The 72,089-nt window shown below is 40.9% G+C and overlaps 1 protein-coding gene across 1 annotated transcript; it reads right to left on the reverse strand.

The window, feature by feature from the left end:
• Positions 1 to 15,929: 15,929 nt before the first annotated feature.
• Positions 15,930 to 58,699, reverse strand: LOC132829824 (glutathione hydrolase 1 proenzyme-like). Its single transcript, XM_060847189.1, has 13 exons — positions 58,566 to 58,699; positions 56,559 to 56,714; positions 53,516 to 53,646; positions 51,310 to 51,378; positions 47,265 to 47,457; positions 38,775 to 38,938; positions 37,378 to 37,524; positions 30,363 to 30,499; positions 27,343 to 27,524; positions 24,309 to 24,430; positions 23,240 to 23,352; positions 19,184 to 19,312; positions 15,930 to 16,094 (listed from the first exon to the last, which is right to left on the reverse strand). The coding sequence occupies exons 1-13, from the start codon at positions 58,697 to 58,699 to the stop codon at positions 15,930 to 15,932; spliced, it is 1,842 nt and encodes a 613-aa protein (XP_060703172.1).
• Between the last annotated feature and the right edge of the window lie 13,390 nt (positions 58,700 to 72,089).

Below are 72,089 nucleotides of genomic sequence, written 5' to 3' on the forward strand. Positions count from 1 at the left end.
ACATTTCAGGTCTGTGAACTTTTGCGAAGAGTTGGAAAAATTAACTTGTTGGCTGTCTTCACAGACGCTGCCTGCTACTGGGTATTTTAAAATTGTTCTTTTATATTTTTGACAACTTCTTCATAGAATCACTACAGTCAGGTAGGGGCCATTTGGCCCCTAAAGTTTGCTCCAACCCTCTACAGATCATTCCACCCAGACTCAGCCTCCCCTCCCTATCCCTGTACCCCTGCTTTTCCCATGGCTAATCTGCCTAGCCCACACAACTGTAGATGGTGGGAGGAAACCGGAATACCCAGAGGACACAGGGGGAATGTGCAAACTCCACACAGACTGTTATTTAAAGTTGGAATTGAGCCCGGGTCCCTTATACTGTGAGCTTGCAATGCTAACCACCGAGTCACCATGCTGGCCCATTATGAAAAGGCAGTCCCAGGATTTGGCAGTGGCAGCAAAGTAAGCCAGAACAAGGTACCGGCTGCTTCAGTGCGGTGGGTCCAGTATCGAGTTTTAGCCCAGTTCAGGCCACACTTCAGCAACGGTTGCATTGCTGAGATGGGCTCAATGCTGACCCATGGCACAGACAATGCTGATGGAGGCAGGATGGCGCCGAAGAATGGCGATCTGGCGCTGGTGGTAGCAGAGCAGTTTCTGGTCATGGCTAGACTCAGATACCATTCTGACTAGAGTAGTGTGTGGACTCGGGGCAGTTGAGTGTTCACAGAGTGAAAGATGGACTTTGTGGGTTTGTTTTTCTGGTAGCCAGGCATCTGCAGTCATTGTTTTTACCATGGTGGAGGTGGCAGACTGATCTGGACATTGCCTTTTCTTCTGGCTGTTTCTTTTATTATGGCTTCTGTTTTTAATCCTGTCTTTTGTACACTAAAATGGTGGTGGGAAATGGTGTAAAAAATTAGGTCTGCAGATGCTGGAGATCACAGTTGAACATGTGTTGCTGGTTAAAGCACAGCAGGTCAGGCAGCATCCAAGGAATAGGAAATTCGACGTTTCGGGCATAAGCCTGATGGTGGGAAATGGTGACTTTGTATACTTTTTACTGCACTCCTGCTTCCCGTACTCGAGTACATGTGACAATAGAAATCTAAATCTAAATCTATATAAAAATCTAGTCAAGATTTTCCCATGGACTCCAAGAATTTGAGTTCAGGACCGAATTGAAGTCATTGGCTTGCAAATGCAGGCACCTAGGGAAGTGGCCTTCAGTTTAACATTTTGCTGGAGAGATGCTGTGATATTCTTTTTCTCATGTAAGCAGGTTGAATGTGAGGCAGCTTCCTAATTGGCCATTTCTGAGCTCACTGTCCTGTGGACCCAAACTGCTGGACCCAAACTGTCAGCTCAGGTACCTTTAGGGTCCCCACTGCAAGAGGAAGGATCCACTGAGACAGATCAGGAACCCCAAGAAGATCCTCCGCCATAGAGACATGCTTAGACACACATGGATCTGATTACAAAACGATGAAAACATTAACTCTCTATGTGAATGGGAAACCCTTCCACATAAATCATTTCAGCCATCAGCGAGGCCTTTGCTGCCCAGGGCTCTATCTTTCAGCTACAACAGGGAGACCGGCTCCACTGAATTGGCAGTCTCTACATCCCACAGAGTGTGGCTCCAACAGAAGAAAAAACTGTCAAGTTCACAAACATGCCTTCAATCAGAGACTTAACCATCTTAATGACCTGCCCATCTCCATCGAAAACATGGTTCCCCAGAAAGCAAAGGAATCATCAAACTAGTTCAGTTTGCGGAATGAGCAACACCGATCTTGAAGCCCCACGGGTCGATTCAGAGAATTTAAAACCATTATGGACTCTTCTAGTGGTAGTACCGCTGGTGGTGAATCTGCCAGTGGGATGGGTCTCAATGCAGCCACATTTGCTACATGGCCTCCAAGACAGCATTTCAACTGGTAATTATGTGCACTTAGTATTAGAGCCTATTGCTGAATTTGGCGCAAAGCTATGAGTGGCACTGCCTTGTTCTGTCTCTGTGTTCCTCGCAGGGAATTGTGGTCCATTATTATTACAAATTTATATCAGTAAAGGTATTGTTGGAACTCCCTGATTCCAGATATGACTGCGAAACCTTCTTTCTCTATCTAGGTGTATTTACAATCTACATTAGCTAAAGTCCTGGATGCATCTGCTATTGGGCATTCCCTTCTATTGGGCCAGCTATGAGCTAATACTACCCTGAAGCTGTACTTGGAGGCATTGTATGTCAGTATCAGATTTCACTTGGGATCACAATGTGCCAACACTTTAGAGGATGATAGCTGTTTCTTCACTTCCCAGAAAGCTATGGCTTGGTTAGGTGACCATTTCCAAAGTTGATCCTTTTTTTAAGAGTTGATGCAATGGTGCTAGGATGGAGGCCAGGTTATGTATGAACTTTCTGTAATAATTTACCAGCCCAAGGAAAGACCCAAACTCCGGTACTGACATGGGAGGCTGGGTACCTTTGATCACCCTCACTTTATCTTCCATTGGGTGTAACCCAGTCTCATCAACTCTATAACTCAGGTAGGTCATTTAGGGTGCTTAGAACACACATGTTTCCCTTCTGAGATATATGCCTGCCTGGGACAAATGTCTAAGGATTATGTCCAAGTTCTCTAATTGCACCTTATTGGTCTTCCCTTTTATTAGCACATCATCTAAATAAATTGCAATCTGGGGTAGACCTTGTAAAAGGTTTGGGTAGGTGTGGCAGTCCTGAACAAGCACATCAACCATATGAAAGCTGCAAACTTGCAAATGGGGCGGGAGCAGAACAGACCTGGCTTTTTGACTGCCTTTCTGACTTTTCTGGAATCCATGAGTTCTCCTTCTCCATAAGTGTTGAAGAGACCTCGGAGTCTGAGGTGGACATGACAGATATTGCCGCCTAGACACTTTTGCCGCCTAAAGAGGAGACTAAATTTCCTCTGAGACATTCCAGACTCAAGAGGCGAGCTACTGTGTGTTACATGCTGCCTGTATTAGAGGCAGAATTGGAGGAACCTGACCCGGTGCTACAATACCCCAGGAGGAGTGACGACAAATAGAACCGGCCTCTGTCCTCAGACTCAGATAAATAGTGATTGCAATGTGGTCAGCCAGGTGGACCTCGTGAAATATGAGTTCCCTGATTGGACCAAATTAACAGCCCCATTCAGTGAGCCCTGGCTGACAGGTAAGAACAGGAGTGTCAGACTCTGAGAGCTAGTTCTGAGGGAGCTGGATCAGTGTCAAGGACTCTCTACATGTAAATAAAGGGTGACTTGGTGATGGGGTACTGGCCTCTGTGACGTTATTTCAAGCAGAGTGTTAATGATGCCCAGAATTAATATTGTAGAAGTTAGCTAACAAATTCAGGGAATTGTGAGACACTGGTCTTGTGTTGCAAATGTTCAGAACTTGTTGCTAAATGTATTTATTGCTATGAGAAAAGTTGGTTGTGTTCTGGTAATGCCACGAGATTAGCAATCCAGAACCCCAGGCTAATGTCTGGAGCATAGGCCTAAATCCCACCATAGCAGGTGGTGACATTTGAATTCAATAAAAATCTGGAATAAAAAGCTAGCCTGATGTAACTGTTGTCGATTGTTGTAAAAATCTACTTCATTCACTAATGTCTTTCAGGGAGGGAAATCTGCCATCCTTACCTGGTCTGGTCTATGTGACTCCAGACCCACTGCACCTAACTGCCCTCAGGGCAATTAGGAATGACTGATCAGCCGGTGAATACATTTTAATAATGCTTAAAGTAAATAGCACCGTGCTATTATTCTGTCAATATTTTAAGTTAATAATCACATAACACTGAGTTATGGTCCAACAGGCTTATTTGGAAGTACTAGTGTTCTGAGTGCTGCTCCTTCATCAGGACAGCTGTTCTTTTCATTCATTCAAGGGAAGAGTGTGTTGCTGGCTGGGCTAGCCATTTTTACCCATCCCTAGTTGCCCTTGAGAAGGCGGTAGTGAGCTGCCTTCTTGAACCACATTAAATATCACACAACACCAGGTTATAGTCCATCAGGTATTTAGTACTTCCAAATAAACCTGTTGGACTATAACCTGGTGTTGTGATTTTTAACTTTGTCCATCCCAGTCCAACACGGGCATCTCCACATCAAGTCTTTTTAAGAACAGTTTAGTTTTTCACAAGAACATCCAATATATGCATGGCAGAAAGTTAATTTTCCTGTATTGAATAAAAGTGAGAAGCTATCAATGGTTCGAAGCAAGCTAGTGACTGTCAGAACTCAGCAGGTCAATCCAGACACATATTCTGCATCCCACAGTTTGTGCATTGCAAAATGAAGATCATGTTTATGTCAAGGAGACATTTTTATACTCTTATGCTTAAGCTTGTCTATCGTTGCAGTAACAATGAACATTTTAACACCTTTGTATATAAAAACACGAATATGAAATGTGAATATACTGCAATCAGATGGATAACTATTTGTTTTCATAATCCATATATTTTTAGGTACGCACAGTGTGTTGATTTGAACTCCACTTTATGGGAAGGATTTGAGAAACTGAAGAGGATGCAGGGCAAATTCTCTCAGAAGTTGGCTGGCATAAGAATATTGTGTTTAGTTCTGGTGGCCCAGTTATATAAAGGATATTATTAAGCTGGAGAGGGTTCAGAAAAGATTAATGAGGATGTTGCTGGGTGTGGAAGGTTTGAGTTATAAAGAAAGGCTGGGTAGGCTGGCACAAAGGAGGTTGACCTTATAGAAGTTTGTAAAATAATGAGGCGGTATAGATACAGTTAACAGTAATTATCTCCTAGGGTGGGAGATTTCAAGACTAGGGAGAACATCTTTAAAGTGAGGAGACGCAGATTTAAAAAAGACTTACGGGGCAATTGTTTTACACAAAGGGTGGGTCACATGTGTAATGAACTTCTAGAGGAAGTGGTGATTGTGGGTACAATTACAACATTTTAAAGATACTGTATTTAGATAAGTACATGATTAGGAAATATTTGGAGAGATATGGGCCAAACGCAGGCAAGCAGGACTAGATTAGTTTGGGATTACGTTCGGCATGGACTGGTTGGACCAAAAGGTCTGTTTCTATGACTCTATTTCTATAAATCTACAAAAAGTGAGGAAAAGGTTTGCTTTAATTGTGAAGTTTAAGATGTCTTTAAAGCAAAATGATGAATCAAGGTTCCATCCACTTTTGTAGGAAGAAATGAAATATTGCATGGCCCTTTTTGAAGAAGACCATAGAAGTTTTCCTGATTAACTGAAGAATGTTTTCTCCTCAGCCAACATCACCAAAAAAAATTGGTCAATATTACAATACAGATTCTGAGAGCTTGCTGCGCATGAATGGTGGCCCTGTTTCTTAGTTCATAAAAAGTGGCGATAAAAAACGCGGCTGTGTCCTGAGGTTATAAAAGGCACTGTATGAATACAAGTTTTTTTTTAATTTCCTCACAAGGGTAAGATCAAATACCGATGTAATGTTGAGAGTTCTTGTCACCTGGGACCATACTCAGTAGGAACTGATTGAAAGTGGCTGAACTCATTTCATTAGGATCATCACAGAGAAGCCAGAGACTCATCAGTCTACATTTGAACTCAAGTCCCAGATGTAAAACATCAGTGTCTAATTTAGCATACCACCCAGCTCTGATGTTCTTAAGTATTCACATAACTTAAAGCTTCTCACAATATTACTTCTCAAAGAATATGTGAGATTAATAACACAATTCTTTTATAATTAACTTGGTCACAATAGAGCAGTAATGAGATTTTGTTGTATTTGTAGACATGCAGGATAAGACATTATTAAGAGCTTGTGCCTTTAATCAAGAAGAAAGACAAATGACCAAACAAATACATTGTCCAATTTGTTCCTTGGAAGCAAAACTGTTCTCTAAGACAAATGAACTGCTGTTAATATTTGAGCCCTGAGATTTAGGGCTTGTTTGACCCTGGTAACATCTTTGGAAACAGGGGACTAATTTACGTCCAGCAACCATCAATATCCTAGACTAATTCCAAGTGTTGTAAAGGAATTTATTTTTCCTTGCACAGGGGGTGTAAAGTTCAAATTTACGTTCTTGTGCTGTGTTGCATATCTTACAAGTGCAGCACTCTGCAGGAGAGAGGGAGAAATTCAAATTTTAATACATTAAGGGTGCTGTCAGGTCTATGAATATATTAACACTGGTTTGCCCAGCAATTCAGAACCAACACATTTTCTACAAAATAAAATCTGTTTCCCTTTTTTCACTGAAGAAGCTGAGATTTATTGGTATCCTGTTCCACAAGCATGTTTTCAGCATCCTCCTCAACTAAGTACCATTTCCATCTGTACATCTCTATGACTCTAAGTGCCTTCCGCCCCAGGAAAGGCCACCAATTGTCATAAAGGACTCAGAGTTTAATCCAGACTGAGATATACAGATGGGACTTCCTGAATTTCATAGAATCAGCAGTTACTTACTGAACCACGGGAGCAGCAATTCCACATTTTCTGTTAACGACCCCCTCCAACCACAATCACACCACCCAGGGCTTGTGTTGTTTTTTGACATATTTAAGTTCCTGTTGCATGACTTAATAAACAACCAAATGCTAAGGTGCTTGAATGTTTATTTAACTTCAATTCAGGATAACAGGCATTACCAGTACTGTATCTATTATCCGTCCCTAGTTGGGCCTTGAGAAGGTGCTTCTGCTTTTCTTCTGTGTTTATGGAGGAAGGAACTCACATCAGCACATCAACTAAGATCAGAATTATAGATAAAAAAGACACGTTGCATTTCTACAGTAGCTTTGACAACTTTAGAGCTTCCCAGAGCAGTCAAGGATATACGCTTTTTTTTTGGAAGTAGGAGAAAGTGAGGACTGCAGATGCTGGAGATCAGATCAAGAGTATGTTGCAGGAAAAGCACAGCAGGTCAAGCAGCATCTGAAGAGCAGGAGAATCAATGTTTCAGGCATAAGCCCTTCATCAGGAATCAGCCTCATTCCTGGTGAAGGGCTTATGCCCAAAATGTCAATTCTCCTGCTCCTCGGATGCTGCCTGACCTGCTGTGCTTTTCCAGCACCACACCCTCGTCTTTTCTTTTGAAGATAACTTCTGCACAACAAGCTTGCACAAACAACAATGTTGGAAACTGCAAGCATCTTTCCTGTTTGAGGTTGAGGTGCTCTGTCCTGTTAAATTACTGATTCATGAGATGAATGTTTGTTCATTTTCTTACTCATTAAACTATTGACATCCCAGTATTTGTGATGACAGCATTTAACTCAATTTTCCTGAAGAACCATAACTGTCACATATATTAAAAGTGTTTTGATAGAAATTGGATTTGAGGTGATTCTATCAAAAATCAATGTTAATATAAATTCTATACTTCCCACAGGATTTATCCCATTAATATTTTACAGGTATGTTTAGTATATTGAAATTACCAATTAATATTTGGTCCACTAGAGGGTGTGGTTTCACATGGGAGTTTTACAGTATAATACATTACATTACAGCACTGGAACAGGCCCTTCGGTTTACCAAGCCTGCAATGATTCTAATAATTATTTAGACCTGATACTAATTGCCCATTCACAGTGTCTATCCCTCTGTTTGCATCACATTCATGTGTCTATTAAGATATTACTTTAACGTTGCTGACGTGCCTGCTTCCACCACCTCTCCTGGCATGTGTTCCAGGCACCCTCCACCATGTGTGTGAAAGATTTTCCCAGTACTTCTCCCCTAAACATTCCCCCTTTCACCTTGAACCTATACCCTCTTGTAGTTGGCCTTTTCACCTTGGACAAAGCCTCTGACAATCCACCCTATCTATGGCTCTCATAATTTTGTCGACCTCTATCAGGTTACCCCTCAGCTTCTGCCTTCCAGTGAAAACAATATGAGTTTATCCAACCTCTCCTCACAACTTAAACCCTCCAGACAAAGCAACATCCTGGTAAACCTTCTCTGCATTCTTTCCAAAGCATCTGGTATTGTGCCAATCCGAACTACATACATATTCCAAATGTGGCTTAACTAAAGTTTCGTACAGCTGTTACATAACTTGCCAACTTTTATATTCGATGCTCTGGCTGATGAAGGCAAGCATGCTGTATGCCTTCTTGCCCATCTTGCCACCTATGTTGCCACTTTCAGGAATTTGTGGACCTGTATTCCCAGATCACTTTGTATGTCAATGCTCCTAAGGGTTCTGACATTTATTGTATAATTTGCAACTGAATTAGATCTTTCAAGATGTATTTGTCCAGATTAAACTCCATCTGTCACTTCACTGCCCAATTCTGTTATCTATCTATATTCCGCTCTATCCTTTTACAGGCCTCTTCACTATCTGCAGCTCAATCATAAATTGAGCATTTTAGTTTTGGACAATCTCTTTACTATAATTTGTAATGCAGTTTTAAGAGGCTTCAGTAACTAATCCCTAAAGCAATCTGTTTTAAAACAAGGACCATGGCAAGATTTCTTTTTAAGTTTATTATCAGAGTGCCATGAAGTAAATGACCCATCTGAATAGAGTTGCACTGAAATCAGAATACCTCTTATTTAAGAGCTTTCGCCCTGAATCCAATATGCGCAGATGATATTATTTGATTCCTCAAGGAGTTTTAGTTTCTATTGTATATTGATTGTGGAACAGTGGGTAGCATCCCTGGATTTCAGGTTCAAGCCCTATCCTAGAGTTTTGAACAGTAGAAAATATATATAGCAATACTGATGAGTTGCTTTCAAGTGAAACGTTGAACTCATGCCCTCTCATGGCAGTACTTGAAGAAAGATTTACCCCGACAGTGATGATCAATATAAAAATAACTCCTCATCTGGTTATTATCACATTGTTATTTGTAGGAATTTGCCCTGTGTAAATTGGTTGCTATTTTTCATACATTAGAATTTGAGATGAAAAGTGGCAAGCAACATTCATATTACATGAATGCTGAGCAATGACCATCTCCAATAAACAAAAATCTATTCATTGCCTTTTGACTATCACTTGAACTAGGAACAAGAGTAGGCCATTCACCCCTCAAGCCTGCTTCACCATTTAATATTCTCATGGCCGATGTAATCTCTGCCTTCCCTCCACTTGCCTTCTCAATGTCTATAACCTTTCAATCGGCTAGTAATTAAAACTCTGTCTATTTACTCCTTAAATTTACTCAATGTCCCAGCATTCATTGCACTCGAGGATAATGAATTCATAACCTTTTGAGTGAAATACTTCTCATCCCTGTTATATCTACTACTTCTTATTCTAAAATTATGACTTATCATTCTGGATTGCCACTTGCAATTGTCAATCCCCTTTAGCATGTTGTATACCTCAACTAAACCTCCTCTCATTCTGCTAAACTCCACAGGGTATAGACCTATTCAATGGCACTACCCTGCCTGAATCCCTGCCTAGCAGCATCCTGAGGAGTTACCCCATTGGCCAAATACTGAACCAGACTAGCCATACAAACACAGTGGCTACAAAAGCAGGTCAGAAGCTAGGAATCCTGCAGCTAAAAACTCACCTCCTGGCTCCCCAAAGACTGTTCGTCATCTATGAAACCCAAATGTGGAGTGTGATGGAACAGTCTTTGCTCGACAAAGCAGCCTGCCTGACTGGCATCACATTCACAAACTTTCACTCCCTCTACCACCAATGCTCAGTAGTTGTAATGTCTACCATCTACAAAATGCACAGCAGAAATTCACCATATATTCCTGGAGATGTACAGCATGGAAACAGACCCTTTGGTCCAACATAGCCATGCTAATCAGATATTCTAACCTAATCTAGTCCCATTTGCCAGCACTTGGCCCATATCCCTCTAAGCCCTTCCTATTCATATACCCATTCAGATGTCTTTTAAATGCTGTAATTGTACCAGCCTCCACACTTCCTCTGGCAGCTCATTCAATTCACGCACCACCCTCTGTGTGAAAAAGTTGCTCCTTAGGTCTCTTTTATATCTTTCCCCTCTCACCCTAAACCTATGCTCTCTTTTTCTGGACTCCCCTACTCCAGGGAAAAGACCTTGTCTATTTATCCTATCCTTGCCCCTCATTATTTTGTAAACCTCTATAAGGGTACCCCTCAGCCTCCGATGCTCCAGGGAAAACAGCCCCAGCCTATTCAGCCTCTCTCGACAGCAAAAACCCTCCAACCCTGGCAACATCCTTGTAAATCTTTTCTGAACCCTTTCAAGTTTCACAACATCTTTCCAATAGGAAGGAGATGAGAATTGCATGCAATATTCCAAAAGTGGCCTAAACAATGTCCAGTACGGCTGCAACATGACCTCCCAACTCTTATACACAATGCTCTGACTAATAAAGGAAAGCATACCAAATGCCTTCTTTACTATCGTATCTACCTGTGACTCTACTTTCAAGGAACTCTGAACCTGCACTCCAAGGTTTCTTTGTTCAGCAACAGTCCCGAGAACCTTACCATTAAGTGTATAAATCCTGCTCTGATTTATCTCTTCCAAAATGCAGCACCTCATACTTATCAAAATTAAACTCCATGTACCACTCTTCAGACCATTGGTCCATTTGATCAAGATCTCGTACTCTGAGGTAACCTTACTCGCTGTCCACTACACCTCCAATTTTAGTGTCATCTGCAAAATTACTTACTATACCTCTGACGTTCACATCCAAATGATTTATATAAATGATGAAAAACAGTGGACCCAGCACCGATCCTTGTGGCACAACACTGGTCACAGTCTAAAAAACAACCCTCCACCATCACCCTCTGTCTTCTACCTTTGAGTCAGTTCTGCATCCAAATGGCTAGTTTTCCCTGTATTCCATGAGATGTAATCTTGCTAACCAGTCTCCTATTAGGAATCTTGTTGAATGCTTTACTGAAGTCCATACAGATCACATCCACTACTCTGCACTCATCTTGTTACTTCTTCAAAAAACTCAATCAAGTTTGGGAGACATGATTTCCCACGCACAAAGCCATGTTGACTACCCCTAGTCAGTCCTTGCCTTTCCAAATACATGTAGGTCCTGTCCCTCCAACAACTTGCCCAACACTAATGCCAAGCTCACCGGTCTGCAGTTCCCTGGGTTTTCTCTACCACCTTTCTTAAACAGTGGCACCACGTTAGCTAACCTCTTGTCTTCTAGCACCTCATCTGTGACTATCAATGATACAAAGGGCCCAGCAATCACTTGCCTAGTTTCCCACAGAGTTGTAGGTTACACCTGATCAGCTCCTGGGGATTTATCCACATTCATGTGTTTCAAGACATCCAACATCTCCTCCACTGCAATATGGACATTTTTCAAGATATCACCATCTACTTTCCCATATTCTATATCTTTCCATGTCCTTCTCCACAGTAAACACTGTTGCAAAATACTTGTTAGTATATCACCCATTTTCTGCGGCTCAACACAAAGGCTGCCTTGCTATCTTTGAGAGGTCCTATTCTCTCCCTAGTTACCCTTTTGTCCTTAATGTATTTGTAAAAACCCTTTGAATTCTCCTTAACCATATTTGCCAATGGTATCTCATGTCCCCTTTTTGCCCTCCTGGTTTCCAACTTAAGTATACTCGTACTTGCTTTGATACTCTTCTAAGGATTCACTCGATCTCTGCTGTCTATACCTAACATGTGCTTCCTTCTTTTTCTTAACCAAAACCTCAATTTCTCTAGTCATCTAGCTTTCCCTACCAGCCTTGCCTTTCACCCTAACAGGAATATATTGTCTCTGGACTCTCGTTATCTCATTTTTGAACGCTTCTCATTTTCCAGCCATCCATTTACCTGTGAACATCTGCCCCCAGTCAGCGTTTGAAAGTTATTGCCTAATACCATCAAAATTAGCCTTCCTCCAATTTAGAACTTTAGCTTTTAGATCCAGTCTATACTTTTCCATCACTATTTTAAAACTAATAGAATTATTGTCGCTGGCCCCAAAGTGCTCCCCCACTGACACCTCAGTCACCTGCCCTGCCTTATTTCCCAAGAGTAGCTCAATTCCTAGTCAGTGCCTACCAAGCTCACAATCACCACTGTTGAGAATAAGGGCTTCAGATACATGGAAATGCCATCGTCTGCAAATTCTCCTTCAAGATACTTAGATTTTTAGATTTATATTTTATTTTAGATGTATATTTTATTTTCACGTGTACTCAAGTATAGGAATACAGGATAGTGAAAAGTGTATAAAGTCACCTTTCTCCAGCACCATCCTAGTATCCAAAAGACAGGATTTCAACAGAAGCAGAAAGAAAATGAACAGTTGAAAGAAAAGGAAACATCCAGATCACTCCTGACTTACCATCCTGATTTGGAAATATATTGCTGTTCCTTCATTATCGCTGGGTCAAAATCCTGAAATTCCTTTGCTAATGGCATTGTGTGTCTACTTACAGCACATAGACTGCAATGGTTCAAGAAGTGGAGGTGTCGGTGTTGGACAGGGGTGGACAAAGTTAAAAATCACACAACACCAGGTTATAGTTCAACAGGTTTATTTGGAAGTACTAAAGACCTGTTGTACTATAACCTGGTGTCATGTGATTTTTAATGTGGTTCAAGAAGGCAGTTCTCTACCGCCTTCTCAAGGGCACTAAGGGTGGGTAAAAATGGCTAGCCCAGCCAGCAACACACTCTTCCCATGAATGAATGAAGAAAAGAACAGTAGTTACACATCAAAATTACTTTACCCAACTGGAAAATATCTTTGGATATCTTGAAGATGCAAAGGCACTTTGTAAATATAAAGTGTCATTGTTTATGATGAATAGTTAATACACTGGGACTTCTGAGAAGTTCCATGTCCATCTTTCAGGATACCTTAGGATTATCCGAACACCAAAAGTTTTGGGCCATTATGTTAGAAGTTGCAAAATAAATATATACATAATAACATATACTAAAATTGATGGCCCCTGACAATGTTAGGATTAATTCTTCCTGGAAGAAAATGTTGGAATCACAAAGAAAATTCTGAAGATTTAAAATTGATAAAAGAAGATTACCAAACAGGCAGGAAATCCAAACCTGATTCTGACATAAGATCATATAAGGAACAGTAAGTTAAACAATCTGCTGTGAATTAGTAGCATTTTATATTTTTATTTGAAGAAATATTTGAATAAGTAGGTACCTTTAATTCCTATGTATTGGATAGATGAGTTTTTCCCAAAAATATTAGCATGAGAACAGAAATATATGAGAGCAATCCCTCCCAAATCATTGGACATACAGTTAGTTTAATACATCTAGATTAGCGCATGGCGACTATGGGCAATGCTGATCTGTTAGTCCAATATACATTCTCCATCTTCCTAATCTATTCTGTGGCACAATTAAAATGTGCAGTGCTGCATGAGTTATGATGTTGTGCAATTAAACAAGGTCTAATGCAGTTGTTCAGATATGTATGAAAATAGAGTTATGCAACATTTGATTATTTCAAATTTTAACAGGCACAGTTTTTTCTGTAAAATGAGTGAGAAACCACGGGTTGGGTTTTCTCTTTGGAGATCTGAATTGAGTTGCAAAGAGCTGAATTTAGTTTTATTTGCCAAGGGTAAAAAAACAATTTTCCATTGCCTTCTCTCCTCCATGAGTTAACCTTCTTGCAGTTTGGGTTGATCTTGAGTGCAAAACTCAAGTGGACTTCATCAGATATTGGGCTGCCTATTGTGAGGACCAGAAGAAATGTGTATTTCCTCCTCTCTGTTAATTTGGTATGCTGGCATGAGTTTTAGAGGTCCTCTAAAAAGATACTTTCTTGAAAAGTTCATGACCATTGCTGAGGAATTGGAAAATTCTGAACTAAGTGAAAAGTGTGTTGACTCTGTCAGAAGCACAATTGGATGTTCTATTTTATTGTAGATATATTTCAATACAGTGATTCATTGTGTCCCCCAAGAAAGTTGACAAGTAAAGGGACATGGGAATCCGAAGGTTACAGGATGGCATTGATGTAAGGTGGGGGTGTATTAGTTGAGGGGTTAGTTTTAGGGTACATTTCAATGTTGCTGAAGGCTGAGTTGCTTGTCTCCAATAAAAAAAGCTTCTAAACAGCCCATCCTGCACACATACTCCTCACCCCACTCCATTATGACCCATGAAATGTGATGCAAACCGGAGCTCTATGTGAAAAGAGGCAAAAGTTCCAGGCCAAACAGCATCTGTCATTCTGTGTTTCAGAGGCAGAGAAGGTGCTGGTTAAGTTTGCTTGAGGGCACAAAAAATTCATGTCCATAAGTCTACTTTATCACGCTTAGCTTCTTCAATGCTATCTATGTCATGCTCTCACATATTGGTAAATCTTTAGCCATTTGGTGATGGACAAGAGAATTTATTTATAACAGAGTCGCAGACCCTATTTGAATGGAGGGGATGAGTCGTGGGTTGGGAACCCAGGAAAGTGGTCAATCTGGGTCTCTCAGGCTTAATGTTCAGGAGACTTGAGCTCCTGAATCTGATCTGTTCCAGTTCTCTCCTGACTGAAGCCAGTAGGGAGCTGTAAGACATCTCAGGGGGCCTGAGGGTCTTGTCTGCGCTGACAAGGAATGCTTGCTGGCATTTTGCCAAGTGTTTGGATATGGATGGGGGGCACAGGTAATGTGGGCCATGAGGTACAGGAATGGAAGCCTGAAGAAAGGAATGTTCTAGGATTTCCTTCTCCAGTTTCTTTTGGTCTACAAGAAAACTTAAAAAGCAATCAATTAATGGCAACATATCATTCTGGATGTCTCTGATGTTTCTTGTCGACCAGCACAGACCTCTGGTCAGATGCAGTCACACTCTGATTATGTCACTGGAGTCTAATCTACATAATCAAAGAAAGTTTCAACTGTGTTCATGGAAACTTAACATCACAGGGGTGCCAGAGTAGCTACTTACTCAAGTTACTTTAAGCATTAAACAGTTTCTACCAAGTGCGTGGCATTGAAATCGGACCTTAACTGTAGACTAGATATTCAATACTTTTCACTGCTCACTCTTCTTAATTACTAAATGCAGCAGAATATAGTATATTTATTTATGTGCAATCCCAAAACAAGTTTCACTATTGACAAACATTGTAAATGTAGACATTTCCTCCTGAAAGTAGCTTCCCTCGATAGACTGGAGTGTAAATACACATGTATATCTATCTATTTTATCTCAGAAAGATATCTTTGGATTAAAGATAATGGCTTAATTAATCACACTGATCAATTACAATTCTGTGATGGGTCATTAATTAAAAGATTGACAAAATAATTCAGAGGGACTGAAAGAGTGTAATATTAATGCCTTCTAAAGAGATCTAACATATTCTCTAGTTTGTCTTTTCATGGGCCAAATATTCAATAAATACAGCTTGTTAATTAAGATCCACATCTAATTTCAATCTTCACTGCTAGTAGACTTTAACCTGCACCTCACTATCTTATCTTAATATTATATGGTTATGTTTCCAGTGTTTGCAGTGTATGTTATGCCATATTATGATTATTACAGTCTTTGATAAAGACATATTGTCATTAGAATTTCCAATTTAGCACTTCCACTGCTGCCAAATGCATAGTTGAATATTTTTGGCAAGCTCCAGTTTCTAACAAAATCGATGTTTGGAAGATTGTGCACAGTACACACCCAAGTCTTCAATATGCTCACAATGGGTGAGGAGTTTTACTGAGATTAGCTGCTCCCTTTAATTTAAAGACAAAAGATTTCAGACCCTGATAGATGCATCATAGCATGAGGCTTGCTGGCTTTCACCAGTGTGTTTCAGCATGGTTCACAATATTAAGGTCTTTAGCATGTAGCAGTGATAACTCACAGGCAAAACCTTACTCATGTTGGTTGAAGTATTCCACTTCATGTTTCACACAATGGTATTATATAATAGAATTAAATAGATTTGTGAGTATGTCAGTAGCCTGCAGGACAACCACCTTTACGCTTGGTGTCTGAAACAGCGTGCCACAGATTCCCCTCTCGTACAATTGCCTGCACCACTGAGGGCATATCGGCAAAACCACTCACATGGATTTTCTTCTTTAGAGCATCTTCTATTTCCTTACGGAACAAGCGAAGCTAGGGAGAAACAAATACAGACATAGAAAATGGTTTCAAGCTAGAATGGTCAGGTCCGTGTTATCGTCTAAGATTGTGTTTTCAAAGCACCTTTTGAGAAACCATGATGAAGGACTTTGGCTGAGATTTCTCCAAGTTCAGAAATGAAAGGGAGATAAATCAAGAGAGAAGGTTTTGAAGGTGGAGCAAGATGAAATAAAATACTTTATTCCAACACAGGAAAATGGATCAATACTGTAACAATAAAAATAAAGAGAGAATATGAAGAATAAGATATCTGGAGCTTAGAATGGAGGAGCAAGAATGTTCAGGCAAGTTTTGGCTTTCCTACCATTGATTAAATAGAGAATGTCTAGACAGTTTGCAACTGTCAGAAGAAAGAGAACAAGGTCTTTCTTTGATCCTGTCTTTCAGTGTGAGTGAACCCGAGAAGATACGATGAAAACAGAATTCAATTATTATTCAAGTGATAGTTTCAGATTTCCCATTGTTGATGACCAGTTTCATAAACCTCACTGGTGCTGACAATTTCCTAGTTATTAACAGCATCTGGAGCTTTTGGAAGGAACTCAACATGGGCATTAGAAAATATTAGTTTGAATATTAGGGTGAATAATCCTTTTGTAGGGATAACAGTGTTGTGAAAGAACTGACTACATTCCTATACTGCATCACTTTGCCATTGTGAGAGATTTCATTTTACTAAAAAGTGTTTTGCAGATCAAAGAAATATTTGTTTAAAAAAAAGACCAGTGAGTTATGCCAAATGGAACACGATCATTGGAAAGCAGATTAGGAGGAGTGTGAAACAGACTGGGATGACAGCTGAGTTCTTCAGGATCACCGTAAAGTACACTGGGAGGAATATGCAGCAGATCAAGATTAATGTGTTACACACCAGGAGCAATGTACGGGAAACTACATTCACTAATAGTTAGGGTGCCGCTCTTTGGAAATGGAAAGAAGACATACTTGTACGGTGCTTGCTTCAACTCAACAAAGTATTTGACAGCTATTCACTAATTCATTTCACTGGGTAATACCCTGACCAATTAAACCTGTCTGTTTTAAAAAATAAACAAAGCCTGGCAGTTAGGTTAAAAATAATATGATGCATATATTGAATGGGCTGTCTGCCCTTAAAGTGGACAAGGTACCAGGACTGTATAAGGTGCATCTAAGGGTATTGAGGGAGATGAGAGGGGAAATTGCAGAGTCACTAGCCATAATTTTTCAGTCTCTTTTCGACACAGGCCTAGTATCAGAGGACTGGAGAATTACAAATGTTACACCCCTGTTCAAAGAAAGGGGGATCACGATTAGCCCAACATCTACAGACCAGTAAGGTTAGTCATGATGGTGGGAAATCATTCAAAAACAAGAGTTGGGGACAAAATTGATAGTCACTTCCAGGTTAATTAAGTGTGTTTAAGCTACAAGGGATACAACATTGTGTGAGTGACAGAAAACAAAGAGTGGTGGTGAATGATCATTTGAATTGGAGGGAAATGTTTCAGTGTGTAACCCAAGGCTCAGTGTTAGGACTGACCCCCTGGTCTCCCTGATATATATAAATGACCTAGAAACTTGTATACTGGGCACAATGTCAAAATGTGCAGAAGATATTAAACCTGGAAGCGTTGTGACCAGGAGAACAGAGTAGAATTCTAAAATGATATTCTAACCTTGGTGAAATGAAAGTGGAGGGGACAGATGAAATTTAACACAGAGATGTGTAAAGCAAAGGTTACAGAAGGACAATATTAAATAAAGCGTACAATTTTAAAAGGGGTGAAGGGACAATGGGATCTGGATTTCTATCTGCATAAATAATTGAAAGCAGTTTGAGAGAGAAGTTCATAAAATATGTGGCACCCTAGGCTTTATCACGAGGCTCATAGGGTACAAAATCAAGGCAGTTATGTTAAACCTGAATGATATACTGCCCTGTTCTAGGCACCACACTTTATGACAAAAGCGAAGATATCAAAGAGTGTTCAGAAAAGATTCATAAAATGATAGGGGAAGCAATGGCCCGCTGCCATCACCACTGGGCTGTTAATCCAGACAGGATTCACTTTTTGAGGTTGGGTGCCGACACATTGCTGCGAGTGTGTTTTAGAGGCTAGGTGCCAGAGATCCAGGTAATATTCTGGAGACCCAGGTTCAAATCCTGCCACAACAGATGGTGGAATTTGAATTTAATGAAAATCTAAAATTAAGAGTCTAATGATGATCCATTGTTCGTTGTTGAAAAAGCCCATCTGGTTTAAGAATGTCCTTTAGGGAAGGAAATTGCCATCCTTACCTGGTCTGAACTACATGTGACTCCATACCCATAGCAATGTGGTTGACTCTTAACTGCTCTCTGGGATGAGTAAAAACTACTGGCCTGGCCAGTGATCCAGTCATCCCATGAATGAATTAAAAATTTTCAAGAGATGAGCAAGTTTGGTTATGTGGAGAGATTGGGACTGTTTTCCTTCAAGATGAGACAGCTGAGAGGAAATTTGATGAAGGGGTCTGGACAGAGCAGATTGAGAGAAACTGTTCCCATTGCTGAAAGGATCGAGAAGCAGAGGACATGAATTTAAGCTAATAGTCAAAAGAAATAAAGGCAATCTAAACAAAACCTTTTCCATGCAGTGATTTGTTGAGATCTGGAATGCACTTCCTGAGAATCTGGAGAAGGTAGCTCCACTTGGGGCTTTCAGAAAGGGTTAGGGTCATTATCTGAAAAGGAAAAATGTGTAAGGTTACAGGATAAAGGGAGGGCAGTGACACTTGGTAAACTGCTCCTTCAGAGAACTAGCAGAGACATGAAAGGCCAAATGGCCTTCTTCTGTGTTGTAACTATTGTTTGATTTGAATTCCCTGTGAGGTTTAATTCGGAGAAAGTGAGGACTGCAGATGCTGGAGATCAGCGTCGAAGAGTGTGGTGCTGGAAAAGCACAGCCAGGGGTTGGGCTTACACCCAAAACGCTGACTCTCCTGCTTCTTGGATGCTGCCTGACTGGCTGTGCTTTTCCAGCACCACACTCTTCGACTGTGAGGTTTAATTGTTTGAATTTCTTTGTCAGTTTACTAACCTCTGCTTCATTTGATGCCAGATCCTCAGACTCAAACTGCACAAAATTTGGTATTAATTGGTGATGAATCCTTGGCTTGTTCACTGCCTCACAAGCATCATCGCCAAACCAAAGGACATTGATTATAACCTATTGAACAAGAGAAACATGTTACTTAACAAGATCCCATCTTCATTATTTGCTCATTTATTGAATAGTTTAATGAAATTAGGCATTAGTCATTTCTGTTTGAAAATGAACTAGAATGATGGGAGGAATCAGAATCAATTGTAACTTTCAAAAGAGAATCGAATTTATATCAAACATAAATGCAGACAAGGCCATGAGATAAGAGCAGGATATATACAACTATTTGGTACTTTCTTCAAAGAAATGGTACCGTTACAATGGACTAATGCTTTCCTTCTCTTTCATGCTGTAGATGTTTATGATTCTCGATTCCTCTGGTGAGTGGTAATGCTGACGATATCACTGCTGACCATAAAGGTAACCGTGACCATACCTGTGTATGTCCCCTATCCATCGGCAGAACAATCTTTCAAAGATTACAGAGAGTAACAGCAAAGAGGGGCAGCAATATGGCCACGTCCTCTTTTTACAACTCAGCTGCTGCACTCCGGCGAGTTTTAAAGGCCTTAAAGGGTTTTGATGGAATGAATGGGCGTCTCATGTGAATGAGGGAGCATGGGTGGGTGACTGAGGGTGTTAGTGAGTGAGAGCGAGTGAGTTTGTCAGTGGGCGGCACGGTGGCACAGTGGTTAGCACTGCTGCCTCACAGCCCCAGAAACCCGCCTCAGGCGACTGACTGTGTAGAGTTTGCACATTCTCCCCGTGTCTGCTTGGGTTTGCTCCGGGTGATCTGGTTTCCTCCCACAGTCCAAAAATATACAGGTTGGGTGAATTGGCCATGCTTAATTGCCCATAGTGTTAGGGGCAGGGGTAAGTGTTGGGGAATGGGTCTGGATGGGTTGCGCTTTGGCAGGTCAGTATGGACTTGTTGGGCTGAAGGGCCTGTTTCCACACTGTAAGTAATCTAAAAAAAAATGAGGGAGCGTGTCATTGTGTGAGTGAGTGATTGAGAATGTGTTAGTTGATGACTGAGTGAAGGTGAGTGAGTGAGAGTGGATGGATGTTTGAGGGAGCGAATATGTGTGGGTGAGTGAGTGAACTTGAGTGATTGACTGAGTGAGTGTGACAGTAGGTGGGTAGGCGAGAGTGAGTTGGTGAGGGAATGAATAAGTACTTTATTGATTGTATGAGTAGCTGAGGGAATGAGTAAGTGCATGGCTGAATGATTGTTAGGTGGTTTGTTTAGTCGGTAGGTGAGTGTGCGGGTAAGGGAATTTGCAGGTGAGGGAGTGTGCAGGAGGAAGAGTGAGAGTATGGGGTGGATATGTGGGAGGGTGCGTGGAGGAGCACGTGGGGTCTGTGAGTTTGTGAGGTGTGTGAGCTATGTTTGTGAGTGTGGGTAGTAGGGGTTTGGGGACTGTGAGAGGAGACTGGTTGGATGGCTAGTCAGCTTGATGTGGACAGGGTTGGATAAAGACTCCTCCATATTGCTTGATATTCCTGCCAGACCAGACAATGCAGCAAGCATCTTGGATACTTAATCTTCAGCAATTCTTGGCCCTCATCAGAATCCTCTGCAGCAGAACTCATCTTCAAGTTCACCCTTTGGTGATGGGCACAGGAACTGTCCTTGCACCCTGCCCTGGGTGAGATCCTCTAGTTTTCACTGATTCTCAGGTAGACTGTAAGACATGGAGCAGAAGTATGCCATTCAACCTGTTGAGTCTGCTCCACCATTCAATTCAATCATGGCTTATCTAATAATCCTCAGCTCCACTTTCTGGCCGTCCCCCATATGCACATCTCTAATATCTGTGTTAGGGTCTGCATTTGTCAGGTCAAGTGATGATGCTTCTTCCTCAGCGGCCTGTAGTAGCTCTTGCTGCCTGACCTGCTGTGCTTTTCCAGCACCACACTCTTGACTCTGATCTCCAGCATCTGCAGTCCTCACTTCCTCCATTGGATTATGGTAATTTGACCTGAATAACTGGAGGTGTATGGCAGATGTGAGGTACGAAGCTCTGAGTGTGTGAGGTTAAACTGAAGTCTCTGCATATTGGACATTTGTTTTGATTATTGACAGGGCTGTGGTGTCTTGGGGCAAAATAGGTTGATGAAGAGGGCGGTTAGAAGACAACATTGGAAAATACATTCACTGCTGTGCAGCTCAGAAAAGGGCCTTTTAGCCCATCAAGTCTGTACTGATCACCCTTTTCCTGTACTCTGGTAAGAAGTGCGTCCTGCAAGTGAAGAATCTTTGCTTTTCATCAACCTGCCTTCCCTCAGCCCTGCCTCACAGTGTACAAACAAAATCATTGAGCATCCTTTAGCTTGCTACCAGTCTTTGGAGGCCGACATAGGGACTAAAACTCAGGATGGAAACATCAAATACTAGGGTGCATAGGTTTAAGGTGAGAGGGAGGAAATTTTAAAGGAGACATGTGAGGCAAGTTTTTCACATGGTATGTGTTTGGAACACACTGCCGGGGAAGTGGTAGACCAGATACAAAAGCAATATTTAAGAGGTACTTAGACAGTACAGTGAAAGAAAGATGTGGACCACGTGCAGGCTGGTGGGATTAGTTCAGAATGGCATTGTGATCGGCACAGACGTGTTGGGCTGAAGGGCCTGTTCCTGTGCCGCACTGTTCTATGTTGCTTCCTCATTTGTTTTCCTTTTCAAGTGTATTTCACATTCCTTTTGAAAGTCAATATTGAAAAATGTTTCCAACTTTCCTTTCAGTGAACACAGTCCAGATCATTGCGTATTATCAAAAACATTTCTACATCTTCCCCACTCTTCTGTCAATTATTTTCTTAATATCAAATGGGTTGAACGGCTGTTTTCATCTAAAACTACCCATGTGTGAAGGATCCAATAACGCGATTTTGAAGAATTGTATGTTGCAACATTTACGATACATTTGCAAACAACAAAAATTGCCATCTATTTTCACAGTTTACTGAAGTTTTCAGTATTGTAGAGCAATATTCGTTTCAAATGTGAGTAATTCCAACCTTTTGCTCTTAAAATAGATAATAAGCATTCCTACTATTTATAGCAATATATTTTATCCACCTTAGCAGTGCACAGCTCTGAATAACAGTAATAAAACTTGACCTAAATAGTTCAATTACATTCCTCCAGCACTGGTACGTAATTTCAAAAAAATCGCTCCTTATTTAAAAGCAGAAGCATCATTGCCATTTCAATGTTACTGCTTCGCATGCTCCAGAGAAGGATACTCCAGTTAGGGGACAATATAAAAAGGAATTTAAAAGATTGAAGATTTTGAAACAGTTTATGAAAGATATGCAGATATTACATCATAGATTGGGAAAGGAATAAAATTAGATGTGGAGGGTCTTTTCCCTAAGAACATGCTTTGGTTTTAATTCTCATTAAAAGTATGTAAATTTTAACTGGTCAAATATATTATTTCATGTCAATCATAATTTGCATAAAGCAAACCTGTTCTGGGGATCAATACTTCTTATGAGTTAAATGGAGGGGAATGTTTCCTGTGATAATGTAAGATTTGTTGAAGTATTCAGGTTGATACTTCAATTCTGTGATTCTATTGATGTCATTTGGAACAATTGAACAATGCACTGGTTAAAATACTGAGTAGAGAAAGTTGTTTGGGTGCAGGTAAGGCCATTTGATTGGAAGTCACCATCAGACATATGTAAGATGTACAGAGAGAGTAATGCTGCTATTAAAAGTTACAATTTGATTCACTTTAAGGGGAGAGAGAACTTGTTGTTTATCTCCTTGAAGTTTTTTCTGTGCTCAGTTACCCCCCATTCCACATGCCCTCCATAAAACACCAATTCCTCAAATGATTTACTGGAGAGGAGGGTGGAAATATTGGAGGAATAGATTCATTGAACTCAATAGCTTTCCCTTGATCAATAGCTTTGTATGTGACTGAAGATTCCTTCAATCCATATGATTCCATTACAAGTTCCATTTGCAGTACATACCAAAGCAGTAGCTGTGATAATCCGGGCGCTACCCGAAGCTCCAACCACCATTTTCACCTTTTTATCTTTGTCAAGTATAATGGCAGGAGACATAGCAGAGAAAGGTCTTCTGCCTAATGGAAAATTATAAATGCCGTTACAGCTGCATTATTAAGTCATTTCATTATTAACCTAACCTATTTTCTCAGCTCAAAGTCATCAAATCACAGAATTTTTACAGTACCAAAGGGGGCCATTTGGCCATCATGCTCGCACTTATTTTCCTGGTGTCAATCTCCTGTCTTTTCCCCATATCCCTGTGGACTGTTCTGTCCAAATAATCATCCAAATCTAGCTTATACTGCTTCTATAATTACTTAAAATGCAGTGAGTATTTTGTAGTAATTGTTATTAGGGGACTGTATATTCAATGTGGTTATTCTCTGCTTCATCACTTCAAGATCTTGTGTTTTCAATCATATCACATTTTCTAAAGACCTACTTAAAGCATGCTCCCTCCAGATAGGATGACCAGTCCAAAAGGAAAAATATAGACCATCATAGAAAAGGTGTGAAAATCCACCAAGCCGGCCCCTTCCAAAGACCAATGGGTCAAAAGATGAGTCCACCCTTTCATAGAAGAGGGCTTCGATATGTTATTTGTCACAATTTTTAAGCACTTCACACACTTCAGTGTAACTGACTGTGCCCACAATCCATCTCCCATCAGCAACACCAAGCTGTGCTCGATATGTTCCCTGCGGGTGCACCGTTTTGGTGGTGTTGTGTTGACATTGTGAAATTCACCCCATGATCTTAGTGGAGCAGATTCCACAGCAGCAGGAGCTCAGGAATGTTCCAGAATGTCAAAGCAGATTTGTGACTTAAAGGGAGCATAAGTTGTCAGCGAATGCATAACTTCATTAACAAAATTAAAATTAAGTTTTGTCTCATATGTACACATTTGCATAATTCTAGCAAAAATATCTAAAAAGATCTCAGAAAAATGCAATCTTCATCTATGCAGTAGCCATTATGTAGATCCTTCTTCAAAAAGTATTTGGATTTAAAACATTAACCATGAACACACCAGGTTGCACATAATTTTGAGAACATGGTGGTAGACTCTTGTTATCTTCATATTGTGAAAAGTCTGCCATCTGATTGTTAAATATTATCCCAGTCACATTCGAACGTACAAATGATCCAAAACTGCAAAATATAAAACAAGACTCAGAACAAAGTAATTTTCACTTGTAAATGGAAAAAAGCTGATTATTCTAATTTACAAATCAACTTTTTTTTTCAGTTCAGATTGCAATAGCTGAATTTTCAACTTAGCCATGTTCCAGTGTTAATGATATTTGGTATTTTCCTTGTGAGAACCTGTCAAATTAAGATTGGAAACCAATCTTCAAAAAGGTATTGAAAACAAACTGTAGGTGATCCCATTGAATTTAACCATATTGTGATTATCTATCTCTTACACTTTCAACAGAACTAGACTACTGAAGCTGATTGCCTCATTTTCAGAGACAACCTCAAACACATTTAAAGACATTTATTTTGAAGACTCTCTGATGATAGGGGTGAGGTGCGGTGAGGGAGCTGTGGAATCACCCAATAGACAGACGTATTACAGGAATGTGCAGTTGGTGAACAAAGTCAGTCAACAAAGAATAAAAGCAGAGATTTAAAAGAGACTGTTGACCCTTTTTAATCAAATGCATCAGGCAAAGAACTACCCTGAGGATTACAAAGTTGTCTCACTGACCGAGCCAGATCATGACTCCACTGCTTTCGGGTGGGGAAGATCCATGTTGACATTATAGGAATCAAGGTTTGGACGTCCCTCTCAGATGTAATATGTCTTTCCCAAAAAGAAAACACAGCAAGCTGTCCTGTATTTTGGGAAAGGGATACAATTCACAGGATCAGGTGGCTGAGAGTTGCTGCACTCCCAAAGATAGTAAAGGTCTTGTGTAAGTTTGATCATCTGACGCCCAGAGGGAACAGAAACCTATAAAAAGCCAATCATACTTGGAGATGAAAGGACTGGTTCTACTGGAGCTGCATTTCGAAGTATAAAACATGGGTCATCCCAGTATGTCTCATTTGCCAGTTTTAGTGGGTTTTCCACTTGGAGGAATAACTATTTATAAAGAAAAGAACCCCTGAAGATTAACTCAAAACATTGCCCTATTGTCATTTGATAGACAAAGCAACAAGACAATGGTATTTGGTAAAAGGGAAAACATTCACTTGCCAAATTTCCACCAGACCATGGGACTGCTCTCTCATTAGAGAGTGATGACTGGTGGTAGTCGCCATGCATCAAGCAAGGGGAGATTTTGAGAAGGAGAGACATTTGTAGTAACCTCAGTCAGTATGGGAAATGAACCCACATTTTTGCATCATAAACCAGCTGTGCGGCCAACTCAGCTAACTCACCCTACTCTGTAATGTGCAATTGAAACAAATGGCCATTCCAGAGAGGCCTAGAGAATTCTGTGTAATCAATATGATCTGGGCCGAGTATTGACTAATTTACTCTACAGTAGTTTTCACTCGCTCATAGCATGAACCTAAATAGAGAAAAATGGCATGTCATCTCTGCAATTTCTTCCTGGGATGTGATCTAAGTGGCTTGTTTGTGGTCTGTCAACTTTTCACTTTTCCAAATCCATCTCATTCAACCCTTCATGTAATTTCAACTCCAGGTTTATTTTTCTTTAGTTGCCTTGATGGAGTCACAAAGCTCCGTTATGAGCATCCATCAGACCCATGCCACATTATGTTTTGCCCAACTTTCAGATTGGCAAGGCCTCAAAGGAAGTTTTGTGGACAATTCTGTGCATTGCATTTTGGGAAAGATGTGAAGTCTGAGAAAGGGTGGGGAGGAGCTTTACCAGGATGTTACCAGGAATGAGGAGGAGTTTGAAATATTTGCACTGTTCTCCTTGGAACAGAGGCTAAAAGTTGACATAATGGAGGTTTTCCACATAATGAGAAGTTCTCTTGGCATAACAGGCCAAATCCATTCCCTTTGACAAAGGACCATTAACCAGAAGGAATGGATTCAACACGACGGCTGGAGGAGGAGCGCCTCATCTTCCGCCTGGGAACCCTCCAACCACAAGGTATGAATTCAGATTTCTCCAGCTTCCTCATTTCCCCTCCCCCCACCTTGTCTCAGTCGGTTCCCTCAACTCAGCACCGCCCTCCTAACCTGCAATCCTCTTCCTGACCTCTCCGCCCCCACCCCACTCCGGCCTATCACCCTCACCTTGACCTCCTTCCACCTATCCCACCTCCATCGCCCCTCCCCCTAGTCCCTCCTCCCTACCTTTTATCTCAGCCTGCTTGGCTCTCTCTCTCTTATTCCTGATGAAGGGCTTATGCTCGAAACGTCGAATTCTCTATTCCTGAGATGCTGCCTAACCTGCTGTGCTTTGACCAGCAACACATTTTCAACATTAATAGTCAACATAAATTAAATTCATTTAGTCAAAGCACAAAAGAGGAAATGAGGAGATATGTTTTTAGTCAGGAAGTGGTTGAAATCTGGAAATCTTACCTTGAAAAGGTGGTGAAAGCTAATTCAATAGGTAGTTTTAAAAGAGCATTAGGCAGGTGCTTGAAGATAAACACATCACCATGAACAAAACATAGATTGTAAATTAAGGTATGGCAGTTCATTCAAAACAGCCAGTACAGGCACAATGTACAATGTACTCCAGTTTTCTTTATCCCAGACACAAAAATAAAAACAGAAATTGCTGGAAAAACTCAGCAGGTCTGGCAGCATCTGTGGAGAGTTAATATTTCGGTTCCAGTGACCCTTCCTCGGTTAATATTTCGGTTCCAGCCCTAAACATTGTAACTTGTCACCTCCCTCTCCTCACTCAAGGTATACAACACAAAAATAGGTGGTGGGACAAGTAGTGGTTGAGGAAGTGGTAAGGCTACAGGAGGTGCTGGACGAAATGACCTCCTTCTGCCATAGTCCCCATCATGAGTTGGAACTATCCTCAGTTCTTTGATTGCCAGTAGTAATGTAAATATAATGATTGAGGTGAAGTTTGGTGGTTTTCTTTACATCAATAAATATAGGAAGTACTTACCGACCATTAATAGTGCTGGTGACAGACACTGCACTGCCATCTTGTGCTACAACAGATAGGTGAGATGTTCCACCCTGGCCGGGTAAAAAACACTTTATCCCATAATAATCAATATTCTCATTGGTGTGACTGTCACTGATCTTTCCTCTAATATCACTTGCTTTTGAGATCATTTCATTGACCTGTTTAACAATTAAAATAAATAAGAATTAGAACATGGTATTATTCTTAATGATAAGCCCTTATGCACACAAAACACTTCCAAAAATTATTTTGGGAACAGACTTTACCCAAACAAGTGTCCTAAATTTAAAAGAAAGCCCGTCATGTCACACTCTTATTGCCTTACCTGGACCCAGTCATTTACAAGAGCTTTCCAATCTTCAAGCATCTCTCACTAAACAGCAATTAAATTCTCAATGACCTAATATCTGTGTCATTAAAAATTGCTCTTTGATACTGTCAGCCAATTTTGATTTGACTTCATTTGACTTGATTTATTATTGCCACAAGTACCTAAGTGCAGTGAAAAGTTTTGTTTTGTGTGCAGTCCAGTTAGATCATACCATGCAAAGATCATAGAGGATTGAATAGAGCGAGGAATACAAAGTTATGCCTGCAAAGAAGGTGTACAAAAAGCAAGATCAGCATTAGATTTGAAATTAAAGAGGTCTATTTAAGAGTCTAATAACAATGGAAAGAAGTTGTTCTTGAACCAGTTGGTTTGTGTGTTTAAGTTTTTGTATTTTCTGCCCTAATGGAAGAGGTGACAATCAATATGACCCTCAGCTCTGATGGACTGTCAAGTAGAACTCGAAATGTTAGCTTGCACTTTCCCCATGAATGCTGCCCGACCTATCATGATTTCTAGCATTTGTTGTTTTCACTACACTGGCATCTGATCATTGGCATAATTTCAGTTCATGAGCTGCTCTGAATGGAATATCAATGCCACTGGCTCTATCTAACTGCATAGAGCCAGCTAACTGCAGCACCTTAAGAACATGTAATTAGAGATGGGCAATAAATGCTAGCATGGCCAGCAACACTCTCATCCTGTGAATGAATAAAAGAAAAATGGGGTCACTGTCTCTGTCACTTTCTCACTCACACAAACTGCCGCATACTGACTCTTGAATTGATCTGGGTGACAAAATGCTCCAAGAGTGTCCCACCCTTGTTATTGGCCAGAGCAAATGTTTCAAGCACTGGAACATTCCGTGCATTAAATGTTACAACGCAACAGATAAAATGGACTTTTTCACAGCTTGTTCAGACTGCCTGAGAAAGAGGCTGGAGGCAGGAATTGATGGGTGCAGGAAAATTCGGAAGAGGGGCCTACCATCTTAAACAAATCAGGCCCATAATTGGTGATCAGCAGCCCGGGGCAAATAAGAAAGCTTCAACTCCCATCATGATGAGGGATTTCCACACGCTGGCGCCACTTCAGCCGCCAAGATAGTCAATCAAATTCAAACCTCTTTGAAGCAAAGTAAAAGCCAGGTGAACTCCAATTGGCTCAGATGGTGGGGTTTAATTTATAGACTGCAGTGGTTCAAGAAGGCGTCTCACCCTGACCTTCTGAGAGCAACTAGGGATGAGTGATAAATGCTGGCCAGGCCAACAATACCCACATCCCGTGAATGAAAATTATTTCCTTGGAGGTTGGAACATGAAGGGACTTTCTGATCACATAAGCTTCTGATCAGATTAGTGATATGCTTTAAAGCTGACTACAAATATTCTCACAGTATTTCTCTAATTGATTGTGATGGGAGGTTCGGCAGCAGAGCTTTAATCCAACACTCTTGGGTGTGTTTACACAGCCGAAAGATTGCACACCCAATGTGGAAGCTGCAGTCTATTAATTATTTCAGTCATTTAAATTACACAGAGGTCTACCCGCGGCACAGATTGTGCAGCAGTTCAGGAAGGCAGCTCACTACCACCTTCTCAAAAGCAACTAAGGATAGACAATAAATGTTGGCCCAGCTAGTGATGCCTGTGCCCCATGAGTGAATAAACAGAAGAGCAACTCCACGTCAAGCAAAATACTTCCCTGAAAGGTAATTTTAATAAGTAAAGAACCAAAAATTTCAGGCAGGATTTTGAAGACATCTATTTTAGTGAGAGTGGATGCAGAAAAGGGACTCGTATTGACACGAGGAAAGGACAGGTCAGGCTTTTATCTAGTGGGGTTTAGAACAGTGAGAGGCAACTTGATTGATATAAACAAGATCCTGAGGGGTTTTGAAAAAGTGGATGTGGAGACAATGTTTCCTCTTTTGGGAGAATCGTGACCTGGTGATCATAGTTTAAAAATACTCAATGTGCTGAGGAGATTTATTTCTCAAGAAGGGCTATGAGTTTTTGAATCACTGTTCCTAAAGAGGTTGTGGAAGCAGTGTCTTTGAATAATTTTAAGGTAAAGATAGAAAGGTTCATGTTAAGCAAGGATGAACTGGGCCAGACTGTTCGAGGGAGGTATTGGGAAGCACAAAGGACAGTAAATGTTTGGAACGCCCTTCGACAAATGGCAGTGGATGCTGTGTCAATTGCTAATTTTAAACCTGAAATAGATTTTCTATGTTAAGCAAAAGTACTAAAGGCAGGTAGACAGAGTTATACCACAGATCAGCCATGATCTCACTGAATGGCGGAACAGGCTCAAGGGGCTGAATAGCCTCCTCTTATTCCTATGATCCTGTGAGTGAAAGGTTATCAGGGGTTTGCAGATTGCCAAGTCATCAGATTAGCCGTCATCTAATGCAATAAAAATGTCTGAACTAGAAAATGTAATAGGGAGCTGCAACAGTGCTGAGAGTTCAGTTATCATGGGACAACTTACATAAGGAATTTCCATTATAAATACAGATGTATGGAAGTTATAATGAAAAAACATTGTCACAAACATTTGCCTAAAATGAAAAACAAAGTGAAATTTGGTAAAGAACTAGTGGATGCAGCTGTTAATACAATAAACGTACTTTCAGAATTACTCTCAGATTTAATATATTTACCTTTGTATGGTCACTAGATGTTGGATATTCCAACTTGCTTCTTTCCGCAAACGCAAATTTGAAGGCTTCAATAATTCTATGGTATGTTAAAACTTTCTTTTCCCGAGTAGAAATACTTTCTCGGGAAAAGTTATACCCTAAATTAGATCAGAAAAGTAATTAGGAGAGGATAAAAAATTGATCAGGGAACATGTTTGTCAACAACAAAAGCAGAAATTGTTGGAAAAGCTCAGCAGGTTTGGCAGCATCTGTGGAGAGAAATCAGAGTTAACGTTTCAAGTTTTGAGTAACTCTACCTGAAATGTCAGCTCTGATTTCTCTCTACAGATGCTGCCAGACCTGTTGAACTTTTCAAGCAATTTCTGTTTTGTTTCTAATTTCCAGCATCCACAGTTATTTTGGTTTTTATTTAACATTTTTGTCAACTTGTGCCAAATGTGATGAAAGTGATTCATTTTATTCAGGATTTACACTTATTCAACAGTTCAATTTTAATGGCTCCTAAACCTGTAACTTCTAATACCTGGAAGGGTAAAGATTAGATCCATTAGTATCACTGACCAGTTGCCCTCCAAATCATACATTATTCTGGATTGGAACATATGTCATTGTTTCTTCATTGTTGCTGAGTCAAAAATCTGGAACTCCCTCCTTAAAAGACCAGCCTGTGTACATGCATCACACAAATTCAGCGATTCATTTTACCCATCACCAGCATCTTAAGGCATAACTGCAGAAGGGAAATAAATGCCAGTCTTGATGAGATGTCCATATCTCAACCTTTGATCAGACTGAGACCCAGGTGCTGAAGATGAAAGGACTGTTAGTCAATCACCTGCGCCACATTCTGTTGTACAAGGTAATGGTTCTGAAGGTGTTAATATAAATGTTCCATTGGCTCCACCCATTCCTCACAATCAGTGGGAGTAGACAATGAGATCTACTCCAGCATTCAGAAGGGGCAGATACTTATGTACCAGCTTCTCTCTGTCTTAATATGTAGCTTTACTTACTGTGATTGTGCAATAAATTGTCTAAATTATCTAAGGACTGAGCCTCTGTTGTAGGTATTGTACAGCAGTGCATCTTCTATCACTTTACACTAGATTGGCCCAGCATCGACCCAGAAAGACAAAGGAGGATTAGTGGCAGTAAACTACCTCAAACAAACTTTACTCAGTCCCATAGAGGTGGAAAATATCACAAGGTACTCATAGTGGTCATCGGGGAAAATACCACACACTCTTAATTTCATTTTTGAAATATATTATGGCTGTTCAATGATATGCAAATATTAAATATTAGTTTGACAACGTATTAGAATTATTGATTAAATAATCAATAATTCCTCACAAGGTCATTTTTGACCTGTAAATTTCTTTTTATAACATTCCTATGATCAGGAAATATATGGTTCATTGGAAAACTTTAAATTACCCACACTATTTTAGCACTGCAAATAGATAACTTAAATACACTACTTGTGACTGATTTAATGTTAGGGACAGGGTGCACTTTGAACAATTACAGCAGGACAATGGGCATTTTAAGTTAAGAATCAGTTCATAACAGCAAGTTATCTGAGGATAACAACTTAACACTGAATCAATTACCACTCATATATCAGAAGTGAATATTCAAGTTTGTACAAGTGTCTCAGCATCCTGACAAGCATTACACTCAGCCAAAGATAAATCTTTGTAAGTCAGTAAAGTGTTAGTTGCTTGTGGGAATTTGTTCTGTAGAAAATGACTGTGCTTTTTATTCACACATGGGATAGATAATAGACAATAGACAATAGGTGCAGGAGTAGGCCATTCTGCCCTTCAAGCCTGCACCACCATTCATTATGATCATGGTTGATCATCCTCAATCAGTATCCTGTTCCTGCCTTATCTCCATAACCTTTGATTCCACTCTCTTTCAGAGCTCTATCCAACTCTTTCTTAAACGAATCCAGAGACTGAGCCTCCACTGCCTTCTGGGGCAGAGCATTCTACATACCCACCACTCTCTGGGTGAAGAAGTTTCTCCTCATCTCTGTCCTAAATGGCCTACCCCTTATTTTCAAGCTGTGTCCTCTGGTTCGGGACTTGCCCATCAGCGGAAACATGTTTCCTGCCCCCAGAATGTCCAATCCTTTAATAATCTTATATGTCTCAATCAGATCCCCTCTCAGTCTTCTAAACTCAAGGGTATACAATTGAAAATGTGTTGCTGGTTAAAGCACAGCAGGTCAGGCAGCATCCAAGAAATAGGAAATTCGACATTTCGGGCATAAGCCCTTCATCAGGAATGAGGAGAGGGTGCCAGGCAGGCTAAGATAAAAGGTAGGGAGGAGGGACTTGGGGGAGGGGCGATGGAGATGTGATAGGTGGAAGGAGGTCAAGGTGAGGGTGATAGGCCGGAGTGGGGTGGGGGCGGAGAGGTTAGGAAGAAGATTGCAGGTTAGGAGGGCGGTGCTGAGTTGAGGGAACCGACTGAGACAAGGTGGGGGGAGGGGAAATGAGGAAACTGGAGAAATCTGAGTTCATCCCTTGTGGTTGGAGGGTTCCCAGGCGGAAGATGAGGCGTTCTTCCTCCAACCGTCGTGTTGTTATGTTTTGCCGGTGGAGGAGTCCAAGGACCTGCATGTCCTCGGTGGAGTGGGAGGGAGAGTTAAAGTGTTGAGCCACGGGGTGGTTGGGTTGGTTGGTCTGGGCGTCCCTGAGGTGTTCTCTGAAGCGTTCCGCAAGTAGAGGAGGCCACATCGGGTGCAGCGGATGCAATAGATGATGTGTGTGGAGGTACAGGTGAACTTGTGGCGGATATGGAAGGGTCCCTTGGGGCCTTGGAGGGAAGTGAGGGAGGAGGTGTGGGCACAAGTTTTATATTTCCTGCGGTTGCAGCGGAAGGTGCCGGGAGTGGAAGTTGGAGGGTATACAAGCCCAGTTGCTCCAATCTTTCAACATAAGGTAGTCCTGCCATTCAAGGAATTGACCTCGTGAACCTACGCTGCACTCCCTCAATAGCCAGAATGTCTTTCCTCTAATTTGGAGACCAGAACTGCACACAATATTCCAGGTGTGGTCTCACCAGGGCCCTGAACAGCTGCAGAAGAACCTCTTTGCTTCTATACTCAATCCCTCTTGTTATGAAGGCCACATGCTATTAGATTTCTTCACTACCTGCTGTACCTGCATGCTTGCCTTCATTGACTGGTGTACAAGAACACCCAGATCACTTTGTACTGCCCCTTTACCTAACTTGACTCCATTTAAAGTAATAATCTGCCTTCCTGTTCTTGCCACCAAAGTGGATAACCATACATTTATCTACATTAAACTGCATCTGCCATGCATCTGTCCACTCACTTAACCTGTCCAGGTCACCCTGTAATCTCCTAACATCCTCCTCACATTTCACCCTGCCACCCAGCTTTGTATCATCAGCAAATTTGCTAATGTTACTATTAATACCATCTTCTATATCATTAGTATATATTGTAAAAATCTACGGTCCAAGCACTGATCCCTGCGGTACCCCACTGGTCACCACCTGCCATTCCGAAAGGGCGCTGTTTATCACTACTCTTTGTTTCCTGTCAGCCAACCAATTTTCAATCCAAGTTAGTACTTTGCCCCCAATACCATGCGCCCTAATTTTGCTCACTAACCTCCTATGTGGGACTTTATCAAAGGCTTTCTGAAAGTCCAGATACACTACATCCACTGGATCTCCCTCGTCCATCTTCAGAGTTACATCCTCAAAAATTCCAGAAGATTAGTCAAGCACAATTTCCCCTTCATAAATCCATGCTGACTCTGACCTATCCTGTTACTACTATCCAGATGTGTCGTAATTTCATCCTTTATAATAGACTCCAGCATCTTTCCCACCACTGAGGTCAGACTAACTGGTCTATAACTTCCTGCTTTCTCTCTCGCTCCTTTCTTAAAAAGTGGTACAACATTAGCCACCCTCCAATCTGCAGGAACTGATCCTGAATCTATCGAACTCTGGAAAATAATCACCAACGCATCCACGATTTCTTGAACCACCTCTTTTAGTACCCTGGGATGTAGACCATCAGGCCCCGGGGACTTATCAGCCTTTAGACCTAACAGTCTCTCCAAAACCAATTCCTGGCAAATATAAATTCCCTTCAGTTCAGGTCCTTCAGCCACTGTTACCTCAGGGAGATTGCTCGTGTCTTCCCCAGTGAACACAGATCTGAAGTACCAATTCAACTCTTTTGCCATTTCTTTGTTCCCCGTAATATATTCCCCTGTTTCTGTCTTCAAGGGCCCAATTTTAGTCTTAACCATTTTTTTCCCTTTCACATACCTAGAAAAGCTTTTACTATCCTCCTTTATATTATTGGCCAGTTTACCTTCGTACCTCATTTTTTCTCTACGTATTTCCTTCTTAGTAATCCTCTGTGTTCTTTAAAAGCTCCCCAGTCCTCCATTTTCCCACTTATCTTTGCTATGTTATACTTTTTCTCTTTTGACTTTATATGTTTCTTAACTTCCCTCGTCAGCCACTGCTACCCATGCCTCCTCATAGGATCTTTCTTTCTTTTTGGAATGAACTGATCCTGCATCTTCTGCATTATACCCAGAAATATCTGCCATTGTTCCTCCACTGTCATCCCTACTAAGGTATTGCACCATTGAACTTTGGCCAGCTCCTCCCTCATAGCTCCATAGTTCCCTTTATTCAACTGAAATATTGTCACTACCGATTGTACCTTCTCCCTTTCGAATTGCAGATTGAAGCTTATTGTATTATGGACACTACCTCCTAATGGCTCCTTCACTTCGAGGTCCCTGATCACTTCTGGTTCATTGCACAATGCCAGATCCAGAATTGCCTTCTCCCTGGTCGGCTCCAGCACCAGCTGTTCTAAGAACCCACCTCAGAGGCACTCCACAAAGTCTCTTTCTTGAAGTCCAATACCATCCTGATTCTCCCAGTCTACCTGCATGTTGAAATCCCCCATAACATCTTTGCGACAGGCCAATTTCAGCTCCTTAATCAACTTACACCCTACATCCATACTACTGTTGGGGGCCTGTAGATAACTCCCAAGAGGGTCTTTCTATCCTTAGAATTTCTCAGCTCTATCCATACTGACTCTACATCTCCTGATTCTAGGTCCCCCCGTGCAAGGGACTGAATATCATTCCTTACCAACAGGGCCACCCTACCCCCTCTGCCCGTCAGTCTGTCCTTAGATAGCACATATAGCCTTGAATATTCATTTCCCATGCCCTGTCCACTTGAAGCCAAGTCTCACTTATCCTCACAATATCGTAGCTGCCAATTTCCAAAAGAGCCTCAAGCTCATCCATCTTATTTCTAATACTTTGTGCATTCATATATAGTATTTTTAATTTGTTACTGCCCTCACCCTTCCTATCAACCCCTATTTCACTCAACCTTATGGCATGATCCCTTTGGCATGATCCCAATGTGGCCATTGCTGTCTGGACCAGCATTTATTGCCTATCCCAAGTTGCACTTCAGGTGGTGGAGAGCTGCCTTCATGAAACACTCCTGTCCTTGGGGACTACGTAGACCCACAATGCTGTTAAGGAGGGAGTTCCAGGACTTTGACCCAGTGGCAGTGGAACAATAGCAATATGTTTCCAAGTCAGAATGGTGAGTGACTTGGAGGAGAACTAGCGGGGGATGGTGTTTCCATATATCTATGGAAGTCAGATGGTGAGTTAGTCACTGAAGTATTCCTAGCCTCTGACCTGGTCTTGTAGCCACTGTGTTTATATCATGTATCCAGTTCAGTTTCTAGTCAATGATAAGTCCTGAGGATGTTAATACGGGGGGATTCAGCCATAGTACGTCCATTGTATGTCAAGATATGGTGATTAGATTGTCCCCTGACCTGGTAAGGTCATAGTCTGGCATTTGTGTGGTGTGAATGTTACTTGACACTTGTCAGCCCAAGTCTGGATTTGTCCAAATCTTGATGCATTTAAACATGGACTGCTTCAGTATCTGAGGAGTCATGAATGGTGCCGAATATTATGCAGTTATTAGCAAACATTCCCATTTTTGACCTTATGATGGAGGGAAGATCATTGATGAAGCAGCTGAAAATGGTTGGGCCAAGGACACTACACTGAAGAACTCCTGCAGAGATATCCTGGAGCTGAAATGACTGATCTCCATCAACCACAACCATTTTCCTATGTGTCATGTATGAATCCAACCAGCAGAGACTTTTTCACCCCGATTCCCACTGATTCCAGTTTTGCTAGGACTCCTTGATGCCACACTGGTCAAATGTAGCCTTGATGCCAAGGACTATCACTCTCACCTCCCCTCTGGAATTCAGCTCTTTTGTCCATGTTTGAACCAAAGCTGTAATAAGATCAGGAGCTGAAACCAAACTGAGATTCAGTTCACAAGTTATTGCTAAACAAGTACTGCTTGATATCACTGTTTATGACACCTTTCAGTTTGGATTTCTCCTGCTTTCTCCGCATAGGGCATGACAGGGAAATTTTCTACATTATTGGGTAGATGCCAGAGTTGTAGCTGCATTGCAGCGGCTTGGCTAAGGAAGTGGCAGGTTCTGGAGTGCAAAAATTGCATGTCCATTAACAGTCCTTGTGATTCTGAGCAATTGGTTATGAAGATCTTCAGGACATTTCTGAACAATGGTAGGATAAACATATGTCTAGATTACCTTCAAACAAATTAATTTGGAAATTCAGAATGGTAAAAAAATTACTTCATCTTGAGGTCATGTGGCTAGTACTGACTGCAAAACAAAATGGCTCATTTATATCCTGATGTACACTTTCAATTCAGTCATCACCTCAAATACACTACTGATCACCTTACTGATCACCTTACTGATCACCAGCAGAAACTGAAGTGGATTATCAACAGTTCACCCCTAGCTTCCAGCTGATAGCAGGAAATGTATTAACTCTCCAGAGCTTTGATCATTTGGCTAGAAAATCTTTAAAGATTAAAGCAAAACATTTCTGAACAGTAGAGCTACCTTCAAGAATTTTCAGAATGAGTGCAAGCACTGGTCCTCCAGATGGGGCACCTGGAACGTATAGTGTATAACCATCAACAGTCACATTTAATGGCATCTCCTTGTTTGCTTTATACTGTTTCAGATCATAATGAGAAATTTGTCCACCTAAAGGTGCAAGAGAAATGGACATAATTAAAGATTATGAAACCATTTACTGGTCAGATGAAATTAATTCCTTTTACTGAGAAGGAGCTTAATTCAACAAGCCCTTTAGAAAGGACAGGAATAATCCAGCTGACAGTCCTGGTGCATTGCTGTAACCATTGGAGGTGCAGCCTTTTGGATGAAATGTCAAATCAAGGATCTGTCTGCAGATGGGAGATCTCAAAGCATCATTTCGAAGAAGGCATTCTCTCCTACGTTGTGACTAATGTTCACCCTTTCATTAAGATCATTGAGACACATTATCTGGCCATACACCTCAAAGGGATCTTGCTGTGCACAAACTGACTCCTGTGTTTTCCATAGGATGAACTGTTGTATACATAATCTACAGGATACACTATAGTATATACAATCTATTGGGTGGACCGTAATTTACACAATGTACAGGATGGACTGTAGTATTCATAATTTACAGAATGGACTGTGATACATACACTGTACAGGCTACGCTGGAGTAAAGAACAACCTAACAGATGAACTGCAGTATACACAATGTACAGAATGGATGGATTGTGGTGTACAACAACCTCCAAGATGTCTTATCATACCATAGACAGTGATAGTGCAGGGAAAAGGACCTCCAGAGTCTCCTTAGGACAATTAGAGAGGAACAACATTTGCTGCCTTGCCAAGATTATCTACCATCCCAAAAGCAGATAATGAAATTGGAAACTGTGTGGAGTTCTGCTATGAAGTATGCGTGTAGCTTATGGAAACATTGATAGTGCTACTGAATTTTCATAGCCTGTTCTGGATGGGGCACTGCAAATTAATTAAGATTGGATCAAGAATTTATTCACTTTTAAGAAACTGTGATGGGAAGGGTGTAAATAAACACTGGAAATAGATTGATGCATGAAGTGAGAGGAGCAAATTACTGCCAATGCTGGAATCTGTACAGCAAACAAAAAATGCTGGTGACCACAACGGGTTTGGCAACATCCATGGAGAAAAAGCAAGTTAACCTTTTGCGTCCAGATAACTCTTCATCAGAGCTGGCATCAGCTTCATGTCACCTCTGGTGAAGAGTCATTGAGACTCGAAGCTTTAGTTTGCTTTCTCCCCGTGGATGCTGCTTGACCCGCTGTGATCTTCAGCATTTTTTTATTCAGGAAGTGAACCTGAATTCGATAAACCGGAGTCTCATCACCTAAGATAATAATACAATACGTATCCATCTGTGTGCGTACCTGATTGACTGACATAATTAACAATATCCTCTGCAACGGGCCCATCATAGAATGCATTTGGTCCTAAGTCTGCTATCATTTGCAGTGTATTCGCTAACTGTGGAAAATATATTATGTCATTCTCACTTAAAATTTGGTTGCTGTTTTTCTTGCAGAAGACATCACTGTGGAAGCAAAAGAATTTTTACTGATTAGCAAAGAGAAGTTTAACCTTCATGATGTAATGGCAACACTGTCATACAGATTCACTGACTACTAGTCCATCAGAATGGGACTCCACCCTGGGAGCATAGGATTGGCAAACATAACCTTTCATGTATGTTCTGTTCATTGCCATCTGAAAAACTATATTTTGATGTTAATTTTTTTATTCATTCAAGGGGTGAGGGTGTCACTGGTGCCCATCTCTAATTACCCAGAGGGCAGTTGTGTCAACCACATTGCTGTGGGTTTGGAGTCACATGTAGGTCAGACCAGATAAGGATGGCAGTTTCTTTCCCTAAAGGGTATAATGACCTAAAGCGAACCAGTTCTTTTCCCATCAGTCAGCAATGGTTTTGTGATCATTGTTAGACTCCTACTTCCAGATTTTTAAAAAAATTGAATTCAAATTCCACCATCTGCCATGATGGGATTTGAACCAAGATCCCCAGAACATTACCCGGGTCTCTGGATTAATAGTTTAGTAATAATATCACTAGGCCATACCCTTAGAAACATGTAAATTATAAACAACACTGGCCAAATCTGTACAAAGGATTTCTTCATTATACTTTCTAACTAAAACATCAAATAGCATAAATAATAAAAATTGCAATTACCATACAAGTTTAGAACAAATACCATGGAAACTTTACCACTGGATATTTAGTCAGTGTTTGTGTCAAGTGTAACTTGATGGATAATTAATAGTCAAGACAAAGTCATTATCTGATCGATTTCTTTAAGTAACTGTGAAGTACAGGGTCAGATTACAAACTTAATATCTCTCCTGAGGTTGGGGTGAATCTAACACAGATGATGGAGGTGTGTTTAACATTGTCTGCAAGCTATTTAGTTGTTAAACATCCTCGATCCAGTTTTATAGGTAAACACAAGAGCACAGTAGAAAACAGTAAAGATTCCTTCTTGTGGCAGGTGGCTTATTATCCCCCAGAATCAGGCACTTCCCTTGTCCCCAAAACCTGGAGGCAACTATTGGCTGTTTAGCCCAATATCTGTTGTTGGAAAAATTCATTATGCAGAAAGAAATATCAGGACATTTAGAAACTCTTATCACAATTGAACAGACTTAAAAAATGTTTTATGAAAGGAAAATCTTATTTGGTAATATTCTTTGAGCACATGACAAGCAGAGTTCATAAAGGGAAACCAGTCGATGTGTTTTATTGAGATTTCCAGAAGTCATTCAATAAGATGCCACATAAAAGGTTATTGCATAAGATAGGAGTTCATTGTATTAGGGGTAATGTATTACCATGGACTGTGGATAGGAAATATAGAAGGTTATCTCTGGCTGCAATTTATCTGTATCATTTTGCGTTCTTCGACCATGGGACAAGACTGACTGGAATATCCAAATGCTCATCATGACATTGAATAAAGTTTCCATGTACAATACTTCTCACCTGTTGCTGGTGACTTGGAATCTGCCTCACAGTATCAACTGGAAGGCTTCTACAAGTGACTCAAATAAAATCCAACATAACCAACTCAACAGTGTGATCAAATTCTCAACATGGAGCTGAAACATTTTACCCTGCAATTAAATAACGGATTCTGCATTTAGACAGTTGGAAAATATAACTGGGTCAGTCCTACGGCCTAAATTAATTACTATCCATGTTGACGACTTGGTGACTGGAGCAGCGTGCAATGAATCCAAATTTACTGAAGATACAAAAATAGCTGGAAGGGTATGTTGTGATGAAGTCATAAAGAAGCTGTAAGGCATACGGATAGATTAAATGAGTGGGCAAAAAAATGGAAAATAGAATTTATTGTTAGAAAGTGTGATTGGGTAGGAATGCATTGGGTAGGAAGAGTCAAAGGCAGACTATTATTTGAATGGAGAGAGATTCCATTAAAATGCAGTAAAGAGGAATCTGAGTATTCTTGTGTATAAAACACAACATATTAGAATACTGATGCAGAAAGTCATTAGGAAGCAAAATAGAATTTTGGCCTCTATTGTTAGGGGGTTGGAGTTTGAAAATAGGGATATTTTGTCGTCACTGTATAGGGTGCTGGTGACATTGTATCTGGAGTACTATGTACAGTTTGGTCCCTACATTTAATAAATGATGTACTAGCTTTGGAGGCAGTCAAGAGGGATCCATTATAGTGTCCCTACAATGTGGAAACCAGCCATTTGGCCCAACATGTCCATACCAACCTTCTGAAGAACATCCAATTCAGACCCATCCGCCTACCCTATCCCTGAAAATTTGCATTTCCCATTGCTAACACACCTAACCCACAGATCCCTGAACACTATGGATAATTTAGCATGCCCCATCCACCTAATTTCACATTTTTGGACTGTGGGAGGAAATCAGAACACCGGGTGGAAAACCACGCAGACACAGGGAGAACATATAAATTTCACACAGACAGTCATCTGAGGCTGGAGCTGTGAAACAGCAGTGTGAACCACTGAGACATCATACCACCCATAAGGCTGATTACTGGGATGAAGGTTTGACTTAACAAGAATAGCTAATCATGTTAGATCTTTATTCATTAGATTTTAGTAGAATTATTGAAAGATACAAAATCCTGAGAGGTAATTCTGAAGAATGGTCAGATTGAAATCAAAATGTTAAGACTGTTTGTCTCTCTACAGATGCTGCCAGACCTGCTGAGTTTCTCCAGCTCTTTCTGCTTTTATTTAAGATTTTTGACAGAGTAAATATTGAAATGATGTTTTCACTAATTGGGGGATCTTGAATTATACAATTACAGAATAGGGGGCACTCATTTAAAACTGAGGTGTGAAGGAGTTTCTTCTCCCAGAGACTAGTAAATGTCTGGAAGTGTGTCCCCAGGGATGTGTGGAGGCTAGATCACTGAAAGTATTTTAAAAGGAGGTAGATAGAATCATAGATTCCTCTCATTTCTCCAGCTATGTTCCCTTTCATTTCTCCACTGGATGTGTGGACATCCATGTCCAGCTGGAGAAATGGGAAGTGAATGGGTCAGCACAGTATCAGTAAGCCGAAAAGTGTGCATGGATCTTCGGAACAGCTACACAGCCCCATGGCTGGCCAGTTCAGAGGGAACGCTTCTGTCCTGTGTCTTTGTCTCCTGAGATTTCCAGATGAATTACTTGCTTCTGTCTAAATGCAGAATCGCTGTTATTATTTAGTTGAAGTGTAAAATGTTCCAGCTCCGTGTTGAGAATTTGATGACACTGTCGAGATGGTTGTGTTGGATTTTATTTGTGTCACTGTAGAAGCCTTCCAATTGATACTGTGAGGCAGATTCCAAGGCACCAGCACCAGCACCAGCACCAGCACCAGCACCAGTTGAGAAATATTGCACATGGAAACTTCATTCAAAGTCATGATTAGCATTTGGCTATTCCGGTCAGAGTCTTTTCCCATGGTTGAGGATTTAAATTAATACAGCTGATTGCAGCCAGAGATGATCTTCTATATCTCCTATCAGTGAAACTGTGCCCCAACTGTAAAAGGAAGGCATACTTCTTGAGGTGGCATTTATGCCAACATAAACACCAGACTTGCCTCATATTAACACTGAGTTGCCATCAATACTTTAAACACAGCATTAAATTGGCTTGATAGGCGATAGGTTTGATGTTTGGCCGTGTAATCACTCTGGCACCAACTAAATTGACTTCCATTCAGTGTGCTAATCAGATGTTCATGCAGGTCAGAAAAAAAAGGGCTGGAATTAAATTGTTCACTTGCAGCAACTGGAGTTTTATTTTTGACTTAGTTTCTTTCAAATATCTTTTATTCACTTATGGGAGTAGCTGGCTGGCCAGCATTTTTTGCCAATCCCTAACTGCCTTTGAACCTGGGGGGTTGCTAGGCTATTTCACAGGGCAATTAAAAGTCAACCACATTGCTATGGGTTTGGAGTCACATGTAGGCCAGACCAAGCAAGGATGGCAGTTTCCTTCCCTAAAGGGCATTAGCAAACCAGGTGGGTTTTTCTGATAATTGATTCATGGTCATCATTAGACTCTTAATTCCAGATTTTTGTTGAATTCAAATTTCACCATCTGCCATGGTAGGATTCAAACCCAGGTCCCCAGAAGTCTAGCTGAGTTTCTGGATTAATAGTTTAGTGACAAACCCACTAGGTCATCACCTCCTTACTTTTAATGAAAGTGATAGTCCATGAGTTTGGGAAACCTTTCCACAATAAAATTATGTATATTTGTCTTCCTTTCTTCAGTGAACAATGTCTCACCACGATTGTACATTTCATGTACAAGGCTTTGAAATGCTCATTGCTTTGAATTGAGTTGGTTTGTCGTGCCTCTTGTTAATTTCTATGGGGTGCAGCTTGAACCTGTGGTAACTGCAAGAATGGGATAAAAGCTCTCCATGTCACAAACATAATACTTTCTGTCTCGCGTGAACACCTTTAGAAACTATATTAACATGCTACAGACTTTCTCTTCCTAATGCAATATTTCAGTTGAGGCACTAATTTGCTTGTTCCCCTTTCTGCTCAATCTTTCACTGAAGACACTAAGTCACCACAGTTGCTTAGAGATGTCCCAATGCACTAATGTACATGTTCTAGGCAGATTATACCTGTTCGGCTTTGATCACAAAGTGGCAAGATACAATCCCCAAAGTGATGCAGACAAAATGAATAATGATCAAAATAAAAACTGGAAACGTTAATGCAACATCCTTCAGGTTCAGATGATGCCCAGAACCTACGGCTGTCCAGGAGGCTGAACTGTGTTGAATGTGATGGGATTGGTGCCCAATAACATGAGGATTGAGATGTAGAGGAAGGGCTGGCAAAATATGGATTATTCTAGCCTTGAAAGGAGCTGGTCGAAAGAAGATGTGAAACAGGTCCAAGTTAAGCCATGACATGGACTGAAATGAGGCGAAAGTGAGGACTGCAGATGCTGGAGATTAGAGTCGAGAATGTGGTGCTTGAAAAGCGCAGCAGATTAGGAAGCATCTGCTGAGCAGGAGAATCAATGTTTCAGGCATAAACCCTTCATCAGGAATGAGGCTGTGAGCCGAGGAGATGGTGACATAAATGGGAGGGGGAGGGGGATGGGGCTGGGGGGAAGGTGGCTGAGAGTGCAATAGGTGGATGGAGGTGGGGGGGTAAGGGTGATAGGTCAGAGAGGAGGGTGGAGCAGTTAGGTGGGAAGGAAGATTGGCAGGTAGGACAGGTCATGAGGATGGTGCTGAGCAGGCAGGTTGGAACTGGGATAAGGTGGGGGGAAGGGAAATGAGGAAACTGGTGAAATCCACATTGATGCCATGGAGTTGGAGGGTCCCGAGGCAGAAGATGAGGTGTTCTTCCTCCAGGTGTTGGGTGGTTAGGGAGTGGTGATGGAGGAGGCCCAGGACCTGCATGTCCTTGGCGGAGTGAGAGGGGGAGTTGAAGTATTCGGCCAGTGGGTGGTGGGGTTAGTTGGTGCAGGTGTCCTGAAGATGTTCTCTGAAGCAGTCTGCGAGTAGGCGTCCTGTCTCCCCAGTGTAAAGGAGACCACATCGGAACAACGGATACAGTAAATGAAATGTGTGGAAGTGCAGGTAAATCTTTGATGGATGTGGAAGGCTCCTTTGGGGCCTTGGACGAAGATGAGGTGGGTGGTGTTGGCGCAGGATTTGCAATTCTTGTGGTGGCAGGAGAAGTGCCAGGAGCAGAGGGTGAGTTGGTGAGGGGCATGGACCTAACGAGGGAGTCACAAAGGGAATGGACTTTACAGAAAGCCAATAGGGGTGGGGAGGGAAATATATCCCTGGTGGCGGGGTCCGTTTGGAGGTGGCGGAAGTGACGGAGGATGATGTGATGTATATATGGAGGTTGGTGGGGTGGAAGATGAGGACCAGGTGTTCTGCCCTTGTTGTGGTTGGATAGGTGGGGTTCGAGGGCGGAGGTGTGGGAACTGGATGAGATGTGCTGGAGGGCATCATCAACCATGTGAGAGGGACAATTGCGGTCTTTAAAAAAGGAAGCCGGGAGATCCAAGATGGCGGCGACTCAGCAAGTCTGAGTCTACAGAGCCCTTCCCAAAACCTGGGTAAAGTGGGTTTCCTGTCCCCACCACACTTGCCAAACCACCCAAAAAATTTCTTTAATCTTAATTAGCTGCTGAATATTATATTTAAATAGTCTAATACTGAGTGGATAATGAGTAAATCAAAGGGACCCCGCAGCTCTCAGAAAACAAAGACCCCTCCCCCACCCTCCTCTCCTCTGGCTGCAGCTGATGTAAAAACAGGCCTTATAGAGATGATTGCTAGACTGGAATCGACACTCGTCAATTTCATCGCAGAATCCAGACAGAGATGGAATGCATTCGAAGAACAGCTGCAGAAACAGAATCAAACCATGGAAGAGCTGCAGGGCCGAGTGGAGGGGGTGGAACTAAAGGCCACAACCTCCGAGGCTGCAGCTCAAACAGCTGCAGAACAGGTGAGAGCTCTGGAGCAGAGAGTCAGGGCCTTTGAAATTTACATCGATGATATTGACAACAGAAATCGGAGAAAGAATATTCGGCTGCTGGGCCTTCAAGAGCAAGAAGGGAAAGAACAGTTAGTAGCATTTCTGGAGCGATGGCTGCCGCAGATTTTAAACCTGGGGGCTGAAACTGACCGGGTAAGGGTGGAGTGGGCCTACCGGGTCGCAGTACGCGGATCTGGCCCAAACCAGCGCCCACGCCCAGTCCTGTTCCGGCTGCAGAGTTATAGGGAGAGGCAGATACTCCTGGATGCCTCCAGAAAGCTTGGAAAGGATCCTAAAGCTATGATTCATGAAGGATCCAAGATTATGTTATTTCAGGACTTCTCCCCGGCTTTGGCACGAAGAAGGAAGGCGTTTGATGAGGTGAAGAAATGTTTAAGGGACTTAGATATTCAATACACCTTACGCTACCCAGCGACGTTATGCTTTACCCACGAAGGATCCGAGTATAATTTTAGATCATCGGAAGAGGCCAAGAAACTTTTAGACTCGGTTAAATAAATCGTAAGAGACAATTTATGTTGGCTTGCCTCTCCCACACTCCGTGGGGAGAAATGGTTACTTTATTCTACTTTACTTTTGCCTCTGGGAGCGGGGTTGTCTTCCTTGCTATGTTATTATACTTAACTGTAATCTGTTGGAGTTGTAATTTTATAGTTATGTGTGTTTGTACGTGGCATTGATGCTATTAGATATACTCAGGTATGGGTGGGGTGGGGTGGGGGTGCGGCGCTCACTGTTAACTCTAGCTCGGTATTATATCTAAATCCTATTAAGGAGCGCCCGGGTCGAGGGTGGGACACTGTTTGGGAGAGGATATGGTGGAACGTTGGAAAGGTAGTAAGGCCCCCTGAGAACAAGGGGGAAGATCTCCATTCAAACATGTTTAATTTTTTTTTTGTTTGTTCTTATTGTTTGGAAATAGCTTCCTTTTAATCATACTGTTATGAGTGTATTAGAGAACATTTTCTCTTATTTGAAGGATGTAAGCGACTCAACTATACACTCTGGATGATTGTGGATTAGTTGAATTTTGATGATTATATATTTAAGATCTATTTTTATATTAATGTTTGTGCTTGAAAATTCTGCTTATTTTTGTAAATTTGTCAAAATGTTAAATTCCCAATAAAAATATCTATAAAAAAAAAAGGAAGCCATCTGGTGTGTTCTGTGGTGGAACTGGTCCTCCTGGGAGCAGATGCATCGTAGGCGGAGGAATTGGGAATAAGGGATAGCATTTTTACAGGAGGGAGAATGGGAGGATGTGTAGTCCTCTGTGAACTGTGGTGAGCTGAAATGAGGTAAGTTCAAATCAGCAAGAAGACCCTTTTTGAATTGTTGTCAGGGTTTCATTACAGAAAGGATCAAAATGTGAAATAATTATCTAGATTTATTGGATGGTCAAAGAATTTGGAATTATATTGGAAGCATCTGTATTCACTGATAAAGTTGTGAGGCCTCTGTGTCCTTTCTTGAAGAGATGAAAAAGCCCAAAAATCCTGTCTATGTCATGAGCACCATTCTGGGTAAAAGCTCCAGGACTGACAGTCACAAAGAGACTGAATTTCAGTGCCAGAAATGCCAAGATTATCATCAATGAAAGCAATAATAGAACTGCCTGGAGCATATTCTTTGAATGGGGAATTATCTCGAGCCTTGTTTCCAAGTCACAGCAAACTGCAGCTTTCATTCTTCCACATTAAAATGTCGTTTTGAATTATAGTTTGAGTCAGTTGCAATATTAACTAACAACACTGCATTATTTGTTACTATAAGTGAACTCCTTCTTACCATAATGAAGCACTCGCTTCGATTTGCACTTTATTTGCTTCAAGAGCGATGGCAAGACTCTTACCAACCGGAAAACCCTTTCTTGCGAGCTTGATGGATGGCTCAAACAGCAGTTTCCATGGTAACCGACCATGCCATTGGTGGGCAAGTGCATATCCTCTGATTTCACCTGGAACTGCAATTGACGGCCCTCCTGCAACACAAGAAGCATCAAAAAGTGGGGCGACTCCAGGACAGAACAACAGTATTCAAACTGTTCTGATGAAATAATTCAATGTGCAATACAGCAAAGAACAAACCTTTATCTGGATAACCTGACTGTCGGAGCTGTAACACTGACAATGTATGCTTTGGTGGACATTAAGTCACACATACCTTTCCAGTCATTCTCTTGTGTATTCAGATTCAGAACAGTGCCATTCCTAAGCTGCCAGTGATGTATGGGGACATCAGCAAATATTGACATGTTGCCGATACTGGTACATTCCCAACTCTCTTGTAAATGTTGGCACCCTATCCCAACTTCCCTGTAAATACTGGATGATACCCCACCTCGGCTGCTAATACCAAGACACTCAACGTTCCCCTGTGGGTTTTACAGCTGTTACCTATGCTGGTGTTCACACTACCTATCCTGCAACATGAGGTCATGGTTATAGAGTGAGAGGAGGTAGGTTCAAAACTGACATGCAGAGAAACTACTTCTCTCAGAGGACTGTGAATCTGTGAAACTCACTACCCAGGCTGCAGTGCAGGCAGAATCAATCAACAGATTCCTAAAGAAATAGATATGATTCTGATGAAAAGTGGGATGAAGGACTATAAGAATCAGGCAGGAAAATGGAGTTGAGACCAGGATAAGAGCAGCTATGATCATGTTAAATGGCAGAGCGGGCTTGACGGGCTGAATTGCCTCCACCTGCTCCTAATTCTTATGTTCCTGTGTAACACTATTTCCTCAATTTCAACTGTAAAGTCCTGCATTTGTCCTGATCAACAGATTTGGAAATGCCGGTGTTGAACTGGGATGTATAAAGTTACAAATCTGCTGACTTTATAATTTTTATGAGTCTTATGATCTTATACTCCACAACCACATGATGAAAGAGCAACACTCCAAAAGCTAGTGCCTCCAAATAAACTGCTGGACAATAATCTGGTGTTGTGTGACTTTTTAACACTGATCCACAGAAGCTGACTCTCACTGTCAATGGCACTTCCAAAGGGCTGTTCAAGCATCAATTCTATTATGAAACCAATGGTAAAACCCAAGTGCTGAACAGGCCATTTTACACAGTCCTCTATGGCGTAAAGGTGTTTGATTCTAGCAAATAAAAGATTCTGTGGTTCTTATTCATTGGCTTGGAGTATGTGAAAGGTTGGGAATTCTGCAGTGTGCAAATCACCTCCAGACTCCTCAATATCAGTTCACTATCTACAATGCACAATGCAGGAATATGATGAAATAATCCTGATTTGCTTGGATGACTGCAGCTCAAGAAGCTCAACACCATCTAGGACTAAGCAGCCAATTTGATTGGCACCACATCCTCAAACATTCAGCATGTATTCGTCCATCACCAACATGAAATTTCAGCAAAGGGTACCACCTCCAAGATGCATTAAAACAACTCACCAAGGCTCCTCAGACAGCATCTTTTCAACTTGTGAACTCTACCACCCAGAAGGAGAAAGTTTGCAGATGCAGGTGAACACCACCTTGAAGAGGACTCCAAGTGACATAGCATCCTGATGTCTTGATGCAATCACAGAATGTAGGCATTTCTGGCTGGGCCAGCATTTGTTGTCCTTGAGAACATGATTTTGAGCTGCCTTCTTGAACTACAGCAGCAGACCCACAGTGCAGTTAGAGAGGGAGTTCCAGACCCAGTGATACTTGTGATCGATTTCTAAGACAGGGTGGTGAGTGGCTTGGAGGAGAACTTGCACTTGGTGGTGTCCCCATGTATCTAATCCCTTTGTCCTTCTAGATGGAAGTAGTTGTGGGTTTGGAAGGTCTGTCTAAGGACCTTTGGTGAATTTCTGAGTGTATCTTGTAGATACTACATACTGCTGCTACTGAGTGTCGGTGGTGGAGAGAGTGGGTGTTTGTGGACGTGGTGCCAATTAAGTGGGCTGCTTCCTCCTGGATGGTGTCTTGAAACTATATCATTGTTGCTAGGTCACTATCACCTTCTCAAGGGCAGTTATAGATGGCAATAAGTGTTTATCTTATCAGGGAAGCCCACATCATGTGGATGAATATATTTTTTTAAAAAGTCTATAATGCTCCTGCAAACATTTCCATTATTGGAGATTGACACCTTAACTGCATCTGTATTCAATACTGAGGAAAATAATGAAGCATTTGTCTCTAGGATGGGTTATTTATGGGGTTGCCTTTTGCAATTCAGTTCATTGAGGCTGAAAATTGGGACTGCTGATTGCTTATAAAGACTACAAGGAATAGACATGCCTGACTAGCTGATGTCCACAACTGAGGGAGGAAAGCAATGGCCCATCATACATGAAGACCTCAATATGTGGTGCATCAGCTGTCCTTATATAATGAACATATCTATTGGGTCATTTAATATATTTTGAAACTGATCAGCCAGTCACGTCATTTGCTACCTCTCTGTGAATTACTGGTTCTAGTATTTTATTTTCATTCATTCACAGGATTTGGGCATTGCTGGTGAGGCAAGCATTTATTGCCCATCCCTAGTGCTCTTCAGAAGCAAAAGGTTTATGTATGTTTGCTTAACAGCTGCATTTTGTATAGACTGACATTTTGAATCATGTAAACTCTTAATCACTCCAATTTTAGTTTGAGCATCCTTTGTTTTTCTTTCAATGAGGCATTTGCCATTGAATGAGGATATGGCTTTAGAAGGTGCTGTTGAAGGACACTTGGTGAATTTCTGCTGTACATCTTGTGGATAGTGCATATTGCTGCTGGGGGTATGTTAGTTCAGTTGGCTAGATGGTAAAATTTTGATGCAGAGTGATGCTAATAGGGTGGTTTCAATTCTTGTGCTGGCAAAGGTCACCAAGAAGGACTCTCCTTCTCAATCCCTCTCCTCACCTGAGGTATGGTAACTATCAGGTTAAACCACTAGCACCTGTCTCTCTCAATGAGGGAGCAGCCCGATGGTTTGGTAAGACTATGGCAACATCACCTTTTACAACATCAGTAGTGAAAGAAATGCATATTGAAGTTGGTGATGGCAGATTTGTTCTGAATAGCATCAAATTTCTTGAACATTTGTGCAGATGCACCCATCCAGGCCAGTGGAGATTAATCCATCGCATTCCTAACTTTTGCTTTGTAAATGGTGGATAGGCTTTGGGGAGTTACAAGGTGAGTTACCCAGTAAAATTCCAAACCTCTGACCTACTCCTGTAACCACAATATTTATATGGCCAATTCAGTCCAATTTTTGATCAATGGTAACCCCAGAATATTAATAGTGAGGAGTTCAGTAATGGTAATACCACTAAAAATTATGGTCGTAATATTTCTTGTTGGAGATAGTCATAGCCTGGGACTTGTGCAAATGTTTCTTGTCATTTATCAGGCCAAGCCTGCTATTGTCCAGGTTTTACTGCATTTGGACATGGATGGCTTCAGTATCTGAGGAGTTGCTGAACCTTGTGCAATCATCAGTGAACATCCCCACTTCTGAACTTATGATGGTGGGAAGATCATTGATGAAGCAGCTAAAGATGGTTGGGCCTAGAACATTACCTTGAGAAACTCCTGCAGAGATGTCTTGGAGCTGAGATATCTTCAACAACCATGACCATCTACTATTAGAACAGGTGTCTCATGGCTCTCAATGGAAGCTAATTTTTATTTAAATCTTCATTTTGCTCATTGAAAATTGGAGCTTTGTTATTAACATGATCAAGCTTCTATGAGATCTCACTTTGTGGACTTTGAATTATGATGGTTCTGTTTCAACACAACAATGTCTCCATCTCGCGTCCTTAAAACAATAATGTTTCTACAGACATTCAGCCGTCAAATCTCATAACTTACCTGTCTCCAAGCTTTGGGTAATTTCCTGTGCTGGAGCCACTTCTCTTGAATTAATCACTTCAACGTGTCCTGAAGAGAGGTAGAAAATTGTTACAAATTGAATGAGATCCTTTTGTAAGTTTTATCCCTTTCATATATTTTTATACAACTTCTCTACTTCCCATTGACAATTCTGTTTGCATCTTGTCACCTAAATTCCTCCATTGTCTAGGAGAGTCTGATTGTCTGGATTCTTGTCACTTCAACATTTGTTTTCAGTACTGCTCCATTACTAGTGGGCAGATTGATTCTGCAATCAATATGTAAGTTGCTGTATTGAAAGAGTGCAAACTGTACAATAACTCTTAGATTGTGTACACTGAGGTGCTATGATAGGAAATATAAACGTGGATTGTAAATAAGATCTGCAATAGCACATGTTTAACTTCGATCATCTGAATTTGTAAGCATTGGGACCTATCATGCACTAAAATTATTCTAATAAGGGAAACTGATTTAAGATGGCTACAAGATCACTTGACCACAGGTTGAGCCATTTCATGAAACTATCATGAAACAAGACCCAGTCTGAACTGAAATTGACATCTGTATCGCCTGTTTGGTTTAAAACTTTCTGGAAGTTCCATCTATTGAGTTGAAAATCACTTGAGGATTATCCAGTTTAGAAAAAATAATGAAGACTGACTTGGGAATACATGAATGAACTGTATTTTAGATAATTGCTTTTAGGAAGAGCAGCGAGAAGAATGATAAACTAATGACTGTAGAACTGAAAGCTTATTCTTCCGGTTTCTCTCAGTCACTCAGCCTCTTGAAAGGCAACGTCCGGTTATAAAACATTTTGGAGAAACATACATTCACTGGAAAGCCAAAGATATCAACAATTTTCACAATTGCTGAGGATACAAGGCATCAATTAGACAAGCTCAATCTCAGGTTAAAACTTAACATTTCAAGGACTCTTAACGACTCTTTAAAATGTGTACTCTTGATAGTCCTTTTTTGTACTCTGTTTAAACATCATATATGTGTGCATGCAAGTGTTTGATGTTACATTTTATTATTTTTCTTGGTTTTGGTAAACATTAAAATTCCTCTTCCTTTCATTCTCCAATAACTTTTATTGGCTCCTCCATTTTGGCTGCATGCTAAAAGGAACAACAATCTTTTTTGAAGCAACCTGAGGAGGTTAAAAACAGCCAGTTCACCTTTTCTGACCTGGTTGCACCAAACTCAGGTACTACCTTGAAAGAAACTGATCCATACTGTATGTTAAATGGTATCAGGTTTAAACTGTCATGTGATACACCTTTTAAATGTTATGACAAAAGCATTCTTTTGCAAAAGAAACCCTTGCATTTATATAATGTGATGATTGTGGATCTTACTGCATGTCTACAAAGCAACAGTTACTTAATTGAACAAAGATCCTTGTGAAGTGTGAAAACGAGCTACAAAATGCAATTTCATAAAGTTTTTTTGTTCATTCACTGGATACCAGCATCAACAGCTAAGCCAGCATTTAGTGCCTATCCCTAATTGCCCAGAGGGAAGTTAAGAGTCCACCACATGCTGAGGGTCTGGAGTCACATGTAGGCCAGACCAGGTAAGGATAGAATTTCCTTCTGCAAAGGACATTGGTGAAACCGGTGGATTCTTCTAACAATCAACACTGGTTTCATGGCCATTAGTAGACTCTCAATTCCAAACTTTTATTGAATTAAATTTTATTAAAGCAATTTTATTGAATTCAAATTCCACCATCTGCTGAGGTGGGATTCTAACCCATGTCTCCAGATCATTTGCTGGGTTTCTGGATTAATATGTCAAGCAATTATACCACTACTCCATCGCAACCAGAACTGTATAAACAATTATGGAATACAAGATAAGGGCCAGAGACAAGCCTGTTACTCCAATTGTCCAAGCACTGTTTAAATGACAAAATCTGCTAAGTTATTCCATCACAGTGGATAAAGAAATGTTACTCTCTTTCTGTTGTGCCATGAAAAGAAACTCAGCAAAGAAGGAAGAAAAGAATGCACCGAAGGGAAGGGAGCAAGAAAGAAAATTAAAGTCATAACACCCTTGGCACAGCATTCCTCCATTTATAATTTGAGTCCAATTAAAGACATTCCAATTGATTTAAAAACTTAGCACCAGAGGATTAAAAATAAGGAAATGTTAAAACGATGATATGGTTGACCTGTTGGTGCATTGTAGATAGTAAAGATTAGACCTCCTCCAATGCCCATACTGTGTGCATTCACCAACCCAATGCAGAGCAGCGCTGCGATAGCTGCATCCACCCCTGAGCCATTCCACTTCATCATGTCCCTGAAAGAGAGCAAAGTTCCAAACTGTAGAAATGTGAAAGGTTCAAAAGTTATTCACCTCATGTACACAATAAAAGATGGTGAGTTCTTTAAATCATCCAATCCAAAAAGGTACTTCGAGTGCCTCGTTGTTATTGCACAGGCAGTCACATTTCTTTTTGCAAGTTTACTAAGTTTATGAAGCCATGGCTGCTAGGAGCTATAGAGATAATTTGGAGACATTTACACAATATACTTAGCCTTGGTGTAAGGATAACAGTGTAACTTTGAAAAAGTTGTAAAATCTAACTCAAATTCAAAGACCCAACCTCACTCTGAAGAACAATTTCGGAACTCAATTTATTTCTATTACATTTTTCAGTAATTTCTCATTTACAATGTTTACCTTTGGGCAGTATATTTCATATAAACTTTGGTAAATATTAAATTTTTACAATTGTATTAAAGAATTTTGGAGTGGAACATGCCCTACAGGGACAAGTTGAATTTTACCACACCTATAATTTTCAAGTCAAAATGTTTATTGGTGCATTTTCTGCAAGTTTTATAAATAAAGTATATTTTTGAAGATATCTATCCAGGATGTCCATTCTTTGAGGGTAGGCATGGCTTCAACACTGTAACTGCAATGGTGATACAACCTTGCTCCAAATATTTATAATGTGAGTATACCTTCTTTCCCCTTGCTGGGGCAACACTCTGAAAATTAATCACAGTGATGAGTTGAAGGGGCAGGCAACCGGAATATCAGGGTCATTTTTGCAGACAGAACATAGGTGTTCTGCAGAGCAGTCTCCCAGTCTGCACTTCATCTCCCCAATGTAGAGAGGAGCATATTGTGAGCAGTGAATGCAGTAGACTAGACTGAGTACAGTGCAGGTAAATCACTGTTTCGTGTGGAAGCTGACTCTTGGGCCTTGATGAGTGAGGAGGGATGAGGTAAACAGGCAGGTGTTCCACCTTCTGTGATTGCATGGGAATGTGCCATAGGGCTGTGGGGTGGAAACGTTAATTCTGATTTCTTGCTGATCCCCTCCTAAGTGCTCCCTTACACACATGTAAAAATGTAGGTGTAATTGTCAGAGTGAAAACTGGGAAGGCAGTTTAGTACTCCCTGTTCACAGTGTTTGCTGAGATAATTCTTGAACTTATCAGAAAACTGCTTCTTGGTCTTCTTTCTCAGAATGCATTCACTGATTTGCAAGAGGCACAGGGTGGCTAGTTCTCATCTTTATATCGTCGCCAACTTATTCATTAAAAGTCACAGCTTACAGAAACTGCTGAAGGAAAAGTAAATATATTGGTATTCTTAAGGTTTAAAGTGGATTTTGCTGCAGAGAATGGTCACAGCTCCTGAGCTTGTGCAGATTTGATGACTTTTGTTCACAAGTCTGGGCTATTCAGATTCCTGAGGACCTATCATAGTTGTTGGCAGGCAGAAAACTTTTGTCTTTAATGACTGGTTATTAGGCCGCAAACCATTCAGCTACTTGTTGCTGATCAAAGTTTCATTTCTACACATTTCTGCTAGACAAAGAGATCTAGGCTTTTGATAATGACGCGACTGATATCATTTTGTGTCAGGATGGTCTGTGACTTGGAGAGAAATTTACAGTGATGAAGTTGTGATGTGCCTGCTGTCCTTGTTCTTCTTGTGGTAGGGTTTATGGATTCAGAACGTGCTATCAAAGGTACAGCAATGCATCTTGTGGATGTCACACACTGCAGCTACTGTGCTCTGCTGATGGAGGAAATGAATGTGGAAGATGGTAGTTGAGGTTCTGGTTGAATGGGCTGGTTTGTCCTGGATGGTGTGGAGTTTATTGAATGTTATTGCAGCTCAACCCATCCAGGTCATCCAGGGAGTCAAAAGCTTCACATGCTCGCTTTCATCTCATGTCCTAAACACCGGGAATGGATACTGATTTTGCATACTGAGGAGACATTTTAGTTCACTCCAATTTGAGGTGGATGGTAGAGCTACTGGGGAAGTGGTAAGATTAGTCGATAGTGCAGGTAACAGGTTAATGAGCTCAAAACATTCACCATGGCATCTTGGGTAGGAGCAGGTGTCATAAACTTTTGTAATATTTCTGGTTGTCTTGATCTCTGGGGATTATGCTCACCTTTTCTCAGTTTATGATTTTTATTCTTGCAGAGGTGGGGAGAAAGGAGGGAAGAGAAGATGAAGTGTTGGAAAATGATAAGAAACAGGAAGAGGGAAGAAGTGCTTTCATGCTTGACTTCATGAGGCTGATGTTCAGGATGATGATGCGCAACAGGCTGCATCAAAATATTCCTGGGACAAGATGCTACTCGAAGCTTCTTAACCTCAACACCAACATAATTCCATACAGTCAGTTGCATCTTCCTTCCTACACACCAGCTTAGGACCATGGAACATAAAAATTGCAGGCATTCCTTTCAGCAGTAAAGTTCAGAAACACTTCTACACTCAAACGGTAGTAAAAGTTAGCAGCTGTCTTCCACAAAGAGCAAGTGGTGCTAAGTCAATTGTTAGTGATAAATCTGAAATCAAGGGACTCTTTTTAATTCATGAGTGTTGAGGGATATAGGACAAGGCTGGGAATGTGGGGCTCAGCAACAGATCAGAAAGAACTGTACTTTACCTGTCAATGAAACAATTACTACTTTTGACTAAGAAATTCTGCAACTTAGACCTCATAATTGGTGCTCCTCTGAATAGAAAGACAAGTTGAGTATAATGATACGTGCATATCAGCACATCTAAAGATATGTGGCCTAAGTAACAGAGGAACATGCACCCCTCATTGAACATTTCATTAACATGTTGCTGGAGCATTTCTGAGCCAGAGGCAGTGTTAGCAACTCAAAAGTTCCAATACATTTTCAAGAAATTAGTTTCCCAAATGCATAAATATTGTGACTCACCTGCCAATTTTAGAACAAGGTTCTGCATCTGAAGCTACACCTGTGTTCTGATGAAAGGCACACGCACTACATCTCTGAAACAGACGGACAATTGCTCCAATACAAATAGCAATGATGATAATTAGAAAGACCCCGATGATACTGTACATGTTCCTTCTGAAATAAAAACAGAGATATCATGAATTACTTTGTAGTAAATCAACATTAATAGTCAGAAGCAATAAATCAAGACCTTGTGATAGTCATGCATTAAGCTACTATCGCCAAGTGTTCCTTAGATTTATGGCTCTTGGGTAAATAAAATATTCCTAAATATGTGTTGGAAGGTTTCATTAGGTATAATGGCTGAATGGTAGTTGGGCTTAAAGTTCCCAAAAACAAGTTTGTCAATTTTTCAAAAGAAACATTTTCTTTTATGTACCTGTCTTGAAAATGCAGGAACTACAATTCCTCATTTAAACTCTTGCATTTGTCTTCCCCTTCTGATGTCAATGGTAATCTTGAAGGTATCAGTGTTCAATACATCTGAACAGCGGTGGGTTTTGCCATCTGTACCAGCCCAGATGAGCTGGTCATTGCCAATGTGGGACCCAGCCATGCACAAATTGGTTGTTGCATTTCTTTCATTTGTATAGCGCTGACATTTTCAAATTAATGCACTTTTTTCACTGCAAAAAAGCTTTAGAATGGTCTGATATTGTGAAAAGTGCTGTGCAAATGGTATTTGGCTCTTGAGAGATAAATTACGATATTAAGGAAAGCTATTTGCATACCTGTGAACACAGTGGCTCAAAGCGCCAGGGACCCAGGTTCAATTCCAGCCTCAAGCAAAAGGAATAAATATATAAACACTTCCCATGCCAGGAATGTTCTGGAACCATACCTTTTACTGAATGACCAAGCAACATAGGATTTGGGAGTGGAGTAGGCAATTCAGTCCTTTCAACCTGCTGTACCATTCAGTCAGATCAGGTGGTGGTCTGAACATCAATTTCCTGAACCCATGACCCTTACTCCTCTTGTCTATCAAAAAATCTGTCTTTGAATAAACTCAATGACTACAGACTCCACTGGTGTGGATGATCATGGGGATCGTAAATAGGGGATCCGGTGCTGGTCTTGATACTCTCTTTAATGATACATGGCAGAAACAGTCACTAGTGAGCATGCCAGTGTCCATCTCTACTTTGGGGAGGAGGCTGTAAAGACCTTGAAAGGGTTGATACTGTGAGGAATTCCTTAAGCACCAACCACTGTGATGATGTCATTTGGACTTTTGGCCAGAAAAGATTAGGATCGAGACCCAACATTCAGGTCCTCTGCATAGTTTCTGTGACAATGTCTATCATTTCCATGTAACTTGTACATTGATTGCTTGATTGTAACAAGCTCAGTAAGCTGAACATCATAGAGTATGAGCTCCCTGATTGGGGCTGTTGATCTGGTCCCATTAAGGAGCCCTGGCTGACTTAAAAGAGTGAATGTCAATGGTTTTGTGATGCTGAATGCCTGACCCAGTGAGACGTAGTACTCTTGTCAAAGCTATGCTTTTGTGAATAAAGGGTGATGGGATGCCGGCTGCAGAAGAATTATTCCATTCCTGACATGCAATATACTGCATTTCACTTCAGCTGCTTACCATTTAACTATGAAATGGTTTCCTTTACCATACAAGGCCAGGCAGAACCTATAGATCCTTGAACATAAAGAGGGTGGTGGCAGTAAACCGAGCTTATGATGAGATGCAGACTGAGCATGCAGCAAGTATCAGAGATCATGATGGCAGAGCACAGATAGAGCCCACCCTACATGTGCCATCTCTTCAAGAGAGAGGGGGGGGGCTTACCAGTTTGAACCGTTCCACCTGTAACTTTTCTCATTGCCCTACAATTTCTTCCAATACAAAGTCTTAATTCGACTCTCTTTTGAAAGTTAACGTTTCTGCCGCCTTTTCAAGAGAGTGCACTGTGGATCAAAGCAACAAGAGGAAAGGAAAAGCACATTTACCTGTTTTTTAATCTTCCAGAGTCATTTCTTGCAGGATGGTCAGTCTCATCTTCTTTAATCTCAGACTGTGGCGGCCTCGTGTTCAAACCATCCTCACTAAGTACATTAATTTCAGTTGGATTTTCCTCGACCATTTTTATGTTTGTTGGGTTCGGATTTTCTGTGACTGAGGCCTTCACTTCGCATGAACAGTAGTTCCTTTCTCTCGATTCACAACAATTGCTTGTGATTCCTCCCTCAGATTACCATGGTGATTGCTTTGCAACAGTTACTGTTAAAATAAAAAGTTGATGTCCCCAGTGGGAGTGAAATGAGAGAAATTCTAATTCTGATATTGATGTTAACAACCCACCAAACTGCAACATTGACTATTATTGGATTAAGGGCTAGCCAATTAGAAACAGCATTGTGAACACTGTACAGATTATTGCGGGGGAGGGTAAACAGTGATACAGTAACAGAATCAAAATGATGCTTCTGAATGTGACAGGGATGACCCAGCCTGTGATAATATTCTGTTAAAGTATTGACTAAAAGAGCAACAAATTGCAAATGCTGGGAAGCTGAAACACTCACAGCAAATGCTAGAAACAAGTTAATCAACAACTCCAACACTAAAAAAAAATGTTCATATTTTGAATGAATGTTAAACATGAAACATTAACTTCACTTTTCTCTTCCCAGATGCTGGCTGTCACGCACTGCCTAAACTGAGCCGTTATATGTCAAGAGTATTTCATTGATTACAAAGTGCTTTTGAATATCTTCAGGAAATGAATTTTAAAAACTCCTAGGTTAGGTTGAGTTATTCAATGTTTTGCCCTTTAACATCCACTTTCAGTATGTAAGGTTCGCACACCCAAACTATGCTTCATGCACATTCAGTACAACTGTTGGGAAATTATGATTTAAGTTGCTTTAAATGTATGCCAGAATCCATCCACTTACCCATAATGTTGTAGATATCAATGTCAGGACATGAAGGAAGCTTTCCCTCAGTTACTGAGCATTAGAAAGAAATTTGCATTCATGTAGCACCTTGCACAAGCTCAGGGTGTTCAAAAGCATTTTACAGCCAATCAAATTTTTTTGAAGGTTGCAACAATCACAACGACAAAGAATCTTAGTGACATTGAAAACTTAATATGAAGATTAGCCCTTTGCGTTTCATTCTTTAGCATAATTATTCCTACCAGCCGTGTCATGTCGTCCTTTACAGTAATAAGATTAATTATTCCTCAGCACTGGGATTTGTTGTCATTTTACAAACACATTCAGCAAACAGAATAGCAACAAACTCCAACAAGTAAAACAGATTATATTCAATGTCAGTTTACAGAACAGACCCATTCTAAAGTAGCCCCATGAAAAGGACACGGCAATCAAAGAGATTTGAAATAACCTAACAGTCAGTCCTTGGTGTTGCTGCACCTGTACAACTGAAACTATACATTGTTCCATGATAAATCACCTCCCAAATGGAGAAATAACTTGTTGATTCATTGATTTAATTATTGAAGAGAGACAGGAGGAATGAGCTTGGTTTCCCAATCCTGATATTTTATCACCACCTTCTGTCAAAGGTTAAAATCATGATCAGTGAGTTTCCAGGTCTTTGGTTTGATTTACTGTCACATGTTCTGAGATACAGTGAAAAGTATTGTTTTGCATGCAATCCATGCAAATCATACCTTACATAAGTATATTAGGGTATCAGAACAGAATGCAGAATATGGTGTTATAGCTACAGAGAAAGTGCAGAGAAAGATCAACTCTAAAATATGAGAAGACCTTTCATAAGTCTGATAACAGTGGGAAGAACCTGTTCTTGAATATATTGTTAACTGTTTTCAAGATAAATTTTGTATCTTCTGTCTGATGGAAGAGGGTGGAAGATCGTACAACCATGGTGGAAGAGCTTATAAGCAACTTGGGAGATGTCTTTGATTGTGTTGATTGTTTTTCCTAGGCAGTGAGAAGTATAGATTGAGTCAATGGAAGCAAGTCTGCTGTGTATGATGGACTGGGTTGTGTTCACAACTCTATAATTTCTTGTGGTCTTGGACAGAGGAGGTGCCAAATTGTGATACATTTGGATATGTTGCTTTCTATTGATCATCTATAAAAATTGGTAGAGTCATTATGAACATGCTGAATTTCCTTAGCCTTCTAAGGAGGCAGAGGCATTGGTGTACTTCCTTCCCTGCAGCTTGATCTGGATGGAGCAGGACTGATTGTTGGTGATATTAACTCCCAGAAACGTGAAGCTTTCGACCACTTCCACCTCAGCACCATTGCTACAGACAGGTGCCTGTCCTCCACCCTGCTTCCTGAAGTCGACGAGCAGCTCCTTCGTTTTGTTGACATTGAGGGAGAGATTGTTGTCTTTACATTATGTTACTAAGCAGTCAATCTCTTTCCTGTATTCTGCCTTGTCCTTGTTTGAGATCCAATCCACTACATTGATGTCATCAACAAATTTGTAAGTGAAGTTAGTGCTGAATTTGGCCAAACAGCCTTGCAGGGCATTGATATTGAGGATTGTCATGGAGGTCTGGCAGTGTCTTATTATTTCTAAAATTGAGCTCCCCAAAATGACTAAGATGCTTAATTTAAAGAATGAGATTAAGAAGGGTTCGACTTTGCAAATTAATAAAGAACAAATATAGTGTGGGAAATGAACAGTGGGTCAGCCACCTTCTGAAACAGAAATATTGATCAAGGCTTCAAGGGAAGTCTTAATCAGAATTAACTTCTGTCCCATTGGCCCTGCTTTTCTCTGAAACTTCATACTTTACTTCACTTTTCCAATATTTGCAATTCTCCTTTTCATTCCACCTTTCTAAAAAATTTATGATTCGAGCCTTGATTTTCCATGAAGTACCTGCTGTGTATAAAGTTGACAAGAGATTGTTGAAATTTCCATAGTATTTAAAAACTGTGGTCTCCTCAGAGAATGCCGAGGTCTAATTTTGCAAATTGTTCCTGGCAAAATGCCGAGAACATTGGGAATAAAGGTTACTGAATCTTCCCCTTGCATTAAGTCACATATCTGTGACCAAACAAGCCAGCCTCTTGAGGACTTTACAATTACAATGTTGTTTAAGCTTTATGACCTTGTCACAGTTCCTCAATTATGTTACAGCCCTGCACAAATCACAATTGTGATTGTCTCAATATTTTGAGATTCTTTATTCTTGGCGTGAGCTCAGTAAATGCCTGAAAGAAAAAGAATAGATGAGCAGAGAAAACTGAGGGGGAACCTGGGAGAGTTGTATAAGTTTATAAGGGGCATGAACTGTTTCCCTTAGTTGAAGGGTCAGTAAAGAGGGGACATAATTTTAAAGTGAATGGCAGGAGGTTTAGAGGAGATTTCAGGAAAAGCTTTTCACCCAGAGACTGGCCAGGCTCAGGAATGCCCTGCTTGAGAGGGTAGTTGAGGCAGGAAGCCTCACAACCTTTAAAAAGTACTTGGATGAGCACTTGAAATGTCATAATATTCAAGGCTATGGGCCTAGTGTGGGAATCTCAGACCAGTATTGGTACTAGTATTTGGCAGTACAGACTTAATGGGTTGAAGGACCTCTCCTGTTCTCTATCATTCTATGAAAACAAAACTTGTCAATATAAAGAATTCAATAACAGTCATCTTACAGCTGCACAGCTAACCACTTCCCTGCCAGAAATGTGAACATTATTAACAAAGGATTTTCACAAATGGAACTCTTTTCTGATTTACAATACAGAAGCAAAGAAATCTTGATGCTTTTTTTCGTGCTTTGATGAGACCACCTCTGGAATCCTAAGTACAATTTGGTCTCCTTCCCTAAGGAAGAGCTTAGAGGGGATGAAATGAATGTTTACTAGATTAATGGACAAGAAGGCAGAGTTGTCCTTTGATTAGAAATTAAATAGAATGGGCCTATATTTGCTGGTGCTTAAAGGAATGGGAGATAATCTCATTAAGCATTTACAATTCTTAGTGTGGTTGACAGACTAGATGCTGAGTGAGCCACACCCTCTGATTGAAGAGAGAAAGTGAGGACTCTAGATGCTGGAGATCAGAGTCCACGAGTATGGCATTGGAAAAGCACAGCTGGTCAGGCAGCATCCGAGGAGCATGAGAGTTGATGTTTTGAGCATAAACCCTTCATCAGGAATGTGTAGGGGGGGAAGGGGGTGGACTGAAGTTTCTAGAATTCGGGTCCTATCCTCAAGACAAGCAATTGATCATTTAAGGTTTATTTAAAAACAAACTTCCCATCCACTGACTACATCTACATTTCTCATTGCTGCAGAAAAGCAGCCAACATCATCAAAGACCCCTCCCACCCCAATTATAATGTCTTCCAACCTCTTCTGTCAGACAGAAGATACAAAAGATAAATTGGGTGGTTATGGTAGGGGATTTTAACTTTCCAAACATAGACTGGGACTGCCATAGTGTCAAGGGTTTAGTTGGAGAGGAATTTGTGAAGTGTGTACAAGAAAATGTTTTGATTCAGTATGTGGATGTACCTACTAGAGAAGGTGCAAAACTTGACCTTCTTTTGGGAAATAAGGCAGGGCAGGTGACTGAGGTGTCACTGGGGGAGCACTTTGGGGCCAGTGACCATAATTATATTAGTTTTAAAATAGTGATGGAAAAAGATAGACAGATCTAAAAGTTGAAGTTCTAAACTGGAGGAAGGCCAATTTTGATGGTATTAGGCAAGAACTTTCAAAAGTTGATTGGATGCAGATGTTCGCAGGTAAAGGGACGGCTGGAAAATGGGAAGCCTTCAGAAATGAGATAACAAGAATCCAGAGAAAGTATATTCCTGTCAGGGTGAAAGGAAAGGCTGGTAGGTATAGGGAATGCTGGATGACTAAAAAAATTGTGGGTTTAGTTAAGAAAAAGAAGGAGGTATATGCCAGGTATAGACAGGATAAATCGAATGAATTCTTAGAAGAGTATAAAATCAGGAGGGCAAAAAAGGTACATGAGATACCTTTGGCAAATAGAATTAAGGAGAATCCAAAAGGTTTTTACAAATACATTTAGGACAAAAGGGTAACTAGGAAGAGAATAGGGCCCCTCAAAGATCAGCAAGGCAGCCTTTATGAGGAGCCGCAGAAAATGGGGGAGATACTAAATGAGTATTTTGCGTCAGTATTTACTGTGGAAAAGGACATGGAAGATACAGAATGTAGGGAAATAGAGGGTGACATCTTAAAAATGTCCATATTACAGAGGAGGAAGTGCTGGATGTCTTGAACACATAAAAGTGGATAAATCCCCAGGATCTGGTAGCCTAGAATCAGGTGTACCCTAGAACTCTATGGGAAGCTAGGGAAGTGATTACTGGACCTCTGCTGAGATATTTGTATCATCGATAGTCACAGGTGATGTGCTGGAAGACTGGAGATTGTAAACATGGTGCCACTGTTTATGAAAGATGGTAAACACAAGCCAAGGAAGTATAGACCAGTAAACCTGACGTCGGTGGTGGGCAAGTTGTTGGAGGGAATCCTGAGGGACAGGATGTCCATGTATTTGGAAAGGCAAGGACTGATTAAGGATAGTCAACATGGCTTTGTGCATGGGAGATCATGTCTCACAAACTTGATTGAGTTTTTTGAAGAAGTAACAAAGAAGATTGTTGAGGGCAGAGCAGTAGATATGATCTATATGGACTTCAGTAAGGCTTTCAACAAGGTTCCCCATGGGAGACTGATTAGCAAGGTTACATCTCATGGAATACAGTGAGAACTAGCCTTTTGGATACAGAACTGGCTCAAAGGTAGACGTCAGAGGGTGGTAGTGAAGGACTGTTTTTCAGACTGGAGGTCTGTGACCAGTGGAGTGCCACAAGGATCAATACTGGATCCACTACTTTTTGTCATTTATATAAATGATTTGGATGTGAGCATAAGAGGTATAGTTAGTAAGTTTGCAGATGACACCAAAATTGGAGGTGTAGTAGACAGTGAAGAGGGTTACCTCAGATTACAACAGGATCTTGATCAGATGGGCCAATGGGCTGAGAAGTGACAGATGGAGTTTAATTTAGATAAATGTGAGGTGCTGCATTTTGGGAAAACTAATCTTAGCAGGACTTATACACTTAATGGTAAGGTCCTACGGAGTGTTGCTGAACAAAGAGACCTTGGAGTGCAGATTCATAGCTCCTTGAAAGTGGAGTTGCAGGTAGATAGGATAGTGAAGAAGGCGTTTGGTATGCTTTCCTTTATTGGTCAGAGTATTGAGTACAGGAGTTGGGAGGTCATGTTGCAGCTGTACAGGACATTGGTTATGCTGCTGTTGGAATATTGTGTGCAGTTCTGGTCTCCTTCCTATCGGAAAGGTGTTGTGAAACTTGAAAGGATTCAGAAAGGATTTACAAGGATGTTGCCAGGGTTGGAGGATCTGAGCTACAGAGAGAGGCTGAACAGGCTGTGGCTGTTTTCCCTGGAGCGTCGGGGGCTGAGGGGTGACCTTATAGAGTTTTACAAAATTATGAGGGGCATGGATAGGATAAATAGACGAAGTTTTTTCCCTGGGGTCGGGGACACCAGAACTAGAGGGCATAGGTTTAGGGTGAGAGGGGAAAGATATAAAAGAGACCTGAGGGGCAACTTTTTCATGCAGAGGGTGGTACGTGTATGGAATGAGCTGTCATAGGATGTGGTGGAGGCTGGTACAATTGCAACATTTAAGAGGCATTTGGATGGGTATATGAATGGGAAGAGTTTGGAGGGATATGGGCTGGGTGCTGGCAGGTGGGACTAGATTAGGTTGGGGTACCTGGTCGGTATGGATGGCTTGGACGGAAGGGTCTGTTTCCGTGCTGTACATCTCTGTGACTCTATGACTCTATGACAGTTCTTCCCCACTGTTATTAGACTGCTGAACGGACCACTCAGATTTCAAATCTAATGTTGATCTTACTTTTTACGCCACCTGTGCAGCTGTATCTTTGTACTCTTTGCTCTGTTCAATCATCCTATGATCTGTATGTCCTTGTATGTTATTATCTGCCTGTACTGCACGCACAAGACTTTTCACTGTACTTAGGTACATATGATGACAGTAAATAAAGTCAAATCAGATGAGAGTTTTTTCATTTGAGAAGTTATGAATCTTTGGGAATCTCTATCGCAAAGAGCTTTGAATGTAGCTCAGTTATTGAATATATTCAAGTAGGGATGGATTAAAGCTTGGTGAACATCTGTTGATATTGTGGTAGAGTAATTCCAACCTAGATTGATAAAACATGCCGCGACTAAATAATTCAATAATAATAGTCACAGAATGAGGAGAAAAAGATACTATTTTCATAATGCTTCTCTGCTTGCCTTGAGTAATATTAATAATTTATATTTAAAAAGCAGTTTTAACATAGATAAACCTTGGGTCAATAACAAGGGGGTATAATCTTAAGGTGAATGGCACGTGGTTTGGTCATAATTTGAGGAAACATTTTTCACCTGGAGGGTAATGGGAATCTGAAGTGCACTGCCTGGGAGAGGAATTGAGGCATGAAACCTCACAGCCTTTAAAAAGAACTCGGATGAGCACTTGGAATGTCATAACATTAAAGACTTTCCTAAGTGAGGAACGTTGGATTAGTGCAGATTTAGTGTAGCGTTGGCAGTACAGACTCGATGAGCCAAAGGGCCCCATCATTTTGTTATGGTTTTATGATTCCATGATTGCAAGGTGTAGCTTAGGGAGTTATTTCAATAAAAAGAAATACAAACAAAGACTTCTTAAGAGGAGTGTCCTGAAGAATGATCAAAAGATATGTTTTCAAGCGGATTTTAAAGGATAGCAAGAGATTAGGGAACAGAAGAGTTTAAGGGAGAAATTCCAGTGTGTGGGACCCTAAAAGCTGAAGGTATAGCTGCCCATATGGACTGAAGAAAACTGGGATATAAACAGCTCAAATTAAGAATTTATGAAATAGTAGGCGAACATCCAATTATGTCAGATCAACTCTCTCCACAAATGCTGCTTGAACTGCTGTGTTATGTTTTAATTCATTCACTGCATGAGGGCATCAATGGCTAGGCCGTCATTTATTGCTCATTGCTCATTACCCAGTGAGCAGTTAAATGCCAACCACATCACTGTAGGCCAGACCAGGGAAGGATGGCAGTTTTCTTCCCAAAAGGACATTAGTGAGTCAGATGGGGTATTTTTCCCTGCCAATCAACAATTCATGATGGTGGATTCATGAACACCATTAGACTCTTTATTCCATTTTTTAAAAAATTGAATTCAAATTCAACCATCAAGCATGGTGGGATTCAAACTTGGGTCCCTGGCGTATTACCTGGGTATCTGGATTAATAGTCTAGCAATAATACCATTACACCATTGCCTTCCCCTGTTCCTTCAGCAAAGGTTTCTCCAACATTTTCTGTTTGTCAAGTCACTTGAGCTGAAACGTTAATTCTGATTTCTCTCCACAGATGCTGCCAGAGCTGCTATATTTTCCAGCAATTTCTGTTCTCGTTTATTTCCCTTTGTTTGGTAAAGGGTGACTGACAGTAGCAAAAATATGGCAAGCAACATTCAGAAATCTCTCAAGCATCAGTGAGTTGAAATTAATATTCAGTACTCAAAGTGTAAAAGAAATTCAGGCTGGCTTAAGATCTGTTTGACAACCTAATTTTCAAGAAGGAAAATATATTTTCCAGCATCAAGGTTTTATTAGTTCTTTGCAAATATCACACTGTCCTGTGGTTTACATGTCACATTTACAACTATACACAACAAAATTATCCTGATCATTACCACAGAACAATACTGATATTCCCTGAGTTAATTACAAGCTGATTTTGAGTGTGTGCAAATGTTGTGCTGAACTTCAAAGTCTTCCGTTTCCTGTGGATTCTAAGATAAAGCTGAACCAGATGACTGATGTTTTGCTGCAGTGGATGCTTCAGCACTTAAAAGGCAGGAAACACAAAATCAAATGCAATCAGAAATTGCTCAAAACACTCAGCAGGTCTGGCAGCATCTGTGGAAGGAGAAACAGAGGTAACATTTCAGGTCATTGACATTTTATCAGAAGTGGCATAGATCTAAAGGATTCTGAGCAAGCAGGGGGCCTGGGAAAGGAGGAAGAAGAATTATGTGATTCATACTTCATAGCATTATGTTGTCACTGTAGTTTGAGTTAAATGTTTATGAGGTTTCCTTGTGCATCCATACCTGTTTCCTAAATACCCTGGTGTTAGACCAGTAGGGGTTGATACTCTGCAGATCACAATACCAGGCTCCCATTAGTCATGTTAAACTCCTTGCTCATTGTCCTGCTTATGAACAGGGTTAAAATATATATTTCACAATCAATTATGTGTCCATTTTATTCATTTATGGGTTGTGGGAATCACTGGCTAAGACAGCATTTATTCTCTATCACTAACTGACCAGACGGCTGTTTAGAATCAATCAGATTACTGTGATTTTAGGACTGAGTTGAGGAAGAACTTCTCCCAAACTTCTTGTGAATCTGTGGAATTCCCTGCTCAGTGAAGCAGTTGAGGGTACCTCACTGAAAGTCTTTAAGGCAAAGATAGATAGATTTTTGAACAGTAAAGGAATGAAGGGTTATGGTGAGCAGGTGAGTAAATGGAGCTAAGTCCGCGAAAAGATCAGCCATGATCTATAGAATTCTGGAGCAGGGTCAAGGGGCCAGATGGCCTACTCCTGTTCCTAGTTCTTATTGTCTTATGTTCTATTGGTTTGGAGTCACATCTAGGTCAGGCCAGGGAAAGGCTAGCTTTTCGTACCAGCTTTTTATTAAATTCAAATTCTATCATCTTCTATGGTAGGATTCAAAGCTAGGCCCCCTAGAACTGGGCAAAAAAGCAAAGGAACTGCAGATGCTGGAAATCAGAAACAAAAGAAACAGAAATTGCTGGACAAACTCAGCAGGTCTGGCAGCACCTTTAGAAAGAAAGGAGGAGAAAATGAGGATTGCAGATGCTGGAGAGTCAGAGTCAAGAAGTCTGGCGCTGGAAAAGCACAGCAGGTCAGTCAGCATCCAAGGGGCAGGAGAGTCAATGTTTTGGGCTTATCCTGAAGCGTCGACTCTCCTGCCCCTTGGATGCTGACTGACCTGCTGGGTTTTTTCAGTGCTACACTTTTTGACTTTGTAGAAAGAAAGCAAAGTTAATGTTTGCAGTCCAGCGACCCTTAATCAGAATTGCCTGTAGCTAGGGAAAGGTAGGTATATATGCTGAAGATGGGAGGGGAGGTGAGGAGGAGTAAATTACAAATGGAGGTGGAACCCAGAGAGAGAGACCAACAGTTCGGCAGACAAAGGAATGGGTAAAGGTCAGCCTGGGAGAATGAATAGCTGCTAATGGGAACCAATTGTGGCTGACAAGGGGTTGTTTGTGGTCGCAGCCTGGTGTGTGGGGTTTGGGGTAAAGGCATAGGACAAGGTGGACAGACCTTAAAATGTTTGAACTCGATATTGAGTCCAGAAGGCCAAAGGGTTCCCAAGCAAGTTGCTGAGATGAGCTTCCGATAGCCAGGATTAAGCTGGGCTATTGGATTACTCCTCCAGTGATTTTACCTCTACACTAGCACCTCCCATCGTTGATGAAAATATTCACTCTAATGTCTTCAATAATGGAAGGCTGTTGCCTGGAGACAAATTTGCCAGAAGCGAGATTTGTGAACAAAGAGAAAGTGAGAGACCGTGGACCCATTTAGAAATCTGAGGCCATGTTTTCCATGTGAAAAATTTCAAGACTGTTGATGATTTTCAAGAAAGAGTTAATTTTAGTCCAAACAGGTGATGATTGACAAATAGTCTGCAACAGCACCCATTTAAATCAAAATCACTGGGCTTTTAATGTACTATTGGTGTTATCCCATTATTCAGAGCAATATAGCAATTGGACGAGAACTTTATATTTAAGAGTTGGCACCCAACTCCCTATTATCTAATCTTTGACCGATGACAGGGTCAAAATCTGCTGAGTTTGCAAATCTGCTTTAACAATGGAAGTTGAAGATTGAAATAACTCCACAGAGGCTGGTATCCCATCATCAAGTCACCCATTATTTACATGTGCATAATACTTGACTCTGGTCCGGCTTCCTGACAGCCAGCTCTCAGAGTGAACAGAATCTCTGACACTGCTGTTAATATCTGTCAGCTAGGGCTCCCTGACTGGACCAGGTTAACAACCCCACTCAGGGAGCTCGTATTCTATGAGATCCTCCTGGCTAACCTTATTACAATCACTACAGAGATGATTTTCTGTCAGATTCTCAAAGGGTAAGTATAAAGCTTTCAACTTCCACTCACTGTGAATGATAGTCTCTCATTTCGATGTAAAAATGTCTGGTATTTTTGATGTATGATGCTCCAAAAATGTAAAGACAGCTCCACATGTTTGATTGGGCTTGCAATCTGGTGTTAGTATTGTTGATCATAAATCTCACCACTTATACTTTCCTCCTGTTGACAGCCTTGAGAACTGCTGATATGCCCAAAGAATATAAAAGGGATACTAGGAAACAATACAAAATGTCACCATGACTTTGTATTCGTTGCATTAACATAGAAACACAGAAAATGGTGGCTGGTGTAGGCCATTCAGCCCGCTGAGCCTGTTCCACCATTCAATATGATCATCGTTGATCTGCGTGCAATTCTGGTCTCCTTCGTATCGGAAGGATGTTGTGAAACTTGAAAGGGTTCAGAAAAGATTTGCAAGGATATTGCCAGGGTTGGAGGATTTGAGCTATAGGGAGAGGTTGAATAGTCTAGGGCTGTTTTCCCTGGAGCTTCAGAGGCTGAGGGGTGACCTTATAGAGGTTTACAAAATCATGAGGGGCATGGATAGGATAAATAGACAAAGTATTTTCCCTGGGATCGGGGAGTCCAGAACCAAAGGGCTTAGATCTAGGGGGAGAGGGGAAATATATAAAAGAGATCTGAGGGGCTATGTTTTCACACAGAGGGTGGTGCGTGTGTGGAATGAACTGTCAGAGGAAGTGGTGGAGGCTAGTACAATTACAATATTTAAAAGGCATCTGGATGGGTAGATGAACAGAAAGGGTTTGGAGGGATATGGGCCAGGCTCTGGCAGGTGGGACTATATGGGGGTGGGATATCTGGTCAGTATGGACGAGTTAGACTGAAGGGTCTGTTTCCATGCTGTACATCTCTATGACACTATGACTCTAATCGCCTGTTCCTGCTTTTCCTCCATTTCCTTTGATCCTTTAGCCCCAAGTGCTATGTCTAACTCCATCCTGGTATCACACAAAGTTTTGGACCTGACTGCTTTCTGCAGAAGCAAATCCCACAGGGTCACCACTCTCGGGGTGAAGAAATTTCTGTTCATCTCAGCGCTAAATGGTTTACCCTGTATCCTTAGCCTGTGACCCATGATTCTGATGTCCCCAGCCATTGGGAATATTTTTCCTGTGTCTACCCGTTTAGTTGGTTTGGGTGAACACGTAATGATTCATAAATTTGCCATAATTTGCAAAAATTTGAATGTTTCTTGGTGTTTGGAACAATTGTTTTAAAAGTCAATATTGTGCATGTTTCTCTAGCATTAAAAAAGTTGACATTCCCCTTTCTCCTATCCATCTTTGTAACCTCTTCCAGCCCTGCAGTCATCAGAGATCACTTCCCTCCTTCAATTCTGGCCTATTACACATTACCTGATTTTCTCCACTCTACCAGTGCTGACTGCACTTGAGACTCTTTCAGCCCTAACCTCTGCACTTACCTCTTTAACTGCTCTGCCTTTCTTTAACGTGTTACTTAAAACTGACCTCTTTGTTCACCCTTCTTCTTATCTCCTTCTGTGGCCAGTGTCAAATTCTGTTTGGTAGCACTCCTGTGAAGCGTCTTGCAATGTTTTATTGTATTAAAGGTGCTACATAAATACAATTGTTATTGCAGAATAGAAAACAAAATAACAGGCAGATTCCCACAATCCTACTTTGGGAAAACAGTAAAACATTGTTTAAACTAAACGGTAATGAGAGGACAGAGAGAAAAAAGATGGATTCCAACGTTGAAAGAGGCCACCAAACAGTATCATGCTTACTTTAAAAAGCTGAAGGAATATATAGTTTCAGGTAATCCACCTGTCATGTGGATATGCTGCTGACATATCTGGCATTATACTGATACTGAAATTGATATATCACATTTCTCATCTGGATGGGAGGCAGAATTTCAGGTTGTCATGACATCAGCTCCCTGTTAGTGATGAACGCCCTTGTGTTGCTACTACATCATGGCAGTATGAAATAGCTGAGTTTACCTTTTGCTCTAACTTTAGAGACGCCTTGCAAACAACAAATGCTAGAGATCTCAGCAGGTCAGGCAGCACTTGTGGAGAGAGAGCAAGCTAATGTTTTGAGTCTAGGTGACTCTTCTCAGAGCTGAAGTGAAGTGTGGAGGGTTCAGCATTTATGCTGTAGTTTGGGAGAGGGGGATGGGGTACTGGGTGTAGAGTGCTGGTAGAGAAAAGATTTTGATAATTCAGATA

Source organism: Hemiscyllium ocellatum, chromosome 30 (assembly GCF_020745735.1).
Source record: "Hemiscyllium ocellatum isolate sHemOce1 chromosome 30, sHemOce1.pat.X.cur, whole genome shotgun sequence".
NCBI classification, from domain to species: Eukaryota; Metazoa; Chordata; class Chondrichthyes; order Orectolobiformes; family Hemiscylliidae; genus Hemiscyllium; species Hemiscyllium ocellatum.

What these genes read in the sequence shown, in the direction of transcription:
- LOC132829824 (XM_060847189.1), bottom strand. Translation starts at nt 58,699, where the DNA reads ATGGTCGAGGAAAATCCAACTGAAATTAATGTACTTAGTGAGGATGGT. An exon ending in CCTTGTTCTAAAATTGGCAG is followed by an intron (nt 53,647 to 56,558) that starts GTGAGTCACAAT and finishes GCTCTCTTTCAG; the next exon opens with GGACATGATGAAGTGGAATG. An exon ending in TTATCACAGCTACTGCTTTG is followed by an intron (nt 19,313 to 23,239) that starts GTATGTACTGCA and finishes CTTGTTCAATAG; the next exon opens with GTTATAATCAATGTCCTTTG.